We start from the raw sequence: 71787 nt of genomic DNA, 5'->3' as shown, positions 1-71787 counted from the left end.
ATCCATAGGTGAGATTATTCACAGTAGATGAGTGAAAGGTTGGATTATTAATATCAAATTTTTCTTTTTAATAATAATAAGTTTATTTAGTTTTGTTTGGCCTCTTTTTGTCTTTGCTTCGCAATAGAAGACAAATATTTTGGAATTAGCCACTTACTCAATCAAGTTATTTATCAACCCTATTAAGTAAACATTTTAGTATATAGAACGATGACCAATAATATACAGTATAAATAAAGAGGCATACTCAATTTAGAGGTAGAAAATATCACAATAATTTGTATTAATATATAGAAGATAAATCTTAAATAGAAAATTTATTTTCAATGTTACTAAAATCACATATAATATTCCAACACATATAAAGGGAAGACAATTTGTTTTCAATCTTACTAAAATCACATATATTATTCCAATTGGTACAAAGATATAAATCTCCTTAATCTTAAATAGGCAAAATTAATAGTTGTATAGAATTGCAATAGCATACGTTAATGTATAGTAATCTTGTCCTGAAAGCTACAATAAAGTTATAAGAAAGTGTATGTAAGAAGCTAATTTGAGCAGGGAAATTTTTTACCAGAGGTTAACACGTGTCATTAGGTGGTCTTTGCCTTTAGTTTGCTAGCATTATCTTTTATTTTTTAATAATCCAACCTTTACCCTTAGTTTGCTATCAGCATACCCTGTTAGTTTGCTGACAGTTTTAGTTTGCTGACAGCAAACAAAAGGGAAAGGTTGGATTATTAAAAAATAATCCATAGGTGAGATTATTCACATCAGATGAGTGAAAGATTGAATTATTAATATTAAATTTTCCTTTTTAATTAAGTTTATTTATTTTTGTTTGACCTCTTTTTGTCTTTGCTTCACAATAGATACAAATATTTTTGCAATTAGTCATTTACTCGATAAAGTTATTTATCAACCTCATTTTAGTAAACATTTTAGCATATAGAATGATGACTAATAACAGAGAGTATAAATAAAGAGGCATGTTCAATTTAGAGGTAGAAAATATCACACTAATTTGTATTAATACATCGAAGATAAATCTTAAATAGAAAATTTATTTTCAAGCTTACTAAAATCACGTATAATATTCCAACACATATAAAGGGAAGAAAATTTGTTTTCAATCTTACTAAAATCACATATATTAATCTAATTGGTATTAAGATATAAATCTCCTTAATCTTAAATAGGCAAAATTAATAGTCATATAGAATTGCAATGGCATGCATTCATGTATAGTAATCTTGTTCCGTAAGCTACAATAAAATTATAAAAAAGTCTATGTGAGAAGCTAATTTGAGCGGAAAATTTTTTTACCAGAGACTGACACGTCTCATTAAGTGGTCTTTGCTTTAGTACATACAGTGAAAAATAAACTGACCGAAGAGAAAACCAAATTGTAAACATGAACAGAAAATCTAAACTCCAAAAAAATAACATGGAAATTGGTATTAATCATTCAATGATTTTGCAGAAATTATTTATTAATTTTCTTTCCCATAAAAACAGGGGAATTACATAAAATCCTCAAGTACTCAGTAGAATCCACTTAGCAGAGCTGAGTTACAAATCTGAAAATAAAAATAAAACAAGAGCAAAAATAAACAGACAAAAAGGAATAGAAAACAGGCCTTTTTGTGAAGGTATGGAACTAAAATTACACCTTAAAAAGAGCCACGCACATCATCCGACGCCTCCAGCAGCAACCAACGGATAAGACTTGAACCATGTTTGGCCCATGTACACTTGATATTAATGGATTTAAGAAGGCAAAAAGAAGGGAACGATGTGAAAAAGAAGGCAGCAAAAGAAATAGAGAATGGGTTCCTGTTCCCGGATACAATGAAGAAAAGATCTTTTAACCTTCTTTAATCGGAAGAGACCGAACTTCGGGATATAAAACACAAGAAAAAAGGACCTAAGATCAGTTTGCTGATGTGCATTCTAACTACATGTTGCTGCTTGGGTGCGCATCATTGCTGCTCTCTTCCGTAGCCACTACATCTTTACAACTCTCGTCTAAATGAAGAGTTTGATCAAATCTGTCAGAAATATTATTCACTATCTCATCAGTAGGAGATTCAGAAACAAAAGGCTTCGCTTTAGCTTGCTGTCTAGTCTTCCTTTCCTGCAGAACCTTCTCTCGTTCATCATAAAATTCAAAGTCATCAAGGATCGATGTTTGCGCATCATACTCCTTGAAGATTTTCAGCATTTCAATTCCCAGATCCAGTTTCACCTAAAAAACACAAAGATTATGTCGACAATTAGAATCCACAATGGTAATAGCATAAGATATACTGCTGTATACAGGGAGGAGCATGGGGAAACCTTGTACTCTAACTGTATGTACATATAAATCAGCAGTAACATTAAAATCACCTAAAAAGGACGTTAAGTGGGGAGAAAAACATGGTACAAAGATGTATATCAACAAGATCTTTATTCACATTTAGAAACATGTCATTTCAATTTTAACATTACCTCTTGTGCGTCTCGGCTATGAGTGACAGGCTTATTATCATTATTTTCAAGTACAATGTGCCGAAATTTACTATTAGGTATGTCCTTAATTAAATGCCAACGAACTGTAAACTGTCCAGTCCATCTATCTTGCTGCCAGTAATCTGCATTCTTGTCAAAATCCACTGGTCCTGTCATTTCTGCTACTCCACAAAATTGGCCACTAGCATTGACCTGTAAAGAATAATCGTCAAGGTCCAGCACCAAACATATTCAAGCAAAAAGTAGTGCACTAAAGCGGTAAACAAACACACAGATGCCAACCATTAGCTTAACAAGAAATGAGCAGCCACCGTCTACATCTCATTCATACCAAGAGCAGTCTCATAACAACAACCAGAATGATTACAGCTAATAAACCAACCTAAACAGTCCATACTCCAACCCCATAAGAACATCCATCCAACTCAACATGTATATGAAAGATACCACTTAGGAACAAGTCCATTGTAGAGTTGCAAAACCATTGGCAAAATAGCAATAGAAAATGATGGTACTAGCTTGACAAAAGACAAACTAACTGCCCAATTATAATTGATACTAGAAACAGTTTTATCATCATACAAATTAATGGAAATAACATAAAGAAAGCATAAACTTTTCATGTGTGCACCACCATAACATGCAACATCCTTAAAGCATCACTTACTGTAATCCTTATTCCTTGACAAAATAGTCAACATTAACTATACAATAGCTGCAAAAACTAAGGAATATGTTTGAATATCCTAGAAATCCGAGGCAAACAGTATGCAACTAATTACGACACAAATATCATCAAAGGGAGGGAAATTTTAAGTAATATCACATGAAATGATGCATTTCCAAGCTCAAGTCAAAAAGACCTACCGAAAACAAGAGAAAAACAGGACAATCGCCTTTCTCCTTTGCTTCCTGATAAGCAGCATCTAACTTCCTATTTCCATGAGGTGTACTTGCCCAAATACCATATTTAATGCTTCTATGTATGTTGTCTTCACTAAAAGACTTGATGATAAAAAACTTTGCATTCTCATACTCAATTGGAAAATCTGCACTATTATAAGATGCAAGACTCCCTCCAGAAGCAGAAGCACCATTTTTAGCACTATCAGCAAGTGAGTCATTTTCCGTAGCATTTTCAGTTCCAGGCAATGAACCATTTCCAGCAGTCCCCTTCCCTTTTCCCTTTAATGCCCTTGGTCCTCTATTACGATCACTTGAAATAGCAAACAAAGAATCCTGCTCCCTTTGACTCCGAGCCTTCTCCAAACTTTGACGATTCCGGAAACTAGCTCCTTGTTGAGAGTTAGGTATGCCACTAAAACTAGAAGCGCGAAACGATCCATCATAGTGATACGGCCCACTTACGTAATCTGATACAAATCCGTATCCAGGATATGCTCTCTGTTGAGAAATCTGCAATTATTTATAAAATAAAATTATAAAACATAATGAGAAAATTATATAAACGCATAAATAAAGCAATAAAGCAGGCCAAATTTTTTTCTCATTGGAGGCAAAACCTTATTTTAGTATCAGGGGATAAGAAGCAAATCCTACTGTAGAACACGAAAATCTTAAAGACAAAACAAATACTATTTACACAATGAGAAGCAACCAGTTATCATAGTTAAAGTTCTAATACCAACACCAAGCTCTTGGCCTAGTTTTACATTTATTATTGTGGTAAGCCATAGACATCTAACAAAAAAAATACTAAAACGAAGAATCTGCAACCTGTCCAACTGTGGGGTCAAATGAACCAACTGGTTGAGTGTAAGCTGCAGTTGAAGTCAAAGTTCTCCACCCAGATTCTGTGGAGTTAGATGGACTTGATAAGTTTTCACCAGAACCATACATTCCATGCAAATTGTAATAACCATGGTTATGAAGCGCATTCATGGACATGTTTCCTACAATGAAATGTTCAAAAAGTTGTCAATTCAAAAAATTCGTATTCTGGTATCAATGAGTGATGACACCTTCAGCATAATACCTTTTTGAGTCGCCATCTCAGCATGAGAAGCAGTTGCCGCTGACATATGAGGCATTGAGCTTCCAACGTGCTGTGGATAGTATTGTGGAGAAACAGGAATTTGTTGAGGAGAAAAGAGTTGGTTATCAACCATCATCTGAGGCACAGGCGTACTGGCAGGCGAATACTGTCCATACGCCGAATTGAATCCAAAAGGAGAATGCAGTCCTAGAGATGAATTATCACCATAAATGACCTGAGTAAATAAAAATGAAATGCAGGGAATAAAAGTCAAGTCAGCTCTAAAAGATAAATGAAAGAAGGATAGTAAAAAAGTTAATGAAGCCTCACGGGAGGTACAACATGAAGGCCTTCGGCACCAGCGAACTGTGGAAATCCACTCCAACTGCCTGCACCACCATCATATCCTAAAATAGAAGAAAAAATCGTATGCCGTTAATATATATGTATTACATTACACAACAAAAACAATATCAACCAACCATATGTTACAGCTAACCAAGAACCTGAAATAGGCTAAAGCTCTGAGAAAAAATCATATTGAAATATAAAATGGAAAACCAACCTCCATAAAAGTAAGTTTGTTCCAGAGATCCATAGTTGTTGGGTGGGTACATTGCATTATTATCAGCAGCTGCTCCTGAAGACCTTGGTGCTTCACTGGAATTGCTTGAAGGCCCTGTGATGGCTGCATCCGGAGAACGATTCGGAGAAACAATCCTTTCATCTTTGGGCGAATGTGGCTGATAATAGATTATAAAATGAAATGCTAGTGGATGGAGGTACCTAACTAACAAAAAATTCAACTCGAAAAAAAATAAAAAGACAAACTAAGAGATTGGCAAAATCCTCTACCTGATTCATCCTGTTATCTGCCTCAACAAGCTTATCTCTCGCAGTAGATGGTGACTTACTTTAAAACATCATCAAAAAGAAAGGTAGACAACACAGTTTATTTCCTGCAGGATGATGATGATTTACTTTAGAATACAAACAAAGACAGATGATTTACTTTAGAACACAAACAAAGACAGAAACAAAGCATAACATCTCACCAAAACGTGATGAAGGGTGATGTTAGGGGAGGTGGTTACAGCCAACTTTCTTCTAAACATGTTTGTGAGAATGAAGCACATTAAAGCAGAATGAAACAAATTGACTGTTTTTTCTCTTCTAGCATCCTGATTCCTTAGTATTCTAAAGTAATGAATTAAAGAATAGTAAAAAAACTGACTAGGATGCACCATTCATAGAATCTGCTATGCATTACTTAATAACTAAATAAACCTTCGAGAATCTTCGGGATACAGTTTCAAAGATTTTTCCTCCCTCTCTTACCCTGATATTGTACAACTTCACTAACCTGATATTCAATAAACTTATGAAAATCATAATTAACAAAAACTGATAGTCCTATTACATACATGAAATTTCTATATGTTATTAGTGTCAAAGATCAACAGTAAATATCAACTCAAATTACAAGCACAACAACATTACATTTCCCTAATGCCACTAGAGTGAACTCCCGCTAGATAGGTAAGGGCTCAAAACTAATCCGTATATCCTAATCCTTGTAATATTGCCAAGTACAGTAATGCCCTACAATCATAAATTATACCACATTTTCAAAGTTGTTGGAACAGTCACCTCAATTATAGAAACACAAAATTAATCATTTCATAAACGAAAAAGCCCCTAAACTTAAATAAACTACAATCAAATGTTCCAATAATACACATGGATTCGGGATCAAATCAATTTAAAATTTAAAAAATTCAACCATTTTTACAATAAAAATTAGACCTTCAAAACGGCACAAACAAACAAATTTTGCTCAATCCATTAACTCAAACCAACACAAAATCAAATCAATCCAAAAAATTAGGGTTTGTTGACAAAAATTACCCTCGAATGAGACTTCCATCAGCCATGAAGTCGTTGAAGAAAGTAGAAAGAATCAAATCCACGAATCAAGCCGCGAAAAAGATTGCAAGGAGAAAGAAAACAGGATAAATTGATGACAAAATTAGCTCTAATCTTATGGATCACGAAAAATAGTTGCAGACTTCCAAAATTTTGTTCGCGCAAAGTAGAATCCCCAAAGGAATTGGAAGAGCACGAATCGAGAGAAAATTGAAGAGAGATCACCGGAAGTGTTGGACGTTGACGGAAATAAGCGTCGCCAAAGGGGAAGTGCCGTTGGTTTCCTTGGCGTCTACTCCTTTGCTACCAAGTAATTGTGAAAGAATGGAAAGAGGAGGATTTCAACTGTATTTTTTCTGGTATTTAAAATCTGGAATTTGGGCCTCTTCTTGTATCGGCCCACACTGTTACACGTCGACTCCACTTCTTTGAAATTTTGAAAAAAAAGACATTTTATTAATTTTAGTCCTTCGTTCAATTTTTATTTCCAAAATAAGCGTCTTTGGCCCCAAAACTAGGCTTGGATACATAATCGTTGTTATTAACAGCGAGTTTAAAGTTGCTGGAATTTTTAAATCAACATGTAGTCTCTGTTACTAACAGCGAAATAAGGTTTGACTGGTCAAAGAGGAAGTTGTTGTTAGTAACAGGGATCAAATGGTTTGACTTTTATTGACTTTTGTGTATGATTTAATCTAGCCGTTGTAATATGGTTTAACTTAACGAATGAACTATGTAATTTGATATGGATTCGTTGAACATGAATGAAATTGTGTTGAATTTTCGAGAGCATTTTCCCTATTTGAATATGATTGTCTATTTGATTTTGATTTAATTTAGTTCATACTTAATTCTTGGCAGAATGATTCATCGCCAAAAACTCCTAGTAATTAACATCATTTCATTTATAATAAACATGTGATAATACGATAAACATATACACATCTACATATATATTACAAAATATACACAACAGTCCACATGTTACAAATATTCAATATATACAAAACGTTACTACTGTTTAATATATAAAAACAGTATACTAATGCTAATCCTGCTCCTGTACCCTCTCTAACTGTGACGGTCTATGACGCCTCCTACGATATTAAGAGGCGGTCGCATGACGCTCGGGTAGGGGAGGTGATTGATACTGGGATGATCCAGCACTTTGTGAGGACCCGACACCATAGTCGGAACACGTTAAGTCTACCTCCTCAAGATGAACGTCGGCATGATGAGGAGATGACCCCTAAGCGTCCATAGTGGTGTCAGGCACAACGACTTCTGGAATGAAGTACTAAAACTGTGTCTCTAGGAGTATGCCTTGGGCAATCTCCCGTACAGGCTCCTCCTGGCTGGAGCTGATGACAGCTGCAATGCCTTGTGCCTACATTTAATTTGGAGTTAATGAAATCTATAATATCTAAGTTCTATGGATAATAATCAACATGGAAGAATACTTACAAATTGTGTCATCGTCGGTGCTGCGGGAGCGTACTGGGCGGCTGCGATGATACCTCGTGGTGTCATCCATCGACAAGTGATGGAGAGGAACCACGACATGTAATCCGTCGAAGTAGGTGCGCCTACAGCATCGATCGGTGCAACTTGGGTCAACAGCTCTAGCCTGTGATCCCAACGAGCGATATGACGCTAGTTAATCTCCAACCAGTTCTTGGGTTCTCAACCCTTGTGTGAGCTATGATGGAGCTCCGCCTCTGTTTCACAAGGCGGCGGGATGCCCTGTACCATCCCAAATTGACGCACTACGCGCTCAAGGAGATGCACTTCGACTATTTCGAAGCATATAAAAGGTACAGATGTTCTCTACGCCTCTAACAATATCCCTGAGTGCTGAGGCAATGCAGCGTATGCCTCAACGGGGTAAGGGTCCCATCGAAACTACACATGAAAATGTAATTAATAAACTACGCAATAAGATAGTTACAAGACTAGTAAGTGAAGCCTTTACTTGGTCAGCTCGAAGTAGATCAAATTGATCGCGATGGAAGCCCACGCTAGATCTTGTGTGAGTTCTTGTACGTCTATCAAAAGACCACCGAGATCCATACGGCACATCTGATGGTGGAAGAATTGGTGGCGCAAATCCACCACGTCCCACAATCCTCATCGGTTGCCCAATGAGAATATGCTCCCACGCCCAAAGCTATGAATTACAGATATAAGTAAGTAAACGAAACATAAGAACAAATTAAGAAACAAATCAATAACATGTAAAGCTAGTATTACCTGGAGAATAATTAGGGGCCCAGTGATCTCCTTCACATTAATCCGTGAAGCGCCACATAGTCTCCTGTACAGATAACCTAGGGCTGCGGAACCCCAGCTATAGCTGGAAATGACCTCCCATGGCGCATCAAGCAACGTCAAAATTCATTCAAGTCCATGTTTGAGTTGCATGCAAACAGTTTACTTCTTCTCCCAACATACTTAACATTGCTACTACCTGATCGAATTGAATTTTTCCAAAAACTTACAACAGTCACACGAAATGAAGTCATTTCTACAATAATACGTACAAAATCAACATCACCATCAAGTTCATAAGAAAGCAAGTACATTGTTCAACAACCCTCACAACTAGAGTTCACAACATTCATAACAACATTTGATTATTGATTGGGTAAATATATACATAATTTACAAAACTAGGGTCTGCATTGAAACATTCTCTACATTAAATTCATGAATAAACAACCTTATTATGAAGATTATGGCAAATAACAACTACATTTGACATATTCATAGATTTTAAGTATAAATGATCACTACAAATGACACACTTTTTAAAATAAAAACAACTAAAAAATTTATAATAAAAAGGTACCTTAATAAACTGTAGATCACCAAGAAGTAGTAATTTACAAGTTTATGAACCTGCATTTATGTGAAAGTTGATGAAGAAATATAAACACTATATTTTCGAAAAAAGAAAATAAAAAAAATAATTATTACCTGAAGTGAATGTGATCAGATGACTGAACTAATTATTAGTAGGAACTTGAAATTTGATGAGATTAATTGAAGGATTGAAGTTCATTTTAATGGTGAAAAGAAGAGAAAGAGTTTCGTGTCTATAGGGCACCGATTTGAATTGTGGGTAAAATAAGGAAGGAGGAAGAAAACTGTTGTATTTAGGGCCGTAATAACTCGCTGTTACTAACAACGACTTTCCCTTTCCTTATTTCGCTGTTAGTAACAGCGACTACATGTTGACTTAAAAATTTCAGCTAGTTTAAACTCGCTGTTAGTAACAGCGATTATGTACCAAGCCTAGCTTTGGGGCCAAAGACGATTATTTTGGGAATAAAGTTTGAACGAATCTTATTTTTTGACTAAAGTTAATAAAAGGTCTTATTTTTTTCAAATTTTCCCACTTCTTTTCCATGACGGTCTTAATATGAGACAGCCTAATTATAATTGTTCTCAATATACGCTTAATAATTGATCTATTAAAGGTTATAATTGATATCTTTAAAGTCAAAATTAATTTTTTTATAAGTTATAGTTGATCACTTTAAGGTCAAAATCAAAATTGTTGGGAAAAAGCAATGTTTTCATTATAACTATTATGTTGCATCGTATAAAAGTACGTGTAAAGTGCAATGTTTTAACACTATTATTGATAGTGTTATTGACCATTAATTTGTTATTTGAAATTCATCTATAGAATAAAATTATTCTATTACCTCCGTTCTGAAATTGTGAAAAAAGAACCATATTTATGTAAAAATTAATTGGTTTAACGTCAAAATTGATCACTTTAAGGACAAAATTAAAATTTTTATTTTAACTGATCTATTTAAGGTTTATTTTAAGTTGAAATAAATACCTTTAAGGTTAAAGTGAACATTTATTCTTTAATTTCTGAAAGATTGGCCATTTTTATTTTTCAATTTTTGGATTTGGAGCAAGCCCATATGGACGTTGATCTCAATAAGAGACCGTATCTGCCAAGTTTTTACATTGTACAGTAGATTTCTTAAGAGACCGTCTCTTTGAGAGACAAGTCTAACCCAATGTAAAAAATACACCTACTAGGTGCACGCATTTTACAAAACACCTATTATAAGTTTGGAAAAATTGTTGGGAATTATCGAACTTATTTTCAATTACTTGCCAATAATCCCACCTTTCGAAAATTTTTTAATAATTCAACCTTTGCTTTCAGTTTGTTGCCAATGGACCCTTCAAAGAAATGACCTACTATATCAGGTTACTTCTTATCTTCTTCCTTCTTTATAATAATCCAATCTATTTTCCATTACCAACCAATAATCCTACCTTTAAAATTTTGTTCAATAATCCAACCTTTATTTTTTGTTTGTTGCTAATGGACCCTTCAAGAAACTAAATGAAATTGCTATTACTTCCCAAGCTTATAAAGTTGATCATTGCATAAATAGTAATTGTCTTTACATACATATACCATCAAATAGGGATGTTTAAAAATTCAACCCGCTTGACCCGACCCGTTGACCCACACCCAACCCGTTATATATTATCTTTATCAAGTTGAAATTTACACGTTAAAATATTGTAAAAAATTAATAATAGTCGTAAGTTTTTCACCTCCCTTCAAAGTAAAATACCCCTTTTAATCATTGCCAAAGAGAAATTGAATATCTTATAAATTATGGTGTTTTTGATAATAATTGAAGAGAAAATATGTTAAAGAAATTAAAAGAGGCTTAACTTGTATGGATGAGATATGTTGGATTATTATAAATTAGTGGCAAAGAGAAATTGAGTATTTAGCTTCTTGAAGGGTCTATTGGCAACAAAATGCAAAAGATGAAATTTTTGATAGGTAATAAGAAATAAATTGGATTATTATAAAAAGGAGAAGACGAGAGTTAACCTAATATAACAAATCAATTTTAAGGAGTCCATTGTTAACAAACAGAAAGCAAAGATTGGATATTATTACAAAATTTTCAAAAACTAAAATTCTTAATAGGTAATTGAAAATAAATTGAATTTTTCACAACAAATTTTTCTTGAATTTTAAAACAATGTACTCCCTCACTATGCATGAAGTTACCAACCCTTGATCACATGACCTTTAGCTTCCAACACAATGTTCAAAGCCACCAGAATCATAGAGAACCACTGATTCCATTTCCCATATTTTATATATTTGAATCGTATAAATTATCATGTATGATAAATTTTACTTTATATTTGTGTTATCAATTATCATAAACAACTCTTGGTGAAAATGTTTGTTAATTGTGCGTTGGTATGAGTTTGATAAGGGTAACACCCCGTCAGTAATGACGTTATTAATTATTATTATTATTATTATTATTATTATCACTTTGGTATATTTTATAAATATATTAAATTATCTTGAGTTAGTTTTAATAAATTTCATTTACATACGAATTTAAATATCGATATATTTAGATTAAAAATAGATTTGCGATTACTAAACCAAAGAGGTTCGAATTAAAATTATTATTTTATTAAAATGTATGAACAAAACGAATGTAAGCTTTCTTAGTCGGGCCATGAGAGAAAATTAAGCTAGAAAATAAATAAATAAAATAATTAAATGAGTTAGGGTTTTATTTTTAAGTGAGACCAAACTCTTCCCTAATCTTATGAGCCGTCATTCACCTCCCTTCTCTTCTTCTTTCTTTCTCCCTCACTCCCCACGTTCCATTCCCTTCCCCACCAGCAGCTTCCGACACACTCATCAACCACCAGCCACTTTTTTTTCCCTCTTCCTCCACCACGTGCACAGCAGCAGCCGGCTGTTACCCACCAACGGTAACCACAGCCGCGCGTTAGGGACTAGTTGTGTGCAGCACCGCCAGCAAGCAGCCGGTCTAGGCCTCTCTCTAGCAGGTTCTGGGCTTTTCCACCACCTCCACAAGCTTCATTCTCCTCTTCACTTTCCTTACTAGTTTTATCTTGGTGAACCATCTCTTCTTCCCTTATTTGATTCCTCCTTGTTCCAATTGAAATTTATAAAGTTTATGAGAAAAGTGTTGAACTTTGTATGATTGTTATTGAATCTTGTTATGAGTGAGAATTGGATTGATGATTTGAATGTACTTATGAATTAAGTTTTAGAAATATGAATGAAAAGTGTTGAACTTTGTATTATTTTTATTGAATCTTTTTTGGTTAAGAGTGTGTTTGATGAATTGAACAAATTTATTTATGACTTAGAGTTTGAAGTATGAATGAAAATAATGATTGTGTGCTATTTTAATAGTGTCTTAGTACATGAGCAACTTTATTTGTGTTGAATGTTGGAGTTTTGTTAGGCATGGTAATTTTAATTGGCCTTGTTGAAGTAAAAGAAATTATTAATGTTGATTACAAGTACTCTTGTTAGTTTATCGAAGTTATAAAAAATAGTATTAGTAAGACTATGAACATAGTGTCAACTTGTTGAGAATTATTAAAGTTACTTGTTATGATGTTTTAGTTATAGTTCTTCCTAACCTTGGAGAATATAATAAATGATATTGTGATGTGATAAACTTTAGATTCATCATTGTCGTCATATTAGCACTACATTAACATTGTAAGATTTAAGTGTGAATTGATATGTTGTCTTAAAGTAACATGGATCGATATAACTCAAATTTGGTTGATGTAAAGGAATGATTCAAACGATCCTTTTTCTCTTAAATTGATGGAAAGACTTATGTTGTTGTTGAGTTAACGAAAATGATTGGTGTTGCATGAGTTGTGTGTGTGTGTTAGAGTAATCGAGAACTCACATCGAATGGGTAATAGTGGTTACTTTAGCACTTGGTCGATATGACAAGTAGATAAGGGGACTTATTAGTTCAAATCCTAACTTATATAGGTACCCACTTCATAAGAGGAAGGTAGGACGTTAGTTGGGTGATTTTGTGACTTTTTGGTCCTGCAGTGACGCTTACAGGTACGTACACGCAGTAATTAATAATCATATTCATCGTTTCAAGGCATTATCAATATTTCATGATTATATGCATCGTATTAGAATTATAGAGCGCTAGAAAGTAAACTCTGCTATCGAATAATCATAATAGTGGTATAAACAAGTGGAATGAAAGCATTAGGAGACTATGAGAACAAACTCCTAAATAGTAGAGAACGCACCATGGTTTTGTGTGGTATCGAAGTGATTTCTTAGTTATTGAGCTTTGATTATGATTAGTTGGCGTGACTCAACTGGATTATGTTCGGTTGATTAGTAGTCCCCTAGGTGAGATTCGACGGGATCACCGCAAAGGGGGTATGAGCATACTTTTGTCATTGGGCGCCGGGTGGCTGATACCACCCCTTGACTGAGGTGTTACCATGGGGGCCTTAAAAACCCAAATATGGTGGCCTCTTTACTGAATTGGTACCCCATTGTGTAAGTTTTCCCGAAGGTAGGACCCGAGAGGGTCAGCTAGAAGGGGTATGAGCTCATACTTTTCCATGGGCGCCGGGTGGCCGATAATGCCCTTGGCCGTGTCACTATGCCATAAATAGAGAAAAGATCCACTACCTTTGAATATACTTCGAGGGATTAGTAGTTTGAAAGAGAAAATCATGAGTAAATAGAGGTGTTTAGACAAATGAGTAGATTCGTTATTGCTATGCTATATCGTTGTTTATCGTTTGTTCAATGACTCTAATTGTTATAAGTTCATTGATTACTGACGTGTATGTGTTTGTTATTGTTTGTTCATGACTTTCTATGATGTTCCCGCTATGATACATTTGACTATGGTCATTATGTTGAGCAGCAGGAGGATCATAGCTTGGCATAATAGGTATAGGATCTTCTTTTGCTTGGCATTGGGAAAAGAGTGGAGTACAATTAGAGCAATTACTATACGATTAGCCTGACGTTTTAACTCTTATATTATTTGTTTAGTTTTGGGCTGTATAATTCTTTTGTATGAAACCATGAGACTCCTTGTATGATTCATAGTACCGCAGCGTAGTTGTAATAGTCCGGGTTGAAGTGAACCGGATAAATTCATACAAATATGAATTTCGGTCCTCACATCGGACATTAAATTAAACCACTTCTAGGACCGACGACGTTCTAGTGATAAAAAAATAAAATAGTAATGACGAAATAACAAGACAACGGAAGTCTAAAATTACAACTTGAGAACCTACTGGCCTCTTCAAACCAAATACAATCCGATTCAAAATGTACTTACTGAAATAAAAATAATAAAATATGAATGGGTAAAATTCTATAGTAATTCCGACATGATAGTCAGCTCGACTACAGGTTCTATTAGAATAGTCCTCACACACTAGTCCCCACCTGCAAGTTAACGTAGGCTACTAGTCGTCGAATGACAACATCATAGCAAGTTCCAAAGCACATAACAATACACGTCAAAGACAACATACAACGTATTATATTAGTTACATACAAGCAATAAGTTCATCCTAACATGCGAAGACTATTAATTAAATGTCACGTTTGACTTTACAGACTCCAACTCATGTCGTAGCCCATGCAGCTCAGGTTGACAGAGTATTCTAAAAATTTTAGAGGAATACACAAGGGAGAGCTAAGTCCAAGGCAACCTCTGACCTAAGACATTGCTCGTCCTGTTCGGGTCGTCAAATGCAAAAGTATGCATACCCCCATGGTGACCGTAATGATCCAAAACTGCCATGGGAACAATGACAATGGTATTTCAATTCCAATTAAATGGCCCCATTTGGGTGATTACACAACCATCCTCAAATTCCAATTTAAACTCTTTACAAATTATTTTGGGGGTTTAAATCTTACGTGATATACAACATCACAACATAGAATGAGCATAACGTTACTTTACATAACCAATTAAAATTGTATGGTCTAAGCGTGTACCTTAGTAGCATGATTAAAGCAACTCAAGCACTTCGCGATTTAAATCTCAACCTCTTATGGATCGAGGTCCTAAACACACACATACAAAATCACGTATCAGAACTTGTTCACACTTTTAATCTACTCCATACCATTAAGGCACTACTAAAACTTTATAATTTTAAATTATTTCTCCCAAATTTCAAAGGTTCCAAAATTTAAAGTCTAACCAGAAATTTAAACGGTCATTTCGGACAATTTAGAAAATTTAAACAGAAAATCTGACTTCACCACTGCGTTCGAAGGCATCAATTACCTTGGGTACCAAATTTCATAATTTCTAACATCCATTTACTATTTTTAATTAATTTTAGCGTTTAGTGAGTTTTGAATCCAATGGATAAGTAAAACGACAGCAAAACACACTCAACATTTCAGATCGGGGGGTGACTGCCGAGACAGTAGCTGCTGTCCCGATTATTTTTATTATATATTTTTTATTATTATTTAAATCATTAAATCCTTTTAATCACATCCTTATAATTACATGACTAAACCACAATACATACAAACCCACAGTCACTACTACTAATTGAATCTCAATAGTAAACCAACCAAAAACTCCTAACACTTACACAACTCAATATATATATACATCTACTCATATACAAAACTTCATTATTAACCCAATTCAAAATCAAGACATGAAGAATCATCAAATTAAAATATTTCCATAAATCATAAATCAATTTTTTTTTCCTTTTAACATAAAAGAAAATCATGAACTCATAAGTTGTGATAATTAAATAAAATAAATCCACAACACTTAATTCTCTTAACAAATTAAGATTTTATTAGAGAATTCATAATCAAAAAAAAAAAAAACAACTTCTCCAATCAAAATATATAAACACAATCCTTCAAGCAAATTAAATTTTATTAAAGGATTATGAACTCATGAGTGACTATATAAATTGACTCATATTTTAATTCTTTCTAACAAATTAAAATTTTGTTAAAGAATTATTAATCATGGAAAGCTATATATAAAAAAAAAATTCATGACTTAATCCTTTTAACGAATTAAGTTTTGTTAAGGATTTATAAATCATAGAAACTATATAAAATAACTCATGAATTAATTTCTTATAACAAAATCAAGATTTTTGTTAAAGAATTATAAATCATGAAACTATATAAAAACATCATGACAAAAATTCTTCTGACATAATTCTTCTAACAAATTAAATTTTTGTTAAGAATTATAAATCATAAAAACTAAAAAAAAGATATACACATAAACACAATTCCTTCTAACAAATTAAATTTTTGTTAAAGAAATGTGTAATGTCTGAAAATAACCAAAATAAAACTATGAACAATAATTCTTTTAATACAAATAAAAACAAAACTTTGATTAAAGAATTAAAATTTCAAAACTTACAATTTCAAGGATTGAAGATTGAATAGTACAATTCAACATCCAAAACTCAACTTAAGAATTTTCCTCACTTTTTTTCCTCTTAATACTACACTTGGCCGAAAAAAATTGAAGCAAAAAATGAAGAAAATTTTCTGATTTTTTTGTTGTGAGTAGAGATTCAAAATAAGCTTAATTATCAACCTTAATTCCACCCTTAAAGCCTAACTAATTACCTCCTTAATTAGCATTAAGGGAGGAGTTATAACCTCCCCAAAGGTCACTCACAACCGGTTCCCCCTTCCCCAAAGTTATTAATTTTTTTATTTATTTATTTTTTAATTAATCAATTAATTAATTATTTGGTTCAATTGTTAGACGAAAAGTCGTTACGCGATAACATGTGTGTACCACTTAATAATTAATTTTAAGTAAAATAATTAAACAATCAATAACTAATTGAATTAAATAATTAAATAATTAAATAATTAATTAAATTATATAATTATATTTTTTCGATATTTTAACGGGGTGTTACAGTAGTTTTGGATGTATGCCTTAAAACTACTTCTTTTGTAGCCGTTAAAACCAATGTGTTAACACTGGAACCACGATCCGTAATAGAGTTGATGATTTGAGGAGCCAACGATGATTCATTCCGTCTTGACATATTTCGGAAGCATTGAGGCCTTGGATTGTTTTAGTTGTGTTATCTTATTTACTTACCTTGGTCACACCCTCAACTTTTGGAGGAGATGCTGCCGAAATCTCCACTCACTCAACCCTTTTAGCTAGTCATTAACATTTATTTAAATTCTTTTCCTTTTCTTTTTGTGTAACACCTGAATTTCCTCCCGTCCTTCATAGTTTTTAGTTTCGTTTAAGGGGTTGAAAATTCAGGGCATATAAGGGCTTATAAGGCCATCTTGAATAACATCTCATACAAAATGGCAAACAACCTCAATATGCTTGGTACGTTCATGAAACACCGAATTCTGGGCAAGCTGTTGTGCTGATTGACTATCGCAATATAATTTAATGGCTTTCGAGTTATGTACACCCAAATTGAGAAGCAAAATCTTTAACCACTTAAACTCGCAGGTGACTGGAGCCATTGAACGATACTCAACTTCAGTCGAAGATCTTAGACACTATGATATTTTTTCCTCTATCAAAATCTAGGAGAATGTCCAAGAAAACTAGTCGTCCCGTCAGAGAAAGACGTGTAAGAGGGTAAGTAGCACAATTAGAATCACATCAACCAGACAAAGATAAATCACAATCTGAAAGAAGAATCATACCCTGACTTGGGCACCCCTTGAGTTATTGAACGACTCAAATGGATACATCCCAATGGTCACGATGAGGAGCATGAAGAATTGCGAAAATGCAATAAATGTACTAAACAACACAATTACTTGAGTCGAGTGATGCTAAATAAATAAGATGTCCAATTAAACGACGATGATGCTCAACATTTTCAAGGAATGGACTAGTACAAGTGGCAAGTCTATGATTTGGCTCCATAGGAAAATTCATTAATTTTGCACCAAGGTTACTAGACTTCAAGCAATAAATACCCTCTAGACTTCTAGCAACTTCTTTACCCAGAAATTATTTAAAAACACCAAGATCTTTCATATGAAAACAAGAGCAAAAATATTTTTTGAAAGAATTCAAAGCAGCGAAATCGTTACCAGAAATAACCAAATCATCCACATATATAAGGATATGAATCGTACCGTATCAGTAAGTGTAAAGAGAATAATCTGAATACGACTATTTCAATCCATATTGACGAATAGAATGAGCTAACTTTGCAAAACAGCAAAAGGGAGCCTGTTTCAAACCATAAGGATATTTTCTAAACAACAAACATTATTCAGTTGAGCTCCCTCAATATCAGGTTGCTTATTTTGTACACTTATTCAGACAAAATTCCATGCAAGAAAGCATTATGCACATCCATTTGGTGCAACTCCTAGTTTTTAGCAGTAAATAACTATAAATGCATAAAAATAATCATCTTAGCAACATGAGTGAATGTATCTGTATAATCAATTTAACTTTATTATTTCCAAACACAATCAGAGCCTTTAGTTATTCGGTTACACTTAAAGTGTCATGAACCTTCAATGCATAACTTTCTTTTCGCATAGCTTCTTGCCAATTTGGATCCTTTATGGTTTCCTTAAAGGATTGAGGTTCTAACCCTACAAAGACAAATGCAAGAAAATTTCTTTGTCTCATAGACCAGTGATCATAATTAACAAAATGTGCTATTTGATAGGGTATGCTTGAGGTCTAAGTAATGGAGGTATGAGTAACAAAACCACAAAATTTCTGAGAAGGATATTATATGTGCCAGCTTGCCATTTCCTTTATCTTCATTGTCAACAACATTAGGAGCAGCCACAAGCTCCTCCCATAAAGACCTATTAGAATTAGCATAAGGAGTTATATGCTAATCATAAGCATCACTCTTTGTTGTGCAACCAACAACTCCATCACTCACGGGATGGACAAAAATAAGACACTCACACATCTTTCTTAGATATTTAACAACAATAAACCCACAATGATCATATAGATATACATTACTAGGATAATCAAAAATAGGAGTAACTTTATGAGTAGGACGAGAAGTCGAAGAGAAATAGACAAAAGGAAATTCGGTTATAAAACTAAACATCACGGGAAATAAAATAATCACTCATTTTAAGATCATAGATTTTCATCCTTTCTTTCAATTCAGATACTCATTTGTTATCTCTAACAAGAGTATAATAAGAGTAAGATTAATTTCGTACATCCAACTCTCGAACGTATAAATAAGTGAAAGTCACTTAATGGTATTAGTAATAAGATATTTTTTTAGAAAGTAATCTTCTTTTTTTTTCCACTTTAGAATTATTCAATTGAGGGGATAAAATTTCAAATAAAATTTTTACGGGGTATACTAAAGATAAAAAATATTCATATAAGATTTTGTTAAATTTATCTTTTACTATATAATTTTTATAACTTTTTATGATCTACTCTATATTTAAAGATATTAATACTCAAATTTATTTTAAAATGCGTGTAAACAGTAATAGAGGCAAATAAAACCGACAAAACAGTAGAATTTTTTTTACCATGAGCACAATATAAATGATTAAATAAAATTTGGTGATTATAAAAAATTATTGTGGTTGATTATACCGAATAAGCCGTACTAACTACTAAGCATTGCTAGTTTGCTACTACTAGTACAACAACAACAAGAGAGAGAAAGAAAGATACAAAGACTGCAATTCCTCTTTTTTTCTTCCTTCCTTCTTTACTTTCTCTCTCCTCTATTTTCTCTTGCTTGACCAAAAAACTTTACGATCTCTTTCTCTCTTCAAATTCGATCTCTTCAAGCTCAGCTTTAGCAATCAATCTTTGTTTTTATTTATCTCAGAAATTGTTGGTTGGTCTGCTGGTCAAATATTTTGCTCGATCGACGCGTATTTCTTTTTCTTCCGACAAAATATCAGTCAATTTTGAGGTGCAGATCATGCTTTTTAATTTTTTTTCTTTTTCTTTCATTTTTTGTGCTTCTGATTAACTTAATTTAGTTCTTGATGTAATTATAACCTTGAATTCACGCGTTTTTCTCCGTCTTGCCATCTGATTTTTAGCTTCTTTTTCTCGTTTTTAATCGTTTATCAGGGTCTCTGATTGATTTTTTGTTGTTGTTCTATACCGATAGAAGGTTTGGCTACAGTTTGGGAACCTGGAAAGGATTAAACTTGGGCGAGTTTCTAGGGTTTTGATTATTAGCTTAATATTGTAATTTGGAGAAATGTGAATGTTCATTTCTAGTTGGTGAGTAAATCTACTGGTTATTTTATGCCACAGCTCTAGACGAAAATTCCTGATTAAAGATGATTTCAGTTAATAGTTCACCTGGAAACTTAAATTTTCAGTTGGGGTGGATTTGAAGTGTTTAAGTTGTCTTGTTATTTCGTTATGCATATAATTTGAGGGTTTGAGCTGATTGTGTTTGTTTGTGTATGGCTGATGATTGGAATTTTAGTTTTTGTCTTTTCGTATAAATTCTAGTGGGTATGATTGAAATAATTTAAAAGCTTATTATGGGTACTTGTGTCATGGTTTTCGTGTAGGGCTTCGGCTGAGGTTTGTGGTGTTTGACATGCGGATGCTGAAGAAGTAAACAAAATTCAGAGGTTGCGTCTCTGACAAGAGAACAAAGATGTTGGAGGCTTCGAAGTTTACTGGAATCATAGGGATAAACAACAATGATAACAAGTTCTATGACTTTTATCACAAGCTTGGAGTTGGTGAGAATTCCAATATGTCCATTGACAGTTATGCAAGCTTGCAGGCGAGCAATGGAGGGGGTTCAGTTGCAATGTCTGTTGATAATAGCAGTGTGGGTTCTAATGATTCACACACTCGCATGTTGGGTCATCCAGGATTGAAACGTGTGAACATTAACTCTTCGGTCGCCGGAAGTGTTAATCATCGGGGAAGGGTAACCCATGCCTTAAGTGATGATGCACTTGCTCAAGCGCTTATGGATCCTACATTCCCAACTGAGGGGCTCGAGAATTTTGAGGAGTGGACCATTGACTTAAGGAAGCTTAATATGGGTGAGGCGTTTGCACAGGGAGCATTTGGGAAGCTTTATCGGGGTACTTATGAAGGTGAGGAAGTTGCTATTAAAATTTTAGAGAGGCCAGAGAATGATCAGGATAGGGCCCAGCTGATGGAGCAGCAATTTCAACAGGAAGTTATGATGTTGGCTACTTTGAAGCATCCAAATATTGTTCGGTTTATTGGAGCTTGCCGTAAACCCATGGTCTGGTGTATTGTTACTGAATATGCCAAGGGTGGTTCAGTTCGACAGTTCTTGACAAAGAGGCATAACAGATCAGTGCCTCTTAAGTTGGCTGTAAAGCAGGCATTGGATGTGGCCAGGGGGATGGAGTATGTCCACCAACTTGGATTAATCCACAGGGATCTAAAGTCTGATAATCTGTTGATTTTTGGTGATAAATCTATAAAAATTGCGGATTTTGGAGTTGCTCGGATTGAGGTTCAGACCGAAGGAATGACTCCAGAGACTGGAACATACCGCTGGATGGCTCCGTAAGATTTCTTTTACATGTTTTCAACTTAATTTCTCTTTTTGCAAGTTGTAGAATTTGTACAGATTCTTTACTTCTAATGCTTGAGTCTCTACATCTAATACCAATTTGCTAAAAATCTTCTGTCAAAAAATGCTAAAAATCTAGTTTGTCAGCGACAGAGTCACCATAACGTAGTGAGATGTAATATTCTATCTATTTTCTTAAAATATCTTCAAAGTTTAAATGAAGTATATCAGGCTTGTTCTCATTACTTTTATAATTGCAGGCTGATTTCATTTTGCGTATTACTATGTGCGTCCCTTAGTGCTTGTTGGCCTGTGAGAACGTGTTAAAAATAGCTTATGTCTGTCTAATTGTTTTGCAATCAATATCAGTCTCTTTCCATGGAAAAAAGAAAAAAAATAACAAATTTTTCGTCTGTTTTAGAGCTTCTCTGTTTACTTGGTTCTATTTGGGTACTTATCTTGTTTGCTCATACATCTGTTTTCAGTGCCTTCTTGCCGGAGTTGTTGAGTCTTATTGTAGACTTGTATCTTAAGACAATGTGTGTTTTGAATTTTAACAGTTATCCAGATTTTTCAAAGATTGGACATTTTTACATATGGAACATTGTTTTTGGACTCAAATTGTTTATTTTCAGACTGATCAAAAAACAAAAGCCAGGGTCTATACATAAAATAGTAATGTTTTGATGACCTTTAATTGACTATTTGTAAATGTTCTTGCTTTTTCATAGACCTTGTGGCTCTCTTAGTTTTTTTATTGATTGGAACTGGGACTTGTTGTGGAGGATTCATTCATTCTTGTGTAGCTTGGTGACTGGTGCAGCCGGGATTCTCTTTAAATACAAAAGTTTGCTAGCTAATAGTACTTCAGGCAGCATGACTTAATCTGTTAATTTTATTGCCTTGATCACAAGTATTATGACTTCTTCAACATTTGTGTTTTTTTTTGTTTTCAGTTAAATCAAGTATGGGGAAATGGGTGAAATTGATTTGAGAATTGTTGTATGTGGAAAATCTTTCTGTAACTTTTCTTTGATTGATTGAAATGTCCCTCTTCTGTTGCATTGGGTGATTTGTGTTTTATTATTGACACAACAGTGTTTATGTTTTTTTTGCTCCTTTGTGTTTTCATTTATGGATGTGTATACCAATTTCAAGTAAAAGATGTTTACATGATGGTATTGGGGAAGAGGTCAAGCCATAGTTACCAGAAATCTGAAATTTCCCGCTGAATCTCATTTTGGAACCTTTGTTTCCGAAACTCTATATTACTGTTTCCCAAACCACGTTCCCCAAATGTTTTTTCGAAGCTTAAATCCATATCTAATACCATAGCCCATCTTTTCTTCTTTTTTCTTTTCTTTTTAGTCATTTTTTTTTCTTACCCTTTTTACTCATTTTACTTTAGTTGTAAAATAAAATTGCACCTATGTTTTCGATACTCTAAAATTAACTATTCTTGATCCGTTTCCCATATCGGATTGAATTTCTTTTAATGTAACATGGGTCAAGCATGAGCCTCCTCCCCTCTCCCCAATTCTTTTTAACAGTTCTTCCATTGATATTGAATGCGTACGTTCTTTACCTTCTGCAGTGAAATGATCCAGCATAGGCCCTATACACAGAAGGTCGATGTGTACAGTTTTGGAATAGTCCTCTGGGAGCTGATTACAGGTTCGCTCCCGTTCCAGAATATGACTGCTGTTCAGGCAGCATTTGCCGTGGTCAACAAGGGGGTTCGTCCAATAATCCCACATGACTGTTTGCCTGTTCTCACCGAAATCATGACCCGTTGTTGGGATCCTAATCCAGATGTCAGGCCGCCCTTCTCAGACGTTGTGAAGATGCTTGAACATGCAGAGACGGAGATCATGACCACTGTACGTAAGGCCCGTTTCAGGTGCTGCATTACACAACCAATGACTGCCGATTAATGCACAGAAAGATCAAGCAAAAGACAAGACAGGTTGGAGGAAAAAGGATAGGCACAGATTTATTGGGGTATTCCGAAGGGTTGCAACAAAGAGGAAAGTCCTGCAGGGGAAGGTGGTTTTACTTAACCGTGTATTTATGAGGATATCATTTTCTTACATTCAGCTTAGACAAAAAAAAAGTGGTAAAATCACGAAAAAAGTGGAGAACATATGGGTTTTCTGCTTTTGTTTTTTTAGTTATAATTCAAATGGATTTGCTGTGGTTGCCCATATAAGTAGGATGAAGAGAAGATATGTGATGTGTATTGTGTTTATAATATACATGCGCTCTCGCTGGTGTTATGATGTTTATGTATTCTTATTCTTATTTAATTGTTCCTGATGATAAAGAGGAGAAATGTTAAATTGCATTGCATGTGATGTGGGCGATATAATATTGTCATGGGGAATGATGTGTGTTACTCAGTCAGACTAGTCATTTGAAGGTGGTCGTCACTCCTCACTGCGCAAACACAATTGCTAATTACCCCTTCCTTCCATTACTTAACAAAGTTCTCACAAAAAATGTTTACGAAAATGAAAAAAAATAAAATTATTTTAATACTCTTAAAATAGCAAATAATAACTTCTTTAAGGAATGGATAAAGTACTAATTCCTGTTAAAAATTTTCTTTTCTTTTTTTTTTTGGTAAATTTCTTTAATGAAATACTTCATCTATTTCAAATTAGTCACAACATTAGAAAAGACAATATTTATTTATCATTCTTAATTTATGATTAGTTTTTAATCTATAGATTAAACTAGTCAAGTGAGATTTTGTTTGATTCGTCTCATTATAAAGATTATAAATTTCAAATTTTTATAATTTTTTTATCATATATAGTTAGAAATATTAAATATCGAATTAATGTATTAAATTGCGTAAAAAAACAAAATTGAAATAAGAGTAAAAATATTTTCGAGTATCCAATTTTTAAGCTAAATTATTGAATAGGTGTTTATTATGTCTTCTTATCTTATTAAAGTTCAATTAAGTAGTGTTCCCCTAAATCCCTCTACGTCAGATTGATGTTTTTCAATTAATTAATGCAAATATTTTATTTAATTGATTGACTACTTGTTCTCTAATCAAATTTTTATTCCAACTCTTATCAGTAGCTCATTGCTGATTGTCCTATTTGCAATTTGACATTATTTGTTGATGTCATCTTACTTGTTTTGCCTTAATATTATCTTTATCAATATCAGCTTAATAATTATTTTTAGGATAAATTTTATGAGATAAATTGAACTTTGTCCCCAAAAGCTGTGGAATTTTACAATTACATTAATGAGATAAATTTTAAACATAGTTTTCATCCAACGAGCTCTTTTTTACGTATTTTTGTTAAATTTTTCTGAAATTTAATAGAATATTAAATTAAAATTAAAAAATTAATTAATTTTCCTTCCATCTTTTTTCCTCCCTTCCAACATCGAGCGTTAAAAATTTTCCACTTGATCTACAAAAGTATAATAGGGAAAAGGGATTAAAACTTACAATGAAAAGATTAACATTGTCGAATTAGAAATGTAATTTATTAATATACTTTAATAATAGGTAAAAACAACATTATAAAGGCTCCTTATAAGCATTTGTACAATAACATAAATTTCTAGGACCAAAACAAAATTATACTTATTAATATATTCTTAGAAAGATCAAACAAATTATTTACACAATTTCCAATTGAATTGATTAATCAACTTGTCTCTTTGTCTCTTTTAACCGTCTCTAAATTATTTGACTTCTTAATAAAGATTATTTTCAAATGACGCTGAATTTTTGATCCAAATCTAAAATATTCTTGTTTTCGTTAAACTTGAGTCAGTTACAACTTGTATTACCCATAAACTATAAGTTATAATACGTGAAAACTAAAAGTGACAAGGACTCTAAAAATGTATTTTAAAAATATTACTCCTAATATATAAAACTTAAATAGTAAAATATTTATATTAAAAAAATAAGTGGGCGAGCTTAACCACGAGTAGTTTTTTAGCACCACTACATGCCTGCTCATCTAAAACGAGTGGCTTGGCCCACGTCTACTTTAAATTTTTTTATATGTCCAAACCTATCCATTTTTCCAGCCTGTCAATGATCTGCTCTAACGTGGAGTAGGAGGTGGCTGTGGTTTCAAGTGTCACAGGTGGTCGATGCAGCCGTGTGCAGATGGCTGCTTGAATTTATTTTTAGTTTTAATTTTTTTTAAACAAAAATAATTAAATAAAGAAATAAAATTAATTTATAAGATAATATAATAATGAAATTTGATATTAAAAACTGATTTTAATATAAAATATAAAAGTTAAGTTATTTAAAAATAATAAAATTTAATATTAAAGACATGATTTTAAAAAATGTTTATCGAAACTGAATTAAAAACAAAATTAGAATAAAAAATAATAGTTTTTTATAAATAAAGTAATCAAATAAAAAATTTAAAAATTAATGAAAATATAAAAAAATCAAATAAAAAAAAGCAGCATGGAAGGCAACGTGTACGACTACATGATATACTTGTACAACCACGTCAGAGCAATGGTTACGTGTAGAGCCATGTTTATGTCATTATCAAATAAAAGTTTGTTTTTGAATATGAAGTCCAAAGTTTATCCAATTGGATGTAACTGTTGAAGTGCATTATCCTTTTTTGGTGTTAGCATGTCTTCTGTAATTTTCTAATTTTTAATTATGCACAATTAAAGTTGTTAAGAAATAAATTAATGCATAACAAGTGTGCAATCACTGATGGTATAAATAAGAAATATGAATATGAAACGTCTTACCTATCTTAAATAAATAGTGCGTTTGAAGCAAGGGTGTGCAAAATCAAGTACTTGATTTAATCCAATCTGAAAAATTAAAATTTAATATTTTTAAATGCCAAAATTTGTGATGTGAATAAAAAAATTCAGATATTTGAATTTTTAGTAGTTCAAATAGAGAAAATATCCAAATTATCCAAATACGCATTAAAATAAAAAAAACAAAGTAGGTATTTTCATTTTTTTATTTAGATATTTGTTTTGAGTGCTCCTATAACAACTTGAAATCTCTATCGCTCAACAAACAAAGAAGGAACGAGTTATCACTCTAAAAGAAAAAAGCCTAAAACATAAGCTAATATGATATAAATTTTATTTAAAAAAAAATTCCTCATCACTGTGCAAGATAATTACCAATTCATTAGCTATGTCATGTAATAAAGCTGAAAATTTATATTTTTTTGATTTCGAATTATAATTAACAATGTTTGGTTGAATCACATACTCTTTTAGTCATGTGAAAAATTAAAGATAAAGTTTGCTATTAAAAGTTGTAATCAGATTTGGATCAACAATAAAGTGTATTCTTGTTATTGATTCTGAAATCTTAAAATACAAAGCAGAGAACAAGCCTATATATACTTGAGAACACGAACTACAGCTACTTAACTAAGGGTTAACCAAGGTTGTTATAACAGCTTACAAATCAGTTATAACAAACTTTTCTACAGCTAAAAAAAACACATGTGCATTAAACTAAGACCCTAACTGAAGATAGATCTCGTCCCTTGATATAAGAGTGCACGTATTATGCTCCAACACATGTACAAAGTGCACAGATCACCAGAAGCTGCTGCTCATTCATGTTGCTGTCTTGGTTGCTGCTTGGGCTGCCTTAGCATCTGCTTCCTTAATGTTTGATAGGCTGTGTTCATCTAAGTAAGGCTTATTTTCATAAGGCAAGCAATGTATACAAATACATATACTTTGAATACAGAAGGTGGTGAAGAATGTATACATCTCAACATAAAGCATGTATACATCTTAACAAAAGTCGATCAAAAACAACATCTTTATTTTCAAAAGGGTACGATTGCATTTTAATTTCTAAACTCCGCCTATGTAAGAGTCACTTAGCGCCATTGTCCAATCCATTGGGTTAATGGAATGGTGTAGTGACTAGTAACTAACTATGTCATCTGAAATGCTTTAACTCTACAAAATGGGCTTGTAAAAACTAGTAATAATTATACAATAATGATTCATCAAGCTTATAATGTTTACAACTTTTGAAGATTGCACTTGAGCAAGTGAGCTACCATATGCACAATTTCACAAGATATATTTTATCTGTTGCTCCAGCAACCCTTCCCCTTTCTCTATCAACTTCTTCCCTGTCTCGCACTCTTCCTGTCTTAGTTCTCTTTTTACTTGACTGTCTCTTAGGTTTCCTGCAATTTCAGTGGAACTCTTTACACAATGAAGACTTCACTGAAGCCCATTCTCCTTTTCATGTCCTGTCTGTTTTCCTGAATCTTGTCAAACAAATATTTGCAGGATGAGAACGGATGATCTCTCTACACATGGATCGAAGTACTCGAAACTATCCCTCTAATAGAAAGTTAAGCACGCTCCAATAATCTTGACTACGTAGAGGAATAGTGCCTTCACCATAACCTCGAGACCCTGCTAATAAAAAGGAAATGCAGTAAGTCCCAAACGTAGATGGAGTACATATGTTTCTAAAATGTCACATATCCAGCTATGGCCGATGAGCTTTGGATGAAAAACACTATGAACAATATACATTGCAGTTACACCGCTTTCTATCACAAGTATGAAGCTCTCACACACTCCTCTTCTTCGCTCCTCCCCCATGTTTTAACTGCCAAAATGTATTGAAATGTGGCTAACTTCCCGGTACCTAGGCAATGCACACTCCAAAGAACTAGTCAAAATTGAAATGTCATTAAGCTGAAGAGAAATGGAATATTTGACTTGAATTAGAAACATGGCATCAATAATGACAACCCAACAAATCACCCTAACGACTTCGAAATACTATTCACTTCAACTGCTAATCAATCTATCAGCTTAATGGCTTTAAGAAAATCAATCTATCAGCTTAATGGCTTTAAGAAAAAAATTGCATCAAAATTAGGGACTGAATAAATGGAGGATAATGTAGAAAAGAGAAAGTAATAACACATTACCACAATCGGTAAACACTGTCCAGCTAGCATGTGTAGTAAGAGAATTCCCATGTTGACACTTGACAGTAGCATATGATTTACAAAAAATTTGGTGATTGCTTCATTGGTCTAGGACGTGCTCCAACCAAGTCTTTTGTTCACTCCCTTTTTCTTCATTAGTTGCCTAAAATCTTCTGCTTCCTCCCACTTTCCAGCAGAATCCAATATATTTGACGTGGTTATATAATATCCATCGTTTTCAGGATCTGCAGTGATGGCATGTTTAGCAATCCTTAATCCAATTTCAACTTCATTGTGAATTTTACAAGCGTTTATCAAGGCCCCCCAAAGACCACCATCTGGTGTGATTGGCATTGACATGACAATTTCTTCAGCTTCCCGCAGATTTCCTGACTTCCCAAGAAGATCAACTACACATGCATAGTGCTTCAAAGTGGGTGTTAAAGAGTAATCTTGCATTTTATGAAAGAAAAATTTTCCCTCTTCAGTAAGCCCCGTGTGACTACAAGCCGACAAAACAGCAAGAAATGTCAGTTCATTTGGCCTAACTCTAGATTCTTCCATATGTTTGAAAACCTCAATTGCTGATTTTGCGTCTCCATGAATACCATAACAAGAGATCATCACATTCCAAGTGATTACATCTCTTTCAACCATGGAATCAAATATATTTCTTGCCTTTTCAAGTTGTCCACATTTCCCGTACATGTCAATTAATGCAGTTGTGAGTGAGATATTTAACTCAGTTCCCGATTTTCTGATGTAGTTATGAATTTTCATACCCTTTTCTAAGCATGCTAACCGTGAGCATGCTGACAGCACGGTCACTAATGTAGCCGAGCTTGGATTTGATCCTTCAATTATCATTTTGTCAAATAGTGCTAATGCCTGAACTAACTCTCCCTTGTAAGCATACCCACTAATCATTGTATTCCATGTTACAACATCTTTTTTTATTCTTATAAATATACTCTTAGCAACATCTAACTTTCCATATTTTACATACATATCTATAAGGGAATTGTAAACTGAAAAATTGCAATCACGTTGCGACTTAATGACATAGCAATGTACAGAATTTCCAAGATGTATTGCTCTCAACTGTAAACACGAAAAAATAACAGAGATTAAGCTATTGTTATCACATTCAACCCTTAGGTATAACATTTCTCGGAAAAGACTGACACACTTTTTCCAAAGTCCTCCTTTCCCATATTCAAATACCATCAAGTTCCAAGTTTCTGAATTCCTATCCTGCAGCATATCAAAGATTTGCTCTGCAGTGGATAATATTCCACATTTACAGTACATTGAAATTAATGCCCTATGGACAACTTGATTCAGTACATAATTTCTTCTCATCAACAATCCATGCAATGCCTTTCCTTCACGGAACCAATTTGAATCACTGAAGGATGAAAGCACACAGCTAATAACAATTTCGTCTGGATTTATTCCAGTATATTGCATTTGCCAAAAGAAGCCTAAACATTCAGTTACACACCCCACCCTGGCATAAGCTGCAATGATTGACGTCCAACACATAACATCCTTATATCCAACTTCATGAAACAAATGACAAGACTCTTCAACAGTTCCCCATTTCGAGTACATGGACAAGAGTGATGATTGAACATCATTGAAAAACCCATATCCGTTCTTTATAGCTAAGCCATGCAAGCATTTTCCTTCTGCTAAAGCCCCTATATTCCCACAGGCTTGAATTCCGCCATCAAGAGTCCTATTATTTGGTTTTCCACCATCCTCACTAGTATTATGCATCACACAAATGCATTCCAAACCCTTGAGACTATTGCCATTTTGTAGATAACCAATTATAAGTGCTGTCCAAGCAACCACATCTTTCACATGCATTTCATGAAAAACTTTATCTGCATCCTTCATACGACCACATTTGGAATAGAAGTACACAAAAGAAGATCCAACAGCAGAATTTTCATCAAAAATTCCAAACTTCACAACCATTCCATGAATCATCATCCCATCATCTAATAATAAGAGCTCAGCACAGATAGAGGCAACCATTGGAATTGTAAAACAATTTGGTGGGGTGTTGGAAAATCGCATACCAAGAAAAAAGTCGAATGCTTCTTGGTAATTTCCACCAGAAAAATGGGCTTTAATGATAGAATTCCAAAGAAAAGGATCCTTGCAATGAACAGAATCGAAGACCCTTGTGGCTAAGTCAGGCCTTGAAAGCGAAGCATATAAAGAAATGAGCTTTGATGCAATGAACACATTGTCATTGTTTCCGGAAACAATGATTATAGCATGTGATGGAAGAACATATTGAGAGGCCAAGAACTGATAAGAGAGAAAGGATTTCAAGTGACAGTGTATGTAGTCGTTTACAGGTGAAGTTCTGGATGGCTGCAGATATGAGGTGAAAAATCGTCTAAAGAAGGAACCGGGCTTGAGCTTAAGCATGGGAGCACTTTACACATGTATGAATTAAGATCACCACACTTCACTGCTCGCTACAACTCAGATAAACCTTTCATTTATTCAACAATATTATATTATGGTTTATATTGAAGATTAAACATGGGAATAGGATACTCAACTACACATACCAAATTTAAAGGCCTATAATACCAGTGATTGTTTAAACGGATATTGACCTGAATATGGACAATGATGTACCAGAATTTAACAGCAAAGTTTGTTTAATGAAAATCTGATTCAAGATATAGAGTGTTTTTGGAAGCAAGGGTCTGTTGTAACATCTTTCTTTTAACAACTTGCCACATTTTCTTCAATATGTCCATCGTCAAGGGTTAATTGAAACAACCACTTTGTTATTACTAATTGTTCTGATGGATTATACTGAAAGGTAATCCGGAGGCTACTATATTGAAATATCTATTCACTTTAAACCGTAAACAACAAACATCAATCATTAATCCACAATTAAAGTAAGAAACATTCAAGGTTACAAATTTCACCATTTTCCACAAATACCAATCCATTTTACAGTTTAATCAAATCAAAATACCTGATTAAAACTATTATTAATGTAATTAGAAAATTAACCAATACAATTATCTATCGACAAAACAAATTCAATCCAAAAAAATTAAGAAAACAAGCATATTCAATAAAAGAACAAAGGTGAGAGGCGATGATTACTCATACCAGTAGCAGAGAGGCAGAGGAAGAGGAAGTAGCAGACTACGTCACTACGGTGGTGAGATGCGTCAGTTAACCGGTGACCGGAGCAGTAGTGAGTAAGGGAAGAAGAAGGCTCAAGGTTGCTGGAGCACCTCTTTCATCAGACTATTTTTTGAAAGACTTTTATCAGACTTTTTGATTTGCTTAGATTAGATTAATTAAAACACTTGAGTAAATGTTTTAATAATTGGAAAATAAAAAAAATGGAAAAAGTACGCTAAAATTTTTAAAAATTTTAAAAAATGAATGTGATAATATCTAAAATATTAGTTTTAACAACTAAAAGTGAGTATATTTAAGAATTAAAATGGATCTTTTTGATAGAATTTAGATGTATTATATAACCTACTTGAAGATTTTCTCATGGTCTAATCATTTTAGATGAGAATTTTTGTTAAATCTGCTACATTTTATGTACTACTTTATTTTTCAAAATTTGGTGTTGTAAAATCGAATTTTTACTATATTCGCAATTTTCTTATTTACTTTAATTTTGAAATATTTTTACTCAAAGCTTGAGTTGATTTCCATTTTTGTTTGTTTATAGACTTAGTATTATTGATTTAATAACATTGAAGTTTGATATTTCTAATGCTTTTCCCCTTCTTATCATCTTTCTAATGCTTTGACCTTCGAGAAAGGATTAGAGAGTCTTATGGATGATATTTCTATGGGGAATTGACTAGTGTAGTTTCTGATAGTAGGGCTTTATTTGGTTAATGCTAAGAATGATGAGAAGTTGATTTTAGAATAATCAAAAAGTATTGGTAAACTGATTAAAGTTGGGTGCAATGTTGGTGAGAGGAAAAAGATGACACCTAAGAGAGCATGTAAGTCTAGAGTTGACCATGTTAATCGAGACTATTTTTTATGAAGAACTAAGATGTAGAAAAGGTCAATCAGGTGGCTATGAAGGCTTTCAAGAAGTGGTGCTCCACACTTGTCTTGTAGGGTATATGTGAAGGTACAAGGCAATTGTGATGTTATCTTGATCAATATGATCGAAACTTTTAACAACTACATAATGCAAGCAAGATCAAAACACTTGATAGACATGCTCGAAGAAATTAAATAATTGCTAATGAAAAGGTCGATATTGAAAGGAGGACTTGCACGTGTAGGAAATGAGTTTTAAAGGGGATGTTGTGTTGTCATGTAGTGGCATCCTTCTGTTACTTGCATAAAGTTGTTAAGTCTTAAGTTGATGAGTACACCAAAAAGTCTTCTTTGAGGGCCTATAAAGGAAACATCAATCCTTGTATTAGAGAGAGACATTGGCTTAAAATTGACCTGCTTATTAATCTCTTCCTATTAATATTGGTCTTGATAGACTAAGAAAAAGCTTAATCAAGTATCTACACGAAGATCCAAAGAAATCAAAAAAGCTCAATAAACATGACCTACAAAAGAAAAGGTGGGTTATTGACCGAAGATCCAAAGAAATAAAAAAAGCTCAATAAACATGACCTACAAAAGAAAAGGTGGGTTATTGACTAAGGTGTGATGACAATTACTTAACTTTTTTTTACAAAAGAATAGAATAACCAAAACTAAAATTAACTTGCTCTTTTCAATTTGTGGTAGGGTCCTACCAAATCAGGAAGGCTAAAGAAGACCCCTCTTGAAATAGTCTCAACCCAAGCATCAACAACAAAGACAAAGTGATCCAAGACTCTTTAAGTGTTTTACTTTCAAGAGTGTTTCAGTAATGAAATGAGGAAGTGCAAAAGACGTTTAAAATACCTGAAATGGAAGTGTTATCAAAGTCAACGATCAACGAATTGGAAGTGAGATGTAACTCTTCTGCGGAAGTAACCTGAAGTCCTGCAACACAACACGTTTGTAACATTTGGGAAATTAATATTTTAAGACGAGTAAGTTTAAGAGAATTATCAGTGCGAGAATGATCTTAAATACACATGACATGAAACATTCTCAATTTAATTTCTTCCCTCTTTTCCTTTTGTTTTATTTTGATTAAAATACCCAAAATTTCCTTCTCTCTCACGACATTGAACTCAGGCAACAACATAATCACAGCCTCATTCTTGAAGCTCTCCTTCGAACCTCAACAATGGCGCCACTCCTCTGATTCCTTCTTGATTCTCTTCTCCTCCCCTTAATTTTTCAAAGGTTATCTAACTGTTCTTCACCCTCTTCGATTCCTATAGTCTGCGACACACAACTCGCACTTCTTCCTCCAGAAATTTCGAAATTTAGGGCATAAACCCTTTCTTCTTCGCACATTAGGGCAAAGCAAGCCTTAATCATCTCTTACATTTGGTTTTCGCAAGAAGAATAACAATGGTCGTCGTCTTCTTTGTTTTCGACCTTCGAAGGAAGCCACAAACCTAACACCATTCCCTTCATCTAATTTCGAAACAACAATGTCGATTATCCATCTGATTTTGCTCCTGGTTCCTCAAGAAACGTAGTCCTTCGCTTGATTTTTTCTTGAAAAGTAACGAACTAAAACTAATCAGGTATAATATACTTGATTCTTTTTTTGATTTTCGACACGTTATTTTAGCATTATCTTTAGCTTTTCTCTGATTTCAAACCACCATAAGTGTAGAAGCAGCCGAAGCCTTCCTCCCTTGACCTGAATTCTGCCGATTTGGGGAAGGATTGAGTGAGTTTTAGTCCTGTTGATTAAACATCAAATCCAAGCCGAAAATAAAGCATTGAACCTGAATTTTTTCCGTTTCTTGCTGCTACAAACAGAAGGTAGTCCTTCTTGATTTCTTTCCTTGTTTTTCCTTAATGATTATACTCTTATTTATATGCTTTCCCTTGTATAATCTTTCATTAATGTGTTAAACCCTAAATGTTGTTGAATGTTGGAATGTGTATGAATTAGTAGATGAGTCATCAAATTGAAAATTCATGGAAATGTGTTATTAGTGAGTTATGTGATGATCAGAATTTAAGTGTGGGCTATGATTTTAGTAGTAGATTATTCGAATGATTTAGTTATGGTTAGTTCAGTGTTCTTGGATGTAATATTAACCTTTTCAAATTATGGTAATGGTTAAATGTTGATTGATTGGTTGTTATTGAAGGTATCTAGGGTTCGTGTGGAAATTATTAGTTGAATGAATAGACTAGCTGAATCTTTCTTTTGGCTAGTTTGTTAATCTTGTTTAGTTTCTTGGTTTTGAGTCTTGATGAATATAGAAGTGTTTGAATTGAAAATGCAAAGGGGATTGTGGAGACGTATGATCTTTACAAGAATATAAGCTGGTTTTAAATAAGGTTATATATTTTCTTATGATATTGGGGGTTAGAGTTAGAACTTGCGCAATCTTTGCAATTAGAAATATTAGAATAGAAGATGGAACTGAGATGCATTCTTAGGATGAGATGCAATGAGCTATATGAACCTAGTTGTAGTATCGCATGCTTTGTTGTGATGCTATATTTGTTATGCTTTAGGAGGCGACATTATAGAGGAGCCCTTCTAGTGATCGCGGAGTACAAGACTTAGCTTCTTGAAGCATTCTTTTGGTGATTAGTAGCAGTCCCTTAAAGGGTCTGGCCAGACTACATTCTTGAAAATAAACTTTTTACTAAAGCTCTTTTGAAATTGGAAATTGTTGAGACAAATGCTGTTATGAATGCTTATGTTGATATTATGATATGGTCAATGGATCGGGCTTGCGAGCTGGTCATTGACAGAGTTGAGGAACATTGTTCCCTACTCCCTGTTTTGAAGCGAGTTGTCATTCAGATATTGACTAGCTTCACCCGAGAGTGACATAGCCTTAGAGCTATGGATGTTCTTCTCAACTAGACTCCCTGTGCGCACATAGATCTAGGAAACTGATGTTGCTTTTAAACCTATGATTTGATTTATTGTGTTTTGTCGTTTTCGATTGTTACTTCTCATTCAGTTTAATCTGACCTTTCTGTTGTTTTCATCTTTTAGTTTGATTACAGATCGGAACCGGTCGGGAACGATGGGTTAGCTGTGTTGAATAGCGTTCCAAGGATGTATATTGAGCTGAGCACGTAGGAATTTGTAGATTTGTATTAGGATTTTGGATAAATGTATATTAGATTTGGTTGTGTTGGTTATATTCGAATTGTAGAGAATTGTATGATTATCTTGTGTTTTAGTTGGATGTTTGATTTGAGATTTAGCTGAGTTAGTCATGTTAAAGAGCTTGTGACCCCTTTGCTCAAAGTTTTGGAAGTGTGATTTCAGTTTCTTGGGAAATGAACCCCGTGATGACCCTGTTTACTCAGTCAACGGTAAGTCGGGTTGTTACAACGTTAGCCTTGCCCGGGGTGATCTCCCGGAAAACCCCTCCGACGCTCAAGTCAGATAGGAGATGAGAGATCAATGAATGAATGATAATAGATTGAATGCAAGACTATAAATGAGAGGTTGGTTACTTGTGTTTTGGTATGTTGATAAAGATGATGATGAGTCGATATTTGGGTAAAGTTTTGGTATGAAATATATGAGCCTGAAGGTAAATGATGTTGGCTGCCTCTATTTATAATGGTAGAGAGGAAGTTATTTTTTGGGAGTGAGTAGGTCATCATGGGCGTGATGGATAGTAGTGGTGGAGAGGTTAGTAGTGGGCAGTTATTTTAGGGTTTAAGAAAGTTCTTTACTTGTCAGTTAAGCAGGCTGAACGGGATGTCATAAAAGTCCTTGACTAAGAATCAAGATCAACGGCAAGTCAAAAGGTAGTTAGGTAGTTTCATAATAACAATAATTAAATAAATAAACAATTAAATGTTAGCATAATAAAGAGCAATGTTTAGTGTAGATCCAAAACTTACGTGCCTCAATTTAAAGAGATCTTGTGTACTTAAAATGTCATTAAGTATTGCTTTCTAAAACTAATGTAATATTACTTTATATGTGTTTATGTACGCCCATGGTAATGTAACATATGCTGGTAAAACAATGGTCAAAGTGATAAATTGATGAATAAAATGACATTTTGGCCATAATATATGCTAAATATGTAGAATCTCTACAGGAAATGAACAGTGTGGCAAAAGAAGAAAAAAGCTTCTCATTTTCTTTACATTACATTTTTCTTACATTAACATATTCAACTCGCAGAGTTAACATAATCGAGAACAAACCAAATAATATCAAAGATGCAACAAGCACAAAACCTAAAGCTTTGCATTTACATTTAATAAGTTCCACTTTCAATTTAGCTTCATTTTCCTTTAATTTTGTAGTATTTGCCTTTAATTTCAGTATTTTGTCAATCAATATAACTCTCTCTTCTTCCAAACAAGTTGATCTTCTACTTGAATAAGCTACATTTTTTCACATTTAAAAAATTACAATTTTATGCTTGCCGCAAAAGGAAATCATTAAACCCTAAATTAAATAAATTTTTGACTTCTACAACTTAAATCAAGATCAATGTAAAGATCGAGATACTTGGTTTGATTGCATTGGTATGTTTTCGAATGATTATTTATTCCTAGGGCCCATAAAATGAAACTCTCGACACTGCTAACAAAAGTCACATTTTTTTGTTCATCCTTTGCATCATCATCATCTTCTAATAATGTTCATCAGCATTATTAACATTATTTGTTCATCATTTTTTTATTATTTATGTTTTAGTTTTTATACCTTCAATTAGTTTTGCAAAGTTGTTTGGTTGATTTTAAGATATAAAAATATCAAATTTAAGCATCAAATCTTTGATATTAATCTCTCTTAAACAAATAGGTATGTTGAAGGGTTTAAAAATATCCTTGAGAGTAATTTAAAGAAGAGTTGTTTTAGGAAGTAGTTATTCGTAAGGGAATGTATGTTTTCTTGAAACACGTGCAACAATTTATTTCTATTAATTGATTTATTTTTTTTAATCTATTAATTGATTTTCCTAAAATAATTCCAACTTTTGATTAACCATGAATAATCCTAATTATAAGAGGTGCTTGCTATGAATGCACCAAGGTAATCTATAACCTATACAACAAGTCATTTTACAAAAAAATATATAAAATAAATGCAAAATTAAATTATTAAAAATTGGAAATTTAAAAAATTAAAATCAGAAATCAAGTAAGTTTATTTTTTGATTTTAACTTTTAATTTTTAATATTTTTGATTTTTGATTTTATTTTTCTTTTTTTTCGTTTTATAGCAATTAACCTATAAAAACAAGTTATCATTTGGGCAACAATATTCTTGAATAAGTAACCCTAAAATTGAGATCATTCATAGTTAATCAAAAGTTATGATTATTATAAAAAAAATAAGAAAAAGATTGGATTATTCTATGTAATTTTTCCTTTATTTTATTGAATTTGAACGCTTGTAAGTGTTGTCTCCAGAAAAAACAGTCTCTCACAAGACCGGCCAAAAAAAACTAATTAAAAGCCTAAAAAAGCAAAGCAAAACAAAAGCAAAAAAAAACCAATCAGAAAAGATAAAACCTAAAATTCAACTCATTAACCTAGATCTACTACAAAAGATAAGGTAAAAGTTTTAGACTTGATCCACATTATTTTAGTATGCATCAACTAATAGTAGAAGTATTTCTTAATGATTGTACTTGTCAAATAAAAATTCTAACTATTACTTCCTTTACTCCTTAAAGATGTTCCCAATTATTTTTTTGGGTGTTTAATTTGTTGTTCCCATGAAGAATCTTTCTATTTATATCACGAAATTTAGCCAAAACAACCTTATTCATTCTCATTTTAATATTTTAATAATATTTATGATCCCCACATATCTTTCACTAGCTTTATTTTAACATTTTCATATTATTTACGGTCCTTTATATTTTTCGCTAACTTTATAAAAACATTTTTTATTAGTTATAGTTTCCATATTTTTTCCAATAACTTTCTTTTAATATTTTTTAATGTTTATGATCTCTACTTTTCCTCCATCTAAATTATTATTCAATAAAATAATTTATTAACTATCTAAAAAATTCTATTTTTCTCAAATTCCATAAACATTTAATGTGAGAATTTCGTTAAAAAAAGAAGCGAGTATCTTTTCAAAGTTAGTGCATACCAAATTAAGTTCATACAAAACTTTTTGGAATGTGAGATTTCCAACGAAAATGCCATATCACATAAAAGTCTACCTTTTCAAGTAAGTAACTATTCCTTTTGTTATTCTATTTTATTTTTTGCACGCTTTTCAAAGTAAATTTTGAGTCTTAATATCTCTAAGTACACATCATAAAAAATAGTAAAAATTATATATTAAAATACTTTGCATCAAGACAAATCTAACAAGATCTTACATGAATATTTTTATGTTAAATATATAATTCAAAAATCAAATTAAAATTTTTTTCTTCTAAAGTGACAAAACTTAAAATGAACAAATAAAAAGATAAAAGCCACATCATGACTTCTCCCAAACTTTGCAAGGTAGATAAGGTGCTTAAAATCTATCAATCTATATACTCTTATCTTCAATAAACCATCGACCAAAACAGAGAGAATGGCCTCATCATCATCATTCACAACCCAAACATTTATTTCGCATACAATCTCAACAACACGGCAACTAATCATCTCACCTTCTTCTAAAATACAACCACCTTCATCTCAACAACCTCAATCTAATTCATCTTTTTCCAATTCCGTGGAAAATAATAAGCCATTAACACCCATTCAATCTAATATTGATAATATTGTTAATAAAAAAGCTACACCAACAAAAGTAGAGACCACTGATTGGATTGCTTCTTCCTTGACTCGAAGGTTCGGCCTTGGCGCAGGCCTTGCTTGGGTTTCTTTTCTTGCTTTTGGGGTCGTATCTGAGCAAATTAAGACCAGGCTTGAAGTTTCTCAACAGCAAGCTAACATCAGGCATGCATCTTTTTTATTTCCCTACTTTATTCCTACTTTTTTTTTTTGAACTTTAATTATTTATTAATGTATTTCTCTATTTAATCTATTAATCTCTTACTTTAATTTGCGTTATATTTTTTTTTTAATCAATGGTTAGAGGTACAAATGAGAGTAAGTTTATTGTAGGCATCGTGTAATTAAATAGTTGAAATCCATGCGGGTATAATATAAGGAAAAAAGATAATTACTAAATAAGAAAATGAGATATTTAATTTGAATATATATTAAAGAGAAAATGAATTTAATTGAAATATGAGGAAATATATACATTATCTTAAAGATTTTTGTTGAGTTGATTAATTAATTTTTGTGTTATGTAGGGATTTGGACAAAGAAGAAGAAATTGTTTTGCCAAATGGCATAAGGTACACTTCCAACATTATGATATAGCTTTAACTACATATGCTTTTAATATTTACAATAGTGAAAAAAATTAAGTCTAAAAAGATACTTTGTTTGTTGAAAATATTTTATATCGCTGGAATATTGGATTTTAATATTTGGTGATTCAAAAGACTCAAACTCATCAAGTGTTGTATTCAAATCAACACTCTTTACTTGTAGATTTGTGACCCAAGTTCACAGATACCCCGTGAGTATAGATTTGTGACCCAAGCTCACAGATATCCCGTGAGTATATCCACAGAAGTGGGCCCATAGACTAATCATATAATAAATTATTATAGCCTAACAATTGTTGTGATATAGGTACTATGATATGAGAATTGGTGGAGGTGCATCTCCAAGAATTGGGGACTTGGTTGTGATAGACTTGAAAGGTAGCATTAAAGATAGTGGTGAAGTATTTGTTGACACCTTTGATAAGAAAAACAAATCACTTGCTCTATTAATGGGTTCAAGGCCATACACAAGAGGAATGTGTGAAGGAATAGAGTATGTGTTGAAGACTATGAAAGCTGGTGGTAAAAGAAGAGTTATAGTCCCTCCTAAATTAGGTTATTGTGACAATGGTGCTGATTTCGGTTCAGATGTTTCAATACCTCCATGTGCAACTCTTGAGTATATTGTGGAGGTTGATAAAGTTTCCATTGCACCTGCTTAATTGATTCATGTATTTTTTTTTATTCAAATTATGTATTATAAAATTACATCTAAGCGTTTGACTTATAATTAAAAGGTTAATAAAATGCTCTATTTGTATCCCGTGAGTGTTTCTATACATCCATTATGCTTTGATCAAGTCTTATTAAGGACGAGAGTTTTACTTATTTAATTAGTAACAACTAGTTTAAAATATAATATGATCATATGAAGTTTTATTTTAAGAAATTACTATAACATATGATAAAATTATTGGTGCTCTTATTTCCTCTACATATCAACAATTCATAATATTAGATTAATATATTAATTCACCCACTAAATTGCATAATATAATAAAAAAGAAAACAAGCACAAAAAGAAAAAAAAAAAAGTTGATGCACAAATAGTACATTCTACTGCAACCCTCCCTCCCCAACATTACTTGACGATCTATTCATGTAGTTTTATGTGGAATAAGGCGGATAGGAAGCCCTTTTGCTGGCGTAGGAAATGGATCAACTACTACTTTTTCATTTGCAACCAATTTCTCCCATCTATATCTCTTCACAATATTGTGCATAAATGTTAGTATTTCTAATCGTGCATATTCTTTACCGGGGCACATCCTTGGTCCTCCCCCAAATGGCACATACGTGTATGGTGCTGGCCCGCTCCCCTCAAACCTCGTTGGATCAAACTTTTCGGGCTCTAGGAAATATTTTGGGTTGCGATGTGTCGAGTAGGCGCTCCAATATAGCTATGTACCCAACAATAAAACATATAATATATGTAGCCAAATTAGTTTCTGAACGAAAAAATTATTATTATTATTATTATTATTATTATTATTATTATTAGGAAAGTTGTTGAAAATTATTAAATATTGAAAAAGTTACTGCGAATAATACAATCTTTTATTAATTTTCCTACAATAATATCAACTATTGATTAACCATGAACAACACCAACTTAGGGTGTATTTTCCTAGAATAATACCAACTTTAGTTTATTAACTAATTTACCAAATTTTTTTGTCTTATGTTAGGGATTTTTTAGGAAAACATCCCTTTAAGTTGGTATTATTAATGGTTAATTAATAGTTGATATTATTGTAAGAAAATTAACAAAATGTTGTATTATTCACGGTAATTTTTCCTTAAATATTTCACTCATCGATGCGAATAATCACACATTTAGATTATGATCTAATAATCTAACTTTTGCTATTTATTTGCTCCCAGCATATTTAGTGAGTTACATCACCCTAAGGCCCCATCCCTGAACCACCATAGATTCACCCTCTTTCCACACTGAATATGCTGGAAACAAATATATATTAATTTCCTGAAATGTTAAATGAAAAGAGAAAGAGTACCTTCCAGCCTTTGGGAATGGTGAAACCAGCATATATGAATTCACTCATAGCTTCTCTAAAAGCACCTTGTAATGGGGGATTCAACCTCATTACTTCACAAGCTACATTCCATGAATACTTCATCTTTTGAATATCCTCCCATGTCAACAACTCTCCAGGTGCTTTCGATTTTGCAATCTCCATTTGCTCTATAAATATAAATTAAAATTCAGAAAAACCAAATCTAAATGAGAAGAATAGATCAAGAAATCAACTTAAGCTGATTGTTGAGGCTCATATTTATATTATATACTGTATCACGTCCATTCATCAGAGTCCTATTCGAGTAGAATTGTGAATAAATATGTCAAAACAATTGATTGAGGGGTTCTAGATCGGATTTGGATCGTATTAGTTCGTTTCAGGTGCAGGTCGAGTTCAAGTAAACTCAACAGGCCAAGAGTTTAAATATTTTTCTAAGGAAAAATTACCTAAAATAATCCAACTTATTCATTTTCCTACAATAATCTCACATATTGATTAACCATGAATAATTCCAACTTTAAGGGGTATTTTCCTAGAGTAAACCCGGTGACCGGATGACTTGCTATAGCATGTTTTTTTTAAAAAAAAAAGATAAATTAAAATAAAATGTCGAAAAAAATGTTAAAAAATTATTCAAAAAAATTTATGATTTTTTTATTATGTAGAAATTTTTTAAGTAAATTTTGAAAATTTTTCTCTAATTTTAAATTAATTTTCAATTTATTTTTTTGGTGAATTACCTACTATAGCAGGTCATCGGGTTACTCAAATTTACTCTAGGCAAATACCCCTTAAAGTTGGGATTATTCATGGTTAATCAATATGTGGGATCATTGTAGGAAAATCATAAAAAGGTTGGATTATTCTAGGTAATTTTTCCTTTTTCTTATTATTAAAATTTTCCTCAAAATACAAACTACTTTCATTTTGAATTTAAAATATTATAAAACAATATATCGTATTTAAAATTATAACTAATTAATAAATGTTGACTCTAAACACATAATTTGCTAAAAATATAGTGGTTTCCACTTAGACGTGGAAATGAAAATCGCGACAAAAATTAAATAACAGCTAAAAACAATGGGTACGGGCTGGGTTCAAGTTTGACCCGACCATTTATTCTGAAGTAGTCAGATCAAGTGATTTTCGGATTAAAAATAAAAAATTCAAATTATGACCCACTAACTTATAAACGAATTTCGGGTCAATTGATAATAGTGGGATCAAAGCTAAACAAATCTATATATTATAGATATAAGTGAATCTTATATTTAACGGTAGTAATTCCACTTATTAGTTTCTGATTCCAATCACTAAAAAATTAAAAGTTGTAATGCATTAGTTTTGTCAAGGAATCAACTCAACCAAAAGCTTAAGCTGATAGTTGAGGCCCCAAGATATGTTATATACTCTAACACGCCCCCTCACACGAGACCCTATTGGGCTAGAAGTGTGGATGCGCATAGGCGCTGAATATTCCACTTTAAATGAGGGGTGGTTGAGATTCAAATCCGTGACCTCTCACGTTGGCTCTGATACCATGTCAAGAGACCAACTCAACCAAAAGCTTAAGCTGATGGTTGAGGCCCCAGGATATGTTATATACTCTAACAGGTTTTCATATAGTATAGAATTTGAGTACTTACCTTGGTAGACCAAATCATATATGTGAGGAAGTTCAGCAAGATACTTGACAATAAAAGTAATAACAACACTAGCAGTATCATGTCCACCAATTAATAAACCTAATATTTTATCAGCAATATCCATTTCATTCATATTCTTCCCATTTTCATCTCTAACACTCAACATATAAGACAATATATCTTCATTATTTCTTCCTTTATTCTCTGCTAAATCAATTTTCCTTTGTTGGATAATTAATTTAAGCTCTTTTCTTATAAAATTAGCTGCCTTAATTGCCTTATTAAATGGGGTTCCAGGAAAATTTATTGGAATTGATATAATCCCAGATGCTATAACATTAAAAGGATTAGCAAAATGAGCTATATGATTTGGGTCATTAATGCTAAGAAAAAGTCGGCATGCTACCCAAAATGTGTATTTTTTAGCTAGTGGGAAAATAATTATATTCTTTTTATTTTCCCATTCATTTGTGAAATGTTTTTGGGAAATACTATCCATTATACCAATGTATTTTTGTAAAGAATCGGCTTTGAGAAATTGTGGGAGGAGTTTTCTCATTTTTTTAGACTCCTCTTTGGAGTTAGTTTGGAGGGAGGTTGGGAAGACTTTGTTTACCGAGTCCGGCCACCACGTGGTGACCAGTTTGTCCTCGTTTGAGAATAAGAATTTGTTGCCCATAGGGCCGCAAATGATTGCAACAGATTCTCCGAGAATGCTTGTTTTGAAGCATTCTTGGGAGTATTTGATCATTCTGTCGTTGACAAATTGCTCTGGATGACCTTTCCATCCCGTTGATAAAAAGTCAACGGTTTCACCTAGGAAAGGCCATCCGGATTTTCCAGGAGGAAGGTTTGTGGAGGAAATGATAGTTTTTTGTCTGTAAAAAAGGGTTTGAAGTGAAAGTAAAATGACAAAGAGAAAGCTTAGGAACAAGAAAATTAAGAACCATTCCATTTGTTTATGTCTTTGCTAATTTTCTTTGTTTGAAAGTTTGATTTATGTGTTTGTTTTTGGGTGGAATGTTAATGAAAGATGGAAAGAGGTTTATATAGGATAATAATTCCTATATCCCTCTTAGAATATACCAAATATTTTATGGGTAAAATTTAGAGGAAAAGGAAATTGAGTTGGAGAATAAGACGCTATACAAGTGAATGATAGAAATAAGTGGTTAAGATAGAAAAAATAATAAGTTTGTGAATTATATTAAAAGAAAGAGGGTCAAACCATTATCAATACTAAATAAAAATGCAAAATAATTAGAACAAATTAAAATAAAAAATTATACAACTTTAAGAGTTAAGAGGGACCCATACAATAACTTTGGAGGAAATTTCAAAGTTTCAAATATTTTTATGTATCGTTGCTTAGTCGTTCATAAGATCCTAAAATCATAATGAGTCAACATCAAGAAAACTAAGCTTGTAAGTAATTTATAGTATATGTACAATTAGAGACCATTAAATCAAAGGGTAATGTTGAATAACGATCTACTTATGTTTGACAAATATATTGTGAAATCTTGCGGATGCAAGCATAAGCTTAATTCTTTGCAATCCAAAAAATAATCATACATTCTACTAAAATAATAAAAGAATATGCCATATATCACTTTTATATATTATATTTTTCCGTCTAAATTTATTATTAGTAATTGAATATGGAAACTTTGATATTTAATTAAATTTTATTTCTTAATGGATAATAATAGTAAGAAAATAAAGTCAATTTTCAAACTTGGATTTTTCAAATACACTTTTTGAAGAAAAAAATAATTTTGGTAATTTTAATTTTAGTAAATTTAAATGACTAAAATTATTAATGATACCTTATTTACGATACAAAAACAATCATCATATATTCTACTAAAACAATAAAAGAATACGCTACATGTCACTTTTATATATCACGTTTTCCCGCCTAAATTTGTTATTAGTAATTGAATATGAAAACTTTGATATTTAATTAAACTTTATTTCTTAATGAATAATAATAGTAAGAAAAAAGTTTAATTTTCGAACTTGGATTTTTTAAATACACTTTATGAAGAAAAAAATAATTTTGGTAATTTTGATTTTTAGTAAATTTAAAAGACTAAAATTATTAATTATACCTTATTTACGATACAAAAATAATTTTGAATTAAAAGTAGTTGTTAACAAAAAGTAACCTTATAATTAAAAACTCTTTAATTGTGTACTAATATTCAGAATAATGTCAAAATATATGTCAACTTAATTTTTCAGCTAACTTTAATATTTGAAAAATAATAACTAAAATCTTATCTAGAATAATTTTACACTCATAATTATGATAAAGGAAATTATATTTAGAGCATGTCATTAGTAAAGCGTTGTGTATGGGTGCACCATATATTCATTTCATAGAAGAAAGTTTGATATAATATTTACCTAATAATTTAACCTTTGATTAATAAACCTTAAATTAATATGTTTACTCAGACTAATCAGTTTACTTAGAAAAGAAAATTTTTCATTAGTAGAAATTATTTTTCATTAGTATTAAAAATTATTTTAATCATTGAAATAAATTCATTTATTTATGGTCTTTTTAGTTAGTAAAATAGTTATAATAAATTAAAATTATTAATTTAGAAAATAAACAATTATATTCAATAAATATTTTTATATAAATTAACAAACTAATATATTTGTACATGCCAGGGAACATATACTAGAATATAATATCCTCAACTTTGCCACCTTTGGAAAGTTGGAGTTTATGAATGTTTCCGGCTTGTGGTATGTATAGAATGATCACCATCTCATTAAGTCAAAAAATATAAGTAATCAAAAAGAATTTTTTGGAGACATTATTAATTATAACTAGCTACATAAACGTTACAATGCGTGAAATATAATAAATAATTATACTCCATATATTAAAAGAAAAATTTACTTTTAAAAATCCTAATTTTAAGTGGTTCACTTTTAAAATTTTCACCTTTTAATTATTTTTTAAACGTCTGACCTTTGCCTCAGATTTTCTTTTAAAGGACTTCTCTGTAATTGATTTTTCCAAAAAAAAAAGAAAAAATTTGAATATACCGCATCTAGGGTTGAAAGATCGATTTATGAATTGGTTTTAACATAAAACCAAATCAAACTAAATTTAATTTGGTTTTTGAATTTTCAATCCAAATTCAAACCAAAAATTTGATCACAATCCAAATCACATCAAATCAAATTAATTCGATTTAAACTTTATTTTAAAGTCAAATCCAAACCAAACCAAATCTATTCCTTAAAAACAAATTGAATTTGAAAACAAAATAATAAATTTAAAAATTTAAAAGTCATAATAGGAATGAAAAAATGAAACTTGATGTAACAACCCAAAATTAACCAGCTAATTAAACAAGATTAATTTAAACTAATGCGAAAACTTAACACTTACATCGAGCTATTACATTGATAATATAATCAATTACTCAATTATATTATTTACTAGACATCTATCAAGAATTTAAATATCAGAGTTTACAATTTTTGAAAGATGTAAAGAAATTACATTATAAGAATCATTTGAAATGCTTTAAAATATATAAATTTCAGTAGAAAATTCGACAGAAGTCTGTTTGTAAATTGAATAAACCAAAATTTTTCTTTTGACTTAAAGTCACCCTGCAAGTTCAAAACTAACATTTCAAAATAACAACTAGTTAGTGGCATAAGCGCAGAACATTTTAAAGTCACATCACCTCATCGGGTGGAATCTTTTCTCCAAAAATCCAAAATAGATACTAAAGTAATTTTAAATAAAGATTTGTTTTACTTACATTCTTTTATATGACAAGTTGAGATTACTAAATTGATTACTAATCTTTACGCTTTCAACTGTCGTTGACTTCATCAATCTCAATCTTCTTAAAATCTGTCCCCCACCAGGACAGGTTCAAAGAAGAAAAGAACATAGTCAGCTTATGCTGAGTACACATTTTACATAGCTTAAATCCTTTCACAACCCAACCAAAATACTTATTATATATAACATATAGCGGAAAAGAAATTTTATAACTATATTTACACAAAATGATTGGGCACTGCTTTCTGACTGTACAATGACGCTAACCTTCAGGTAGGTCATGTATCGACATGTAGTATTCGCTAAACAGATTAAGCTAGATACCATACTATAATCTGAATACATTTGCAGGTAGGAGTTATTAATCATATCAATCATATCCTACAAAACATTTATTTTTGCAAACACAACACTATATAAATACATTAAAAAAAACATTTTTCTCTATTTTTTATTTTCTGTTTTTATAAATCAAATATCTTTCCACTTTCTTTGCCGAAATATTTTCTTTCAAGATTAGAAATCATCATTCAATGGATAGAACTTTCTTTTCTGTTTTTTGTACTAAATTTTTTCTTTTAAAGTCTTTAAATCATAAATCTATGGAATGGAATGAACTTTCTTTTCCATTGGGCTAGCTAGGCCCTCAAGGTAACTATTAGACAAAGATCCCTAGTGTGCACACCCCACATACGGCCAAACCGTAGCAGAAGATCTAAGTCCGAGGTACTGATCAACGTACCCCCAACTATTATATCGTGTCGAGATAATCCCGACGAGGTTCCAATTCCTTGAGACACCATAGAGGTAATCCCAACCGTTTCAAAATATTGAATTATCTATATCTTTTCTGTAACTATTCTATGATTTTCAAGGTTCAAAAATAATAACTTTCTATATTAAGAAGAAGATCTCCCTATATTCAAACCATTCTCAGATGAAGTGAAATACATTTCTTTGTAATCCCTTTTTATAACTATTAAAGATTTGAGTAAGAAATCTACCCTTTTCAATACAGCAAGATGACTATCTTAGTCAATATGACTTCTTAATGAAGTCAAATTAAAATCTTTAATATAATCATATATGTGCTAAATAACTACAATTGATTAGACTTAACTGGCTAATAAGCTTTATTTAAATTTGGTTTTCTGAAATGATAAGTTTTTATTCAAACATTAGTACAACTAATCCTATATCTTATTTACTTAAAGCACCAACTTCCTTTTATCTCAAGCATCTCCTTTTATTAGTTCTTGATTCAATGTTCTTCTAATCTTTCTTATATTTAATATATAATCAATAATATTATATACATACTCGTAAACAAAATGATACTGATGAACAATGTAGGCATAACCTTTATTTATTTAATTTAGTCACTTTAGCACATAATTTGTATTCAGTTCTACAATTTATGACTAAATTCATAGTTTATTTCACAATACTAACCGATAATCAACTCATTGTTCAAATTAAATAAAAACCAACTCATATACGAACAAACAAATAATTTATAAATCCAAACTAGCCACCCAAACTCATTGTCTTAACTTACCAATTTAATCACCTAATGCTTAATTCTTAACTAACAAAGATCAATACATAACTCAACTAAACAAATCACCTCATAACCTCAACTAACGAAATCAACCTATAAAAACCTAAACAGAAAATGCTAATCGTCATAGACATAATAAATCAACTCATAGTACTTGATTTATAATTATTTATTTAGTCATCAATCCTTATCCATATTAGTAGGGATGCAGGCGGGGCGGGTCTAATAGGAGACCCGCCCCATCCCCGCCCCATCGGGGCGGGGATGGGTACCGGTTTGATGGGTCATGGGGCGGGTACGGGTATAAAATTCATACCCACCGCGGGGATGGGGATGGGGATGGGTTTTAGGTGATACCCGCCCCATCCCCGCCCCGCCCCGCCTCACGAAATGTACAAATTTTAAGAATTGGAATACCCTAAATTATTTTTCAAATTTCTGTATTTTTTAAACCTTGAATTATTTTCAAATTTTTTTAAAAACTTTGGGTTGGGCCTTTGAAAACTTTTAAAAATTATTTTCACTGCTTCAAAAATCAAAAACCCTAAATTAATTGAATGCTGGCCGTCATTTCTCATTTGCTTCATTTGCTTCACTGCTTCATTTGCTTCACTGCTGGTCTTTTCTCCAATCGTCATCTTCTCCAGTCACTGCTGGTCTGTTCAATCTTGCTGCATAATTTCTGATTTTCTCCAGTCAATCTTCTTCAATCGTCATCTTCTTCAATCGTCTCGGTCTTTTCTCCAGTCAATCATCACTTCTTCAATCTTGAAACCATCAATAGGTAAGTTTCTGATTTTCTTGATTTTCTCCAGTCAATCGTCTCGGTCTCGGTCTGTATTTGTTTACCATGCGTCCATGCCAGATGATTTTCTCCAGTCATAAAGTTAATTTCGCAATCTTTACTCAAATGAAAAAATAAGGAAGAAGAACAAGAAGAAATCAAAACCCTAATTTTTCACTTAAAACAACCACAATCAAACCCGAAATGACAAAAAAAAAAAAAAAAAAAAAAAAAAAAAAAAAAAAACTATGAAATCAACAAGGTGTAAATTCTCGTATTCTCTATGTACATGTTCCTGTGGCTCGCCGGTTTAGGCATTGGGGATGAGTCCAGCGGTCAACAAAGGGCTTTTATCTACAGGTGCTTCTTCGTCTTCGTCTTCATCACCGCCGAGAAACAGTGTTGAGTAGAGCATGGTTTTTAATTGAAAATTGGGGTTAAGTAGAATTGAAGTGGGAATGGTAAAATGAAACAGAAAATACAGAAGGAATGGCAAGCTGAAGAGGCAGTGGGTAGGGGAAATGAAGGTCTGGAGCAGGATGAGTGAAATGAGTAAAGAGAAATAGGCAGAGGTGAACTGAAGAAGGTTAAGATTTAATGTGTAAAACTGTAAATACCTAAATATTTTATAAAGAGTATTCCAGTGTTGCAAATATTTTATAGTATTAGTAAGAGGATAGTAAGGATATTACTTTTGGTTTGTGGAATGTTAAGATTTAATGTGTAAATACCTAAATATCTACTAGAAATTCTTTTGTCTTCATGAAATTTTTATTTTCTACTATTACATCATGAATATTCAATTAGTCATAGTATTATTAATTTTCCCTTTCCTGCGATGTATAACTCATACCATTACATATAAGAAGACAAGCTCCTCTTCAATTAGTCAATCTGAATCATATAAGTTTCATATCTCATAATGCTTATATTCTTGGTAATGACAAATATGGCTTTTCATACTCATTAATCATTCTTACTTGTTAGATAAATATGGCTTCAAACCCATCAACTACTGCAAGTTGTACTCCTATTAGCGTCGATGAGTATGAAAGTCCAGCACATGTTGTTTCCGATCCTAACGTGTTACCTATAACAAGTAAGCACACTTCGGCGGTTTGGAATGATTTCAAGAGAAAGAGAGTTGGTGGGGTAGAGAAGGTTGAGTGCAATCATTGTAATAAGCTACTTTCCGCCGGTGCAAAGGCGGGAACTTCTCATTTGAAGGACCACATTCAAAGTTGTCGAAAGCGAATATGTCAAGATCTTCGGCAAACAAGATTATTCGGTACACAACATAATGTGAATGATAATAGTGATTCTTTGACTTTGGCTCCTTATGAATTCCGTCAAGAAGAGGGAAGAAAGAACTTGGCCGAGATGATTATATTGCATGAGTACCCCATTAGCATGGTTGAACACTATGGCTTCAGGAAGTACTCTAAGACTTTACAACCTGGTTTTAAAGTACCGTGTCGTACCACTACTAGGAAGGATATAATGAAGAGATATGAGGATGAGAAGGACAATATTCTAGCTTTGTTGAGGAAAGTCAAAAGTCGAATTTCATTAACTACGGACATGTGGACTGCAAGTAATCAAAGGAAAGGTTATATGGCAGTCACTTTACTTACCTATTTACTTCTGATGCAATTAATTTTTTTGACTAGGTTTCTTTATGTCCCTGCCCCACATAATGCCGAGGTTCTTGCCGATGCATTAAAACAATGCATTCAATCATGGAACTTGGATTTGAGATTGGCATCTATCACAGTAGATAATTGTACGACTAATGATGCTATGATGAACATCATAAAGGACTCTTTCCCGTATGGTTCTCTACTTTTGGATGGTGAGTTCTTACACATGCGTTGTTGTGCACATATACTTAATCTAATTGTTCAAGATGGATTAAATGCTGTAGTGTATGATGGAGTTAATCGAATAAGGTAAAGTGTTGTGTTCTGGACTGGTTCTGATAAGAGAGTGTAATGAAAACACAGGGATTGGCCCTAGCATCAAACTTGGTTCTGCGAATTTTCTTAGTTGAAACAAAACATAGGCAGCTAAAGGATCTTAGATGAAATAGATTTGGTTTTGTTTGAAATAGTTTCTCTTGAGGAGAAATGAGGCCCAAAGATTGTAGGGGCATTCTGTTTATTAGATAAGCAGCTGTGAGTACACAATCACCCCAGAATTGTTTAGGCAAGTTTGATTGGAATGAGAGAGCTCTGGCAGTTTCAAGAAGATGTTTGTGTTTTCTTTCTACCACTCCATTTTGTTGTGGAGTGTCAGAACAAGCTTTGTAATGTATGATTCCTTTGGTAAGCAAAAAATCTTTCATGGGTCCTTCACAAAGGTCTGGTGCATTATCGGATCTAATACTTTTGATAAGAGCATTAAATTGAGTCTTTACATAAAAATAAAAAGATTTGAATATAGACACAACATTACTTTTGTATTTCATGAGATAAATCCAAGTAGTTCTAGTGAAATCATCAACTATAGTGAGAAACATAGTACAACCATGATGAGTGCAATGCTTATAAGGACCCCAGGTGTCTAAATGAAGAAGCTCAAAAAGAACTATAGTTTTGATATGACTATTGGGGAAAGATAGTCTACTTTGTCTAGCTGCAGGGCAAATCTTACAAAAGGAAGTGTGTTGATAACTAGAAATTCTTAGAGTAGGCAAGACATTCTTTATTACATTGAAAGGTGGATGACCGAGTCTTAGGTGCCATAATTTGGCATTATTGGAATCTGATATAGCTGAATAGCAGGAACGTTGGGAAGGAGCTTGATCTTGAACAGTTGGCTTGGAAAAGACTGGTGTTGATTGACAGTAATATAATCCATGTTTGAGATTACCAAGCTGTATTGGATTTTTCAGAGAAGGGCCCTGTATAGAAAAAGTGTTATTTGAAAAAGGAACAGTGCATGATAGATCTCTACAAAGTTTAGTTACAGAGATAAGATTGAAGTGGAACTTAGGAACGTGCAACACATCTTGCAACATAATTTCAGAATTTAATGGAATATTGCCGTGGTGTTTTATCATAGCTTGAGAGCCATCAGGTAAAGTAATGCTATTTTTAAGATGTAAAGGAAAGGGGTGGAAAGAATCAAAAAGATCAAGGTTGTATGTTATGTGATTGGTAGCACCATTGTCAATTATCCAAATAGCATTATCAGTTGAAAGTAAACATTGCTCACCAGCTAAGAAGCAGGCAGTGTTTGAATCTTCAGCAAAAATTGGAGATGTTTCTTCCTTTTGTTGATTGATCAAATGGAGCAGCATATTATATTGTTCAGTGGTGAAAGAATTGAAACCAGCTGGAGTAGGTTTTAGCTTGTCTGGATCAGGATTTTCCAAATCAGCCAAAGCAGCTACTTTGTTATTTCTCCAATTGGACTTAGCAGCAGAGTTGGAAGGAAAGCCATGTAATCTGTAGCATCTATCTTTAGTGTGGCCGATCTTCTTGCAATGGTCACAAAAATAAGATGATTTTCTTTGAGAGGAGGACTTGTCACTAGAATGAGGAGGTCTGTAAGGAGTTATGCCAGAGTTACTTCTATTTTCAGATGTTCTCCCCTTGTTAGCAAACATGGCATGAGACTCTTCTGGAACATTATCAGAGATAGCTTTGTGTTCTTCTTCCTGTGCCAGGAGCCTGTAAGCATGAGATATTGGAGGCAGTGGATATTGCATAAGGAGATTATCCCTGACATGTGTGAAATTGGGATTGAGCTTCATGAGAAAAGAAATAGTTCTTTGTTCTTCTTAAAGTGTCATGACTTTTTGAGTGATTCTACAGGTGCAATTTGTACAAGTGCATATTGGCAATGGTTGAGTAGCATCTTGTGTATCCCATAGTATTTTCATCTTAGTGTAGAACGAAGAAATGTTATATGTTCCTTGTTGTATGTCGGCAAGTTGCTGTAGAGTTGAATAAATTTGTGTACCAGAAGTCTGTCCAAATCTTTCGTGAAGATTAGACCATATTGCAGAAGCAGAATCGAAATGCAGAACACTTCTGGCGATTATTGGATCTAACACCTTCATGAACCAGGTGATGAGAGTACTATTGCCTCTTTCCCAGGCCGGAAAGACAGAAGAAGAATCAGCAGGTTTAGAAATGTTGCCATTGATGAATCCTAGTTTGTTCTTGGCTGATAAAGCTATCGTAACAGATCTTTTCCAATCAATGAAATTGTTTCCAGTAAAAGGAGTGGAAACGAGTATAAAACTTGCATCGCTAGGATGTAAATAATATGGAGAGGTTGGATTAGTAATAGGATCGATGTTTTGTTGAGTTTCAGAAGAAGAAGACATAATCAATTGAAGCAGAAGAAGAAAATGAAAAAAGAGATGGTGAAAATCAGTTTCAGATATCAAAGAAACAAAGATCAAAGAATTAAGAACTTACGGAAATATGAAATGACTGACGAAGGCGACACGATCGTGAATGAAGAAGAAGATCAATTTATCATCGGGTGAAAAAGGAGATTTAGGGTTTCAGAAAATCAAGAACGGGGAAGAAAGAGGCGAAAGCAAGAAAGATAGCAAGCACGAATTTGCATATACAGATACAAAATTAAGAATGGAAGAGAAGTAAGAATCGAAGAAGGAATCGAAAGGAGAAAAGGAATCAAAGATTCAAGGAAGAACTTACGATTATTGCGGAATTTCAAAGAAAATGATGGATCTTCTTGCTGAATCTGATACCATGTTAAAGCTTACCTCAAAGTTTTGATAATGGGGATGAAAGTTTTATGCAATAGAAAAATGAAGAAGATGATAAAGAAAACAGAGAAAGGAAAATTGCATGTTATTTCAATAATGGGAAAAAATTAAATTGATACATTGCAAATTACATGTATATATATGTATATGTCCTGAATCTAAAAGAGAGTATCTATTTTGTAATAGAATATATTTTGTTGTAGAAAAATAAGAGTAGTTGAGCGGGCGACTTGTTTATGTTGTATTAATATCCTCAACATTTGTGTTCTTACTACTAATACTAATACTACCAATACTACTACTAGTACTACTACTCTTATACAAAGAAAAGGAATAAATTGAGAATTGACCTTAATATTTAAAGAGTATCTTATCTATTTTTCAACTTAAACTTAAATTTATTTCATACTATATTATTTTTATTTTAAATTTTTGGTTATTTACTTTTAAAGCTTTATAAATAAATACAATATAGCTTCACCAAAATAATTCAAAACAAATAAGCCTTTATTCAAATTAATAGTTTACATACTAAGCAAAATCTCTAAATTATTAACTAATATCAACCGTTAATTTTGTTAATTAATTTTAATAATCTCAATTTAAAATGTAAACAAGGAGCTTAAGATTGCACATGTTACACTTGGATTGTTGATTAAGGATTTATCATTGCTTGTGAGAGCGCTTAAGTTTTTTAAATATCGCTTAATAAAGTGAAAGTGACGTCAATTTTAATTTGATTTAGAATTTCGGTCTTTAATAAGCTCAAATCTGAAAAAAAACAAGTTAAAGAAAGTTAACAATTAAATATTTGGTGCGATCCCATCTAAGTTGAGAAAGTTAACCAATTTTTTGTGGCAAAACAAGTTAGAAAGGAATATCCCAAAAAGCTTAGAAAATTTGGACGCTATTGATTTTTCATGGAATAGTTTAAATGGGGTTATTTTAAAAGGAATTTTTCAACTAAAAAAAACTCATTAAATTATTGTTATTATCCAATGATTTGTCAGATTCTCTACCAGATGAGATTGGGCAATGTAGTAAACTCGTAAGATTCAGGACAAGTAACAATAAACTCACTAGGTCAAATTAGAAAGGGTGGTGAGGGGTAGGTTCGAACTGGGTAAAGTTGGCTAGGGGTTGACATTTCAGGGGTGGTTGCAATGGGTTAGTTTTAGAGTTTTATGATTTTAGGAGGTGTTTTTGGTGGTGGCGCGTGCAGTATTTTAGGGGGTGGTTTCAAGGATGGGAAGGGGTGGGGGGCGGGAGTGGTCGACAGGGGGGGAGAGGGGAGGTTTTCAGGGAATGGTGGTTTCAAGGGGTTATTATTTTCTTTTTTTATTTTATTTTTTGTAAAATAAAAAAAAATTGAATTATTAGAGTATCATTACTCATGACCCAATAATATAGTCATCTTACTATTTTATTATTTTTCTCTCTCCTAAAAGTTCTTCTTTTAAAATAATCTTATTAACAATGACCTCTTTTAAAATGTCATTATGTTCTCTCTCTTACTTTTTATCTACCACACCGTATTTTCTCTCTCTTATTATATCTATCATTTTAATAACTATATTTTCATGAACAAGATAAATTTATTTTTATAAAATTTAAGTTAGTTTTTTTTAAAGAATTTATATTATTTGAATTGATTTCTTTTGTGAAAATTTGAAGGATTTTTGTGGGATTTTGTAACAAAAAAAAGGTAGGAAATTAAAATTATGATTTTTGAAAATATTTCAAAAAGTATCAAAATTAATCTCATTTTATAGATCTCGAAAAAATAAAATCATTGATTTTTTTTTAAAATTTATTTTGATAAGAAAACAGCAATTAAGAAAAATAAATGACTTTTTTTTAACCAACTACTAGCTGCCATTTGGAAACACATAGCAGGTTGTTGTATTTGTTGGCTGATTTTTCTACGCCGTCCAATTATATAGCAACACATGGCATATGGTTTGGAATAAAATATACAACCGTTTGCTCGAACAAGTCATATGTTGATCCGATTGCTCCTACCTTTTCCATGACTCACCTAATTTTGGGTCACCATTAATATTATTTTTGCCATAATTTGGTCATATGACCTCTAAAAAGGTCACCAATACAGACTTTGAGAAAAAAAATCGAGGCCAAAGGTCAATGTTTTCAAAAATGATTAAAAGGTGAGATATATAAAATAGAATCACCCAAATGTGACGTTTTTAAAAGTAAATTTTTCTACTTTTAAATTATAAGTAATCTAATAGCTACAAGTAGAAAAAATTATCCAGAATAATCCAATCTTTAACTAATTTTCCTACAATAATCCTACCTTTTGATTAACTATGAATAATCCCATATATAAGAGGTGCTTGCTAAGCATGCACCAAGGTAATAACCTCTTATCTATATAACAAGTCATTTTGTATAAAAAGTATAAAAGTAAAATATAAATTAAATTAAAAAAATTAAAAAGAGAAATCAAGTAAATTTGTTTTTTAATTTTAACTTTTAATTTGTAATATTTTTGATTTTTTATTTTATTTTATTCTTTTAGCAATTAACTTTTAGACTTCGGTCACTATTTAAGCAATAATGTTCTTGGATAAGTGACCCTAAAATTGGAATTATTCATAATTAATCAAAAGTTGAAATTATTGTAGAAAAATTAATAAAAGATTGAATTATTCTAGGTAATTTTTCCTAGTTAATATAGTTATTATTTGTCATCTGTGAGTATATATATATATATATATATATATATATATATATATATATATATATATATATATATATATATATATATATATAATTCACTTGCTTAATAAGAAAACTAATTTATATGACTGCAGTACAAATATAACAGATAGAAAATTAATATTAGGAAAACTTATAAATAATACTATTTACTAATACTTATTTGACTTAAAACACTCCCAAGTATAATTTAACTATGTATATGTCCAAGTATTAAATCTAGGAATGCTTTAAAACATATTGTTTTACTAAGTAATGAAAATGAAAATAAGTAACTAGAATAAAGCATAAAAAAACTAAAACTGATAAATTTCTTTATTTATACGCTAAACTTAACTAAACAAAAATTTGATTAAGATCACGCTTAGCAACAGTCTCGACCAAGACTTAGTCTCGCATGATATTAATGATCTCGGCCAAGACCCCTATAAATCTCACTCGAAATTAATAAATTTTAAAATCCAATTGCTAATTAATAACCTAAGTCTTGACCGAGATTGAGTAGGTCTCGTTTGTGACTTAGACCGAGATTGAGTAGGTCTCGTTAGAGATTGATCAATCTCAGTCGAGATCAACGCCAATCTCGCTCAAAGTTAGTAGTTATCTTTCCAGTGACTTTTGAGCAACTAGTTTCGATCGAGACTATATCGAGATATGTGGAAAACCCCTTTAGAAGCTTTTAAACTTCAAATAATTTCTAATCTTCAAATATGAACTCATAAGCCTCCAAAGGTCGTCCCATAATAAAATTTACTTCAATAAAGCTCAAGTAACTCCAACGAGGATCAGAAAGATAAAGAATAAGGAAGTGAAAACTCTGAAAGCACACCATTATAGCACAAATAGGAACAAAACAACACAAGTACCACCTATTCCCAACCAATTATCATCACTTTCGCCCTCTAAAACATACCATAATGCTTCAATATATCCTCTAAAGGTAGGTGGATAATAAGTGTTATGCTTATCTAGTATCTCCTTCAAGTGATCCTAAAATGTCAATCTTTTCTAGGTTAGTTATTTGCCTTCTAGAGTTACTAAGTGTGTTATAATCACTATCACTATGCTCCGTATTTTCATCATCTCCTATAAGGATATTAATTAGACATTTTGAATAATATTCACATAATTGTAAGCGCTATTTGATATATCCTAAATACTTACTTGATATACACTAAAATCGTATTTGGTATATGGTGAACCCTTACTCGACATAAATTAAACCCCTACTGAACATACTTTGAATCCCTGCTTGACATACTTTTAGCACTCACTTGACATATTGTGAAACCCTATTTAAAATACTCTAAACCTATACATGAGGACCCTAAATCTCCACCTTATATACCTAAATTTCTACTTGTATACCCTAAACCCCTACTTGACATATTGTTTACCCCTAATTAAATTACACTAAGGGCCATTTAGTATAAGTAGTTATATGGAAAAGGAATGGAATCAAAAAAAGTGGTGAAAAGGGAACAATAAAGGTTACATTTATAACTTGTTTGGTTTAGCTATAAGTAATGGAATCAGTAAACACAATACACAATACTCGTCGTTATACTGCATCAAACATTTTTCTCTCTCCTTTCATCACCATTACCGTCGCCATCGCCGCCACGGAGGATATCACTACCACCACCGGCACCATTACCACTGCCATCACCATTGTCTCCTCTATACATTAGCCATTGCTTTTCTCTCTCCTTCATACTATAAAATATAAATCCCAACTTTTAATCTACTTCTCTCTCCTAAAATTACCTAAGATTTTTTATTTATTTTTTCTTTTCTTTTTAGTTATTTGTGGCTTGAGATTAGAAATCAGAAATAAAACTAAAGCAATTTAACAAGATGAATCTATTTAAAAAAGAAAGGAATTTAGATGGTTTCAATCATGGCTTCCCCCAATTTTTTCAACAATCACGTTTTTCAAGGTGAATTTTATTCTACAATTTAGAAATCAATTTAACAAAACCAAAATTGCAGTTGATTGAATTTTATCAATTTCAATAATTAACAAGAGCAAAGAAGCAAAGGACATAGAAGAGAAGAGAGACATGAAAACTAAATGAATTTGAGAAAGAGTTGACGAAATTTGGGCAAAGGCTTTGAGCCATAGAGATGAAGTTAATTAACAGAGAGACTTTGAATTACAGTGAAAATGTGATTTGTTACCACTGCTTTCTGACCAGTAACAAAGTAAGGGTTTGGGTTAACCTTAGAAATGGGAATCTATTACTCAAAAACTATAACAAATACTTAGTAACGAATTCACTTAAGTGTTACCGTTTCTTTGAGCCAAATTTTCAATACCAAACAACCCCTAAACCCCTACATATTCTTAACCCCTATTTCAAAAATTGTCAACTCATACTTGATATACCCCTACTTGAGGTTCCCTAAACCCCTACTTCACATATCCTAAATTCTTGCTTAATATACGTTAAACTCCTATTTGACGTACTCATAACCCATACTTCACAAACTGTCAATCCATACTTAAAATGCACTAAACCCCTACTTGAGGTATCCTAACCCATACTTAACGTACCACAAACGCCTTCTTAACAAACCCTTAAATTCTACTTTATACACTTAGACCCATACTTGACCAAATCTAAACTCGTGTTTGCCATATAATTAATTACTCTAAATCCCTATTTGATATACGCTAAACATCTACTTTCCTTATGTAGACTCCCGCTCTATTCATCATAAACCCATACTTTGTATATTCTTAATACATACTTGATTTATGATAATCGACAAAAACACAGTTTACATACTTTCCTACTATATTCATCTTCAATCTTATTTTGTTCATCAAAATTCAATCATAAGATTATCAAGAGTTAATATTGTTTCAATAACACAAATATATCATAAATTTATTATCAAATTCGTTAAGAAATTGTAAGAAAAAACATACATTATGTTTCGTAAGAAACTCAATAAACATGTGACTTCATTTTGATTTGTTTGATTTTGAGAGGTATGATCAAATTTTAACAATAAATCTTCTATTCGATTTCAGATGAACATCGAAGAATATTTAGGATGCATATTTGAAATTTATTTTTTCCAGAAGAGATTTGGGTGTTGTTTGCATAAGCGCGTAGGTTATAGAACAATAACACAAAATTAGTTAGCATCTTTTCTTTCTTTTTAATTGAATGTTACAAAATTTTTGTGAGATTTCTTAATTGGACCGGCTCAATATATATTTTTTGAAATATTGTAAATAAGCATTAAAAATAATCTAAGTAGGCATTTAAGATATTATGAGTAAGTATTAAGGATACGGTAAGTAGGTATTAAAAATAATATAAGTAGACATTAAGTTTTAATAGGTTGGGCCCGAGAAACTAACTGTAAATGTTATGGGTTGGGCCTACTAAAAGGCTTCTCATAGAGAGACGATCTCTCAGGAGAGCGTCTAATATTTTATTATACAAATTCTCATATAAGACGGTCTCACATTACCATCTTTATTAGGTCGACCAATGTATAGTTATTGTCCTAACACGATCACTTATAACTTTAGAGTAATCACTTGTAGTATTGAAATGATCATTTTTTATAGTTTTAAAATAATTATTTATAATCTTAAGTGATCGCTTATAATCATAAAGTGATTAATTTGAAAAATAAGTTATTTAAATAAATTTGTCTTATAATAAAACGGTCTTATGTAAAACTTGACTTATTTTATAGAATGATTTGCCTATATAAAGTTAAGAAAGAAAAATTTTCCTACATTGGTGCTCATTAAATTTTTTTTCCAAAGAAGTGTTCATGTAGGTGTGGCATGCGCATGGCATCAAGCTACTTTATTTTTGCTTTGGGCCTCCAAACCTCAATGTAAACTAATATAATTGTAAGAATAATTTTTTTAGGGATTGAAAAATGTTTGAAAATATCTTCAATTTGGGATGAAAAAAGTAAAGATCATTCTCTTGCAAATGATACTTGAAGTTGAGTAAACTAACAATGAAAGGCTAAAGTAGAAAAGCTATGATGAATATTTAGATATAATATTATTGTTGATTGTTGATTTATTTTTTGAAAATTTGTTAATGAATAAATTTAACTCTGACTCATCAACTTAAAATAATCCTTAATATTGGTTAACTCAAAATTATCTTTACAATTGGCGTATCCTTCTCATAATAATAATGACCCAAATTTTTTATACATCTTATCAAAATATTTTCGATACTTATAGTGAAAAATTAATTCGGATTATTTTGACATTATCACTCCAATAATATAGATTATTTTGAGTTAATCACCACTATACGATGTGTATACCAATTGTTTTTCGGGTCTCATTTTTAGGTTAGAAGCCTTTAAATTAAATTAAGATAAAGTGCTTATATTCTTTTCCTATATAAAAACTATTTTAGATAATACTTCATCCGTTCTTTTTTATTCTTCCCATTTACTTTTTACACAATTTTCAAAGCAATTTTCGAGGTTCTATATCTTTAAATACGCATTATAAAAAATTATAAAAAAGATAAGATAAAAAAGTATACATCATGGATATATTTTATCATCTATATATGTTTTAAAAATCTTAATTAAATTTCTCTCTCCAAAATAGAATATTCTAAATGGGAAGAACATTAGGATACAGAAGGAATAATTTTTATTGAGCACCAGAAAATGTATTTTTTTTTTCTAATTCTACTTAGGCCTACTAATTTTTGATTTACAATAAGATTTGAAGGCTCTCAACCAATGGGAAAATAGCTTAGTACCTTCATCACATACATAAACACTAGATTGAAAAATATTTGTAAGTGAACACCAATGTAGGAATTTTTTTTTTAAATTCACTTAGGCAAATGATTCTAATTTAGAGTATTATAGTTTAATCAACCAAAACTTCTTTTTTAAATTTTTGAGTACTTGTGAGAGATGGTGTTTTTGAGAGACCATTTCTAATTGGACCGATTTATTATATATTTTTCCAAATATTGTAAGTAGATATTAAGAATGATGTAAGTAGACATTTAAGATATCGAGAGTAGGCATTAAGGATACGATAAGTAAATATAAAAAATAATATAAGTAGATATTAAAAATACGATAAATAAACATTAATCTTTAATGAGTTAGACTTGAGATACATATCTAAACACACAAGCGATTGTATGGACCCACAATAACGCTCCTTGATTTTGAAAAACATAGAAGACCGCGAAATTGACTTTCCGCCTTTCTCTCTCTCTTTCGTCTTCCTTTTTGTCACGAATTTCACTTCTTCCTCGTGTTCCCCTTTTTCAGCATCTCTTTTGAGATTCCATTATTTTAATTAAACGCTAAAATTAACAAAATTTTGAATCCTTCTCATTACAAGGTGAAGGTAGCCGTACTTAATTCTACTATGAAGTATGAAGTGACTTCCATCTCTCTCCTCATCTTCTTCTTTTTCTCCAGCTTCTAGCTCTTCAGCTATGGAGGTTATACCATGATTCATGTTATGTAAGTCTCTCTCTATCTCAGTTTGCTGTTTATGTTCATGCTGTTTATGGCATTTCACCCAGTATTGTGCTTAGTTTGGCTTTAAAATGCGGAGTGACAACAACACTTAATTTGTAAAATACTTCCTCCCATTTTTATTACTTGCACCGGAACCCAATTTAGCATTGTTCATTATTCTATGGTATTTTACTTAATGCGACTATTATAGGAGAAAAAAATAGTCACGTGGAATTTTGTTTTATTTATTTCGTAGCATATTTTCATAATATCAAATTTTTATAATTTTTAGTTGTGTATAACTCTAAATAAAGACAATCCGACAAATGAATTAGACTGTGTAAAAGTTGTCTGGGTGTAGTAAATAAAATCGAAGTATGATTTTAAGTGGATTTCTGTTAAGTTTTTGGTTAAGTTGATTCTATAACATAGTATTAGAGCTAACGTTATAAGAGGTTATAGTTCGAATTTCAACTACCCTTTATTTAAAGTGGAATAAGGTATGTGGAGGGTCCGTGTTGCATCAAAACTTCTAACCCAAAGGCTAACTCTCAAGTGTGAGAGAGTGTTAGAATATATAAGATATCCAACCAACAATTTAAGCTTTTTGTTTTTTTACTCTAATTTTCTAGTTTCAGTATTTAGATTCTTGAAATAATTTCATTTTCTTGGATTGTTCACTTCTATTTGGTAGCTGTTTGATCTCACAATGATAGTTAAAACCATATATGTATATAATATTATTTATAGAATCATTTGTTATAAGCAGCTATAAGGTTTATTTATTTATTTATTTTATTTTTTTTTATTTTTTTTTAAACAAATTATTGTTAGGATTCTGCTGATTTTGATCGTAGCCAAGTTGTTGGATTCCATTGATTTTAATCTGGTCAAAATAAATATTCATATACCAAAAAACGCTTGTAACTCAGTGGATAGAGCATATGCACGTTGAGCAGTAAGTTTGGGGTTCGACTCCTATTGGGTGCAGGTGTCTGCTAGGGGGTTTCTTGACTGTGTGCATCCTCTTTACTCACTCTTTGAGGGTATCATGTATGGTTTGTCCGTATCTTTCAGGAAAAAAACCGCATCCGAACCCTGCCTTGTACGAGATACTGAGAGTGTGCTTTACCTTTCGTTTGTTGGCACAAGAATATATTTAACATTGATTTTTTGTGTTAAAAATGATTTTTAAGCCACTTAATCCAGTAACTTGATTACAATGTTATAGAACAAACAGGAAAGCTCACCCAAAAGACTAGCCTATTAGGTGAGAGAGCCTATTTGCCTATAAACCCCACACCAATTGCACTTTACAATCGATGTGGGACAATTCCCATATCTTGCAATGGATCATAACAAATGCTCGCCAAAAAGTTTGTGAAAGTGATTCATAAATGGCTCAAACTTTACGGATGTTTTAAATACATCGATGATTCTTGTTTTAAATAGCTTAGTGTACCCTTTGGTCATGCCCATGTACTCTTGTTGAAAGTAGCTCTTGCATTCATTAAGAGGTTCAATGGGAGTGAAGCAATATTCTTACAGAATTTATATGATTGCTATAGAATTTGATTTATTTTCATGATTTTGATTTCTTGCAGCTCAAACTGGGGCTATTGTGGGAGCTAAAGACCTGTAATTTGATGGGTTCCCTAGTCCTTACTGTGCTTGGAGGTGCATTATATTCCCCTTAAAATTCTTTGAAATTTAATTCTCCTGTTTGGAAGATTCAAGATTTTAAAGAGAAAATGAAGCAAAGAACTGAGCTGAAAACAAAAGGTCCCAGAAAGTTGGGTAATTCTCAGCAAATTGTGTATGAACTTAAGCATCGAGTAGTTCTTTCGCTAAATAAGATTTCTGATCGTGATACTTATCAAATTGGAGTTCAGGAGCTGGAAAAACTAGCTGAAAGTTTAAAACCTGATGGAATGATCCCATTTTTGTCTTGCATATTGGATTCTGATTCAGAGCAGAAAAGTGCTGTTCGCAAGGAGTGCGTCAGGATGATGGGTGTGTTAGTGAAATTGCACGGCGATCTTGTAGGTCCACACTTGGGGAAGATGGTAGCTTCAATCGTAAAGAGACTGAAGGATCAGGACACTGTTGTCAGAGATACATGTGTGGATACAATGGGTGTTTTTGCAGCAGAATTTGGAAAACATCAAGTGGAAAGTGATGGTATATTTGTTTTGTTAGTGAGACCGTTTTTCGAGGCCTTAGGTGATCAGAACAAGCAGATTCAAACTGGTGCTGCATTGTGTCTTGCAAGGGTCATTGACAATATTATCGATCCTCCGATTTCGATCTTGCAAAAGATTTTGGCTCGCAGCATGAAGCTGCTCAAGAATCCACACTTTAAGGCTAAACCATCAGTGATTGAATTGAACAAAAGCCTTATTCAGGTTGATTTTTGTTCCTAGTTATACATGTTATTCATCAGATTTGTAGGCATGCTTTGCCTTCCAATGTGGTAAAATATGCTCTCCATCAGTACACATAACTGCTTTATTTTGGGGGGGGAGGTAGGGAAAGGTATGTGTTTAAGGATTGACTTTCAAGCATGCCGCATGTTGTTTTTGTCTAAGCCAAACTTAATGTGAAGTCCAAATTGTTGCCCTCAATACCTCTTCTTCATGAGAATATTTCGTTTCAAGATCTTTGTAGATTAGTGTGTTAAACGTGCTCAATTTCAGTATCCATGAGAAGCAAGCAGAATTTGTTTGCTGCGTTAAGATGACCTTTAAATTGCAGAAATATGTCAGTATAATTTTATGAAGTTACTGTTTATCTACTTGTGCCTTGACATTACATTCATATTCAATTGTTTTAGGCGGGAGGTGCTTTGTCGCATAGTGCTTTATCTACTTCAATTTGTAGCATCCAAGGAGCCCTTAAAGATAATGATTGGACAACTCGTAAGGCTGCGTCATTAGCACTGGGAGAGATAGCTTCAAGAGGGGGACCCTTACTAGCACCTTTTAGGGCTTCTTGTGTGCAAGCACTTGAATCATGTCGCTTTGATAAGGTTGAAGATGATATCCTTTTAGTTATACTTACCAGACTTAGAAGGATATAGTTACCTTACCATGTGCTTTCTCCTGTATGCAGGTTAAACCAGTAAGAGAAACAGTATTACAGGCTCTTCATTGTTGGAGAAGTATTGAAAGGAAAAATGTGCCTGAATGTTCAGATACAATGTCTACTATAAAAGGTATGGTTGATCTAGAGCCACAACACCTAGGACTCCTTAGCTTCAGTGTTCTAATCACACCTTGGGATTGTCGAGATTGTTATTTCCTATCTCACATCTTGAGTATTGATCATGCCTTCATCACATTCACAATCATGTTGACCGCATATGTTGGAAGTATAAAATAGTAAAATTTCTGAAGATCTTTTGTTTTTGAGGACATTGTGATTGTCCTAAGGGATCAAATAAAAATAAGTCTCAGAGTGAAGAACTAATTGCTTTCGTGATGTTGCAGTAATGGATTGATGTCCTTACTCGTTACTATATATGATTGTCAAAGAGGCAAAGCAAATACGGAGGGAGTACCTCCACTGCCATCATCACCTAGGTTTTCCATCCCATTCCCATGATGGCCATGAATTGGCATCTCACCCCCAACGAGGATGCACTTAATACCATCCCCCGTCCATTCCATCAGCTCTCTACCCCCTCTAAATTCCCATCAATTGCCACCTTATATGTTGACCATCAAGTATTTTCGGCTTTTTAATTAGTCAATTAATCAATGATAACACAATATGTGTTCATAAAATTAACGATGTCTCATAGACCAACACCAACTAGTGATGTTTAAGAAATATTTAGCAATAGCAAATAACTATTTATATTATTTTATATAATATTTTATTTGAGGATAGGTAGGGATGTGGTGGCGTTGGATGGAGACACTAAATCCATCCTGTCCTATCCCTATGGTGGTTTTCCACCTCGGTCTTGCCTTGCCCTGCCACCACCAAACTCTTCGCCCTACTCATGCAGATGTAGAGTCCATGATATTCTTCAGTGGAATGAGTATTCGTTGGATGTTTTTCCTAGACAAATTCCTTTTAAGAGTCCATGTGTGACAATGAGGATTTTAGTTTTTTTTTTTTTTTTTAATTGACTCTGATGAATAATATAAGAAGCAACAAGTGTGTTGAGGCTCCTTTTCAAACATATTGCTGATGCATTTTCCAGCATATTGTTTTTATCCTAAGCATATTGTCCTTCCTAGTTCCTCATGTTAAACTGTCTTACCATATTATGCTCGTTTTCCAACATATAAAGACTGATTGCTTGTGCTATAGCCTATGATTGGACCTTAATATAGAGGATTTCGGTCATCATGTCCTTATGTTTAACTAATTATCCTCAGTACTTTTCCTGTGGCCTTTTTTGTTTGTTTCAAACGGTTGTCCAGTTGGTCTTCCTTTGCAATAGCCTCTCTATACGATATTTGGTTTCACTTTGAGAGTAATAATGTCATTTACCTGAATTTCACAAACCTGACTCTTGGATGAATGAATAATGCTCATTGTTGTTAAAGTGTCCTTATGGATGGAATTAAGTTTAATAGCACAGGAAGATAAAATTTGCAAACATTCTACTCCAGTTATTTTATATGTATATTGTTGGATTCCATACCATCCAAGCTTTTTTGCGATTTGCTTGTCTCATGTCAGTCGCTAGTATAGTCCATAACACGTACAATCTAAGGCATAATTCGACATATTGCAGATAGTCCAAGTAGAGATGACTATGGGGATCTGGTTCCTGCTTGTAGCTCTTTGTGGAAAGATATTGCTCAGGAAAATTTGAAAGCCAATTTTGTCAGGAAAAGAGCTCCAGTCTCGACTAGAAAACTATGTTCTAAATTTGCTGATACATCTGGTAAGTCTAATGAATGTGAGTGGCATGTGGGTGTTGCTGTTCCAAAGATGCATCCTGGTTTTCCCCGACTTCTTCATAACGACGAATCTGAGAGTAGCTCAGCCTGTAAGACGCAAGAAACGATAACAGCTGATGTCATAAGCATGCAAGGGATTGGGTATGAGTATGATCTAAGCGATGAAAAGCAAGAGTATACATCTGTTTCTAATCATGTCTCAGATGATTTTACTAATAAGTTTATGTCATCTATTCATCGCCATTCTGGTAGAGGTGATATTATAATGTCTGAAGGGAGTGAGAAACTGTTTTTAGTGGGAAAAACTGATGTTGAAACTGAAAAGTCACATACTCCAAAGATGGAAGATCGTAGAAGTCTTGATTCTACTGTAACTGAAGCTGAAGAGTGCGATTCCGTGCATGTTTATTGTTCTCAGACAGAAAATGAGATAAGCTCAATCAGAAAACAGCTTCTGGAAATAGAAAAGAAACAGTCAAACTTGATGGATCTTTTTCAGGTAATAGTTTAATGCCCTCTTTTTCTACTTGATCAAGCTCCTCTTTCATAATTCCCTTGTTCCCCCCTTGTGACATGTTCTAAAGTACGTTCTATGTTCTGCCACTATCTACGATTAGAAAGAATATATTAATGTTCTCCATATTTTAGGTTCATCAATGTATGAACTTCCGCAAAGACTCTGAATTCTAGAACTCCTAAACCATACTACCTCTGTCCCTCGATGTTTGCCCTTTCTTTTAAAAGCTCTGACATTAAGGGACCGCTAGTAAGTTGTAACAAGCAAATTGTTAATAGAAGAGTCATGACATGGATAGTAGACATGGAAAAATAAAAGAAGTGCATTTCCTGTTTCCCAAGTCATTATTTTACTAAATCTGTTGCAAGTCTGAAATGCAGTAGAGTAATCTTCCCGTCCAATCAAATTGCTATCCTTGTGTGATTTTATCCATTCCTCCGATGATAACACAATAACAACATTTCATTTCCCAAATGCCATTAAGTGACTCCCACCTAGGATGAGGTTTTGGAGAAGAACTCGAACAAAGAGGTTGTGTTTCCAATTGACCCAAGTAGCACAATTATTTTCTTTTGAAGATTTTTTCATGTTTTTTTTTGCATACTGTTAAAATTGCTTTTTGTTCTCTAACAGGGATTTGCAATGAGCACCATGGACACTTTGTCTGTGATACAGTCGAAGGTTTCAAGTCTTGAACATGCTGTCGACAAAATAGCACATGATGTTCATGTAAGCAAATATAATGATCTTGCAAGTATGAGACACCATGAAAATGGTCGGAGTATTGATTCTCCTAGAATTTTAAACACTTCCCCTAAGCCATCAGTTGATATGCAGGACAAAACTTCTGCACGACCTTTAAGAAAGAACGAGATTTGGGAGGGGAAAGCAGTAGTGATCAAAAGTAAGAGCAAGTCTATTCGCCCGTGTCTAGACTCTCAGAGACGGCCATTATCAATGGTCAATAGGAACTTTATAGGAGCTGAACCTGAAACGGATACTGCCTATGATCTGCACAGCATGAGTTACCATCAAAATATAAAAAATGACTGGCCCAATCCTTCAACTTCCCCTAGTAATGCTCAGCATCGGGCAAGAGTGAAGGAAAATGGCATTTATAAACATATCAAGGGCCTTCTCTGTGAAGGGGATATTGATTCTGCGTACAGAGAAGCTCTCTATTCAGGTGATCAACAACTTCTGATTGAGCTCATTGACGGAACTGGACCTGTGCTGGATCGTTTATCAAACGAGACTATCAACAATCTGTTAACCACTTTAGCATCATATGTCTCAGAACATATAATCATCGAGTCTATATACCCTTGGTTGCAGCAGGTAACCTCTGTCATTTCCTTACAGGATTGCAAAACATTACTTGCTTATATCTGATTAAACATTATGTATCTTGAACATCGGTCATTTATCGTTTTGGTAATCTTGAATGTACCTTCTGAGTACCGACATTTTGGCCATTACAGGTAGTAGATTTGAGTGGAATTCATGGACCAAACTGTGTTCCTCTTTCAATGAAAGTGAGAAGAGAGATTCTATCAGCATTGCAGAAAGCATTGGATGTCGATGTTACTAATCCTACAAAGCGACGAATGGTTGCCCAACTGGCTATGAATTTGCAACAAATTTGGGGTTAAGACTGTTTTAACTTATCAAATTAACTTATTAATGAGATAATTATAACGTAGGCCTTGTAGGGCGTATGTAGTGGCTCATACCCTTCTAATTTTAATGGTGATTTCACTCCTTATTTACTAGCACTTAATGGAATCTATTGAGATAGGCTTAAATCAAGTGTTTGGACTTTTTATTTATGTGAAATCACAGATGATATTTGACATTTCCTATTAATGATCGATCAGAAATAACCTTTTTGCTATCAATAATAAAGATTGGTTGTGTACGTTTGATTCTCTCGAACCTCGTTTAGGTGGGAGTCATGACATTGGAGTAGTAACATTAGGAAATCTTAATGCCAAGTCATAGGTTCAAGGGTTGGTGGAGGATTGAGGAACTAGACAAAAATATGCTACAATTTGAAACAAGTTTATTTAAAGTTTCATAATGCAATCTATGCAACGTTAGATTCAGAGTTTGATTAATAACTAGTCATTCTCTTCTCCTAGCCTATTATGTAATAAAATCAACTTTATTTACCAAACTAATTGAATGTGATGGGCTTGTGAATTACGTCACATAGCATCAAAGAGAAGTGCGACAAGAATTTCGACAAAGAGTGATTCCATATCATCAGCTATGTGCATTGCATATAAGAATCCACAAACTTCATAATATAGAAGTTATGTGGTGGAACATCATCTATTAGAACTTGATTAATATATATATGTAAATCTCAGACAATGAAAGTAGTTTATTGAATTTGTGCATTGTTTCTTCACCTTTTGATACAAAATGTAGAAAAAAACCAATGGTTAAAATTAGATGGTGAAATAATTAGTAAAAATGAAAGTTATTACATTTAGGAGTTCAGGGAGAAGTTAGGGGTTGTACCTCTCTCCGCAAAGATGCGGGAGAACAGATTGAGATGGTTTGGGTATGTACAGAGAAAGACTCATGACGCCCCAGTAAGAAAGATCGAATGCATCATAGTGAAGGGCAAGAGAAGTCGAGGAAGACCTAGGAAAACATGTGAGGAACGATTAGAAGTGACCTGCATGAACTTCACCTCTCCAAAGACCTGACCAGGGATAGGGGCAGTTGGCGGCGCCTTATTCACGTCTTAGATTACTAAACCCGTCCTTTGACCCATCGTTTGTTATTGTTCGTTGCCTTTGATTATTGCTCTTTACCTCCTTCTTTATTTTTATCTTTATTTTTAATTATTTGTACGTATTCTATTTATTCTATTTGTAAGTTGCAGGTTTCTCTATCTTTGTAGACTTTTCTCGAGCCGAGGGACCCTTTGACCGCACTCTCCTCTATGGGTATGAGTTGTCGTCTTTCTTCCCTCCCCAGACCTTGACCATAGGTTTCTATCAGGTTTCTCTATCTTTAAAGACTTTTCTCGAGCCGAGGGACTCTTTGACTGCACTCTCCTCTATGGGTATGAGTTATCGTCTTTCTTCTCTCCCCAGACCCTGACCATAGGTTTCTTTGAGCGAGATACACTGAGTATAATGATGATGATATAAATTATTACATTTACATTATGCAACGGTTTTGGTGAAATGATAATGAATAACAAAATTATGAAATATAGGTAG

At 32.7% G+C, this 71787-nt stretch overlaps 7 protein-coding genes across 11 annotated transcripts; 3 read left to right on the top strand and 4 right to left on the bottom strand.

Moving 5' to 3' along the window:
* Window positions 1–1481: 1481 nt before the first annotated feature.
* On the bottom strand, window positions 1482–6782 carry LOC130798171 (YTH domain-containing protein ECT1-like). 2 transcript variants are annotated; one of them, XM_057661058.1, is made up of 9 exons: window positions 6425–6782; window positions 5372–5475; window positions 5082–5259; window positions 4847–4923; window positions 4517–4751; window positions 4258–4433; window positions 3388–3936; window positions 2500–2712; window positions 1482–2254 (listed from the first exon to the last, which is right to left on the bottom strand). In XM_057661058.1, the coding sequence occupies exons 2-9, from the start codon at window positions 5378–5380 to the stop codon at window positions 1964–1966; spliced, it is 1728 nt and encodes a 575-aa protein (XP_057517041.1). In that variant the 5' UTR covers window positions 5381–5475; window positions 6425–6782; the 3' UTR covers window positions 1482–1963. The 2 variants fall into 2 exon arrangements, with proteins under 2 accessions (XP_057517041.1, XP_057517042.1); XM_057661059.1 differs by having other exon boundaries at window positions 4859–4923.
* A 13128-nt stretch (window positions 6783–19910) lies between these two features.
* On the top strand, window positions 19911–24191 carry LOC130797961 (serine/threonine-protein kinase STY13-like). The gene is made up of 3 exons (XM_057660767.1): window positions 19911–20233; window positions 20853–21840; window positions 23442–24191. The coding sequence occupies exons 2-3, from the start codon at window positions 20942–20944 to the stop codon at window positions 23779–23781; spliced, it is 1239 nt and encodes a 412-aa protein (XP_057516750.1). The 5' UTR covers window positions 19911–20233; window positions 20853–20941; the 3' UTR covers window positions 23782–24191.
* A 2967-nt stretch (window positions 24192–27158) lies between these two features.
* Window positions 27159–32163, bottom strand: LOC130797949 (pentatricopeptide repeat-containing protein At4g39952, mitochondrial). 3 transcript variants are annotated; one of them, XM_057660748.1, is made up of 3 exons: window positions 31963–32163; window positions 28807–31321; window positions 27159–28279 (listed from the first exon to the last, which is right to left on the bottom strand). In XM_057660748.1, the coding sequence occupies exon 2, from the start codon at window positions 31252–31254 to the stop codon at window positions 28915–28917; it is 2340 nt and encodes a 779-aa protein (XP_057516731.1). In that variant the 5' UTR covers window positions 31255–31321; window positions 31963–32163; the 3' UTR covers window positions 27159–28279; window positions 28807–28914. The 3 variants fall into 3 exon arrangements, with proteins under 3 accessions (XP_057516731.1, XP_057516733.1, XP_057516732.1); XM_057660750.1 differs by having other exon boundaries at window positions 28807–31304; XM_057660749.1 differs by having other exon boundaries at window positions 28807–32163.
* Window positions 32164–39373: 7210 nt separating this feature from the next.
* On the top strand, window positions 39374–41031 carry LOC130798357 (peptidyl-prolyl cis-trans isomerase FKBP17-2, chloroplastic-like). Its single transcript, XM_057661298.1, has 3 exons — window positions 39374–39825; window positions 40188–40232; window positions 40576–41031. The coding sequence occupies exons 1-3, from the start codon at window positions 39455–39457 to the stop codon at window positions 40928–40930; spliced, it is 771 nt and encodes a 256-aa protein (XP_057517281.1). The 5' UTR covers window positions 39374–39454; the 3' UTR covers window positions 40931–41031.
* A 111-nt stretch (window positions 41032–41142) lies between these two features.
* On the bottom strand, window positions 41143–44973 carry LOC130798356 (beta-amyrin 28-monooxygenase-like). The gene is made up of 3 exons (XM_057661297.1): window positions 43960–44973; window positions 42287–42474; window positions 41143–41668 (listed from the first exon to the last, which is right to left on the bottom strand). The coding sequence occupies exons 1-3, from the start codon at window positions 44912–44914 to the stop codon at window positions 41366–41368; spliced, it is 1446 nt and encodes a 481-aa protein (XP_057517280.1). The 5' UTR covers window positions 44915–44973; the 3' UTR covers window positions 41143–41365.
* Window positions 44974–53914: 8941 nt separating this feature from the next.
* Window positions 53915–54466, bottom strand: LOC130798815 (uncharacterized). Its single transcript, XM_057661907.1, has one exon. It carries the CDS (start codon window positions 54464–54466, stop codon window positions 53915–53917), a length of 552 nt encoding a protein of 183 aa, XP_057517890.1.
* An 8402-nt stretch (window positions 54467–62868) lies between these two features.
* Window positions 62869–70795, top strand: LOC130798182 (TORTIFOLIA1-like protein 2). 2 transcript variants are annotated; one of them, XM_057661071.1, is made up of 8 exons: window positions 62869–63115; window positions 64717–65517; window positions 65946–66140; window positions 66224–66326; window positions 67863–68530; window positions 69182–69277; window positions 69386–69886; window positions 70030–70795. In XM_057661071.1, exons 2-8 carry the CDS (start codon window positions 64864–64866, stop codon window positions 70198–70200), a joined length of 2388 nt encoding a protein of 795 aa, XP_057517054.1. In that variant the 5' UTR covers window positions 62869–63115; window positions 64717–64863; the 3' UTR covers window positions 70201–70795. The 2 variants fall into 2 exon arrangements, with proteins under 2 accessions (XP_057517054.1, XP_057517053.1); XM_057661070.1 differs by having other exon boundaries at window positions 69182–69886.
* The last annotated feature ends 992 nt before the right edge of the window (window positions 70796–71787 follow it).

Source organism: Amaranthus tricolor, chromosome 13 (genome assembly GCF_026212465.1).
Source record: "Amaranthus tricolor cultivar Red isolate AtriRed21 chromosome 13, ASM2621246v1, whole genome shotgun sequence".
NCBI classification, from domain to species: domain Eukaryota; kingdom Viridiplantae; phylum Streptophyta; class Magnoliopsida; order Caryophyllales; family Amaranthaceae; genus Amaranthus; species Amaranthus tricolor.
Note: the sequence above shows the minus strand (reverse complement) of the source record. Positions and strands in the feature narration are given on the sequence as shown.

Coding starts and splice junctions, on each gene's coding strand:
- LOC130798182 (XM_057661070.1), top strand. CDS start 64,864: ATGAAGCAAAGAACTGAGCTGAAAACAAAAGGTCCCAGAAAGTTGGGT. Junction 65,518..65,945: donor TGAACAAAAGCCTTATTCAG/GTTGATTTTTGT, acceptor CAATTGTTTTAG/GCGGGAGGTGCTTTGTCGCA. Junction 68,531..69,181: donor ACTTGATGGATCTTTTTCAG/GTAATAGTTTAA, acceptor GTTCTCTAACAG/GGATTTGCAATGAGCACCAT.
- LOC130798815 (XM_057661907.1), bottom strand. CDS start 54,466: ATGTCTTCTTCTTCTGAAACTCAACAAAACATCGATCCTATTACTAAT.
- LOC130797949 (XM_057660749.1), bottom strand. CDS start 31,254: ATGCTTAAGCTCAAGCCCGGTTCCTTCTTTAGACGATTTTTCACCTCA.
- LOC130798171 (XM_057661058.1), bottom strand. Junction 4,752..4,846: donor GCCTTCATGTTGTACCTCCC/GTGAGGCTTCAT, acceptor TTATTTACTCAG/GTCATTTATGGTGATAATTC. Junction 4,434..4,516: donor TGAGATGGCGACTCAAAAAG/GTATTATGCTGA, acceptor ATTTCATTGTAG/GAAACATGTCCATGAATGCG.
- LOC130798357 (XM_057661298.1), top strand. CDS start 39,455: ATGGCCTCATCATCATCATTCACAACCCAAACATTTATTTCGCATACA. Junction 39,826..40,187: donor CAACAGCAAGCTAACATCAG/GCATGCATCTTT, acceptor TGTGTTATGTAG/GGATTTGGACAAAGAAGAAG. Junction 40,233..40,575: donor GTTTTGCCAAATGGCATAAG/GTACACTTCCAA, acceptor GTTGTGATATAG/GTACTATGATATGAGAATTG.
- LOC130798356 (XM_057661297.1), bottom strand. CDS start 44,914: ATGGAATGGTTCTTAATTTTCTTGTTCCTAAGCTTTCTCTTTGTCATT. Junction 42,475..43,959: donor ATATGATTTGGTCTACCAAG/GTAAGTACTCAA, acceptor TTATATTTATAG/AGCAAATGGAGATTGCAAAA. Junction 41,669..42,286: donor CCATTCCCAAAGGCTGGAAG/GTACTCTTTCTC, acceptor TTGGGTACATAG/CTATATTGGAGCGCCTACTC.
- LOC130797961 (XM_057660767.1), top strand. CDS start 20,942: ATGTTGGAGGCTTCGAAGTTTACTGGAATCATAGGGATAAACAACAAT. Junction 21,841..23,441: donor ACATACCGCTGGATGGCTCC/GTAAGATTTCTT, acceptor TACCTTCTGCAG/TGAAATGATCCAGCATAGGC.